Source organism: Protomyctophum parallelum (assembly GCF_964188405.1).
Source record: "Protomyctophum parallelum genome assembly, chromosome: 13".
Lineage (NCBI taxonomy): Eukaryota > Metazoa > Chordata > Actinopteri > Myctophiformes > Myctophidae > Protomyctophum > Protomyctophum parallelum.
In genome coordinates, this window is record NC_139708.1 from 28,495,063 (window position 1) to 28,556,029 (window position 60,967).

Genomic DNA, 60,967 nt, shown 5'->3' on the forward strand with positions numbered 1-60,967 from the left:
ACATTGACGTCAGACTTCGGTGCTCTATTTAAACTGATATTAGAGATAAATAATCTCTAATAATCTCTGTAATGAAGAGGAAATAAATCATCCCACCCTCCCTTACTCAACGCACTAACGCGCGCACACACACACACACCTCACAGGCTTTGTGGAGAAGGATTGTTCTGCGCTCTGGAATGTTGTTCATCAGGCCTGACGAAGCATACTTACAAGCACACACACAAACACATCACATCACAGCCACAGCCATTACCCTATAAAGTAATCTCAAACACACACACCTTGTTACATGGTAATTACATACGTCTACGTGTGTCATCTGGCGAGAGGGGCGTTGTGGGTGGAGGACAGAGAGGACACAGCCTCCGTCTCTCTCTATAACGCCTTTGAATGGAACACAAACACATTTGGGTAATTTTCTTCAATGTGTACACTGTCATATTTACTCAAAGTCAAAGTCGTCAAAGTCTTACGATTTGTCACACACGTTACCGCAGTGAAGTTTGTTCTCCACATTTGACCTATCTCTTGAAGCGGTGAGTCGTAGCCAAGGAGCGGTGAGCTGCAGCCGTGCCGCACTCGGGAATCATTTGATGAGTAGATTTGACCCCCCAATGCAACCCTTTGATGCCGAGTGTCAAGCAGGGAGGCATTGGGTCCCATTTTTGACCCGGCCAGGGATCGAACCCCGACCTCCCAGTTTCAGGGCGGACACTCTAACCACAAGGCCACTGAGCTGGCCCTCTCAGAATATTACAGGACTAACTAAAAGGCATTGTTTCAGAGCCCTTCTAGAGGGCCAAGTTGAAGTTCAGTATAGTTCAAGTAGCCTCGGAGGCCGCACACGTTTTGTTTTAAAGTTCAAGTCGCAGTCGCTTGACCTGAGTCCGATTCTACAAATGCTGTCTAAATCTTAACAGTTTTCTGTAAAACCTATGTTGCTATATCAAAGCATGGTTCTCAAACTTTTTCATGTAAAGGATCACCAAATGTATTTTGGCCGCTGGCCCCCACCTTCACTTAATGTGGCCCTCAGGTTAATATCACAATACTGATAGATTATTGATTTCAGCTGTTACAATTTGAAGCATGCAAACATGACCCGCTTTAATTACTTCAGGTTAATGACTAAAATGTTATTGTCTTCTTATTATGTCCAATGTATTTGTATTTAGGTAACATAACTATATTTAAAATGCATTTGAAAGTCAGTGAAATTTAATAACAAAATTACTTTTCAGGATTCCAATTAGAATATAACAAAACATAATTCAGGATTTCAATTCAAATATAGCAAAAATAGCAAAAATAGCTGATATACAAGCTCAAAACGCGCCGCAGTGTGACGCGTTTTGAGCTTGTAGATCGGCTATTTTTGCTACGACAGTAATGTGGCCCTCTGGAGTGAGTGTGGAACTAATAACTATAGTGGCCTTCTCCATCGTCAGTTGCCCAACCCTGCTCTATGTCCTCCCGGTGGGGGCTCCTCACTGGCAGGTACAACAGCAGTAACGACACAGAAATGTGTGGGGGCTAGGTATCAATTGGCATAATGACTACACTGGGTAGAAAAAGTAAAAGGTAAAACATAATTGGCCAGCCAGAGACACACAAAGCTCTGTATACTCAAAAATGCATTTTAAGTCACAATGCCAATTTTATCCAATCAAGAGAGAAAATGTATACACTAAGGATACAGGATAAACAAGTGAGACTGGAAAACAAAAACTGTGAAACTGGAAAACTACAACATGCAAGCAGATAAATGGGTCTTTCCTGATTAGATTACATTTTTCACTTACACTACATTTAAATATTCTAAAAGAAACTGGTCTAGATATAATGCCAGTTTCTGAAGGATGCTGCTGGACAAATTATACCTACCTAACAAACATCCAGTAGAGATCCAGTCCATCCTGTCAGGGGTTTAAACCATAGAGGTTTAAACATTCCTGGAGAAAATGGCTTGACCAAAACTTGAAAATGAGAAGAATGAGTTATGAGGGTGTAAGTAAGTATGTAGGTATGTGCGGTATGTTTGTAGGTTGGTGTACCTAAATGTGGCCAAATTTGAAGGTGGCTGATGAGGTGGCCACTGGGTGTGTAGGCAGGCCTATACTATCTGAGAAGGAAGTGAAGTGGTCACGTGACTGGGCTGCGCCATGACACTTTCATGGACACTTTCATGGGAGCCAAACTACCCGGAAGTTTGGCAGAATGCACTGGAGTCAATGAGAGCTCAGTGACCAGCTCATGAACAAACATTATTTATCAACAATTGAGACCTTTTGTGAAGTACTCACTTCTGGAAAACCTTTCATGTAACACATTATTGTCTGCTGTGTTGTTATTCGATGTGTACACTGTGTAATTTTTATAGAGGTATGATATCTAAAGAGCACAAAGTACCTTTCTGAACGCACCAAAGTATCGCGAGACTTCCCACCATTTCCTGTCTGGCAGCAAAATCTTGCGATACTTCGGAGCCAGAAACGATACCTGCTGCTGTTTAGATCCTCAGATAAAATTATATACTGTGCAGCTCTGTGCACATCGAAAAGTAAGTGATTAGAAAACAACCTGTGATATGTCTTCTGTTATTTTCCAGAAGTGATTACTTTACAAAAAGGTCTCAATTGTTCATAAATAATGTTATGAGCTGGTCCAGCCAGCTCCATTCACTGCCATGTATTCATTGCACTTCCGGTGTGAGTTTGGCTCCCATGAAAGTGTCCATGAAAGTGTCATGGCGCAGCCCAGTCAGGTGTGCACTTCCCTTCCTTCTCAGAGCTTCCTTGGCCTATACTGTATGTATACATATTATGATGTAATAATAGGTGGGAATGAGTTTAGGTTTTTTAAACAGTATATTTGAGGTCTGCGCTGGTATCCCATTTGTGTCCCTTTGATGCATCTCCTGACCCTGTGCCTTATACTGTAGTTTTATTTTATTATTTTTCTGTGTGCATTTGTCTGCACGTTCATGCATGTGTGTATGTGTAATGATAGTATATGAAAAGGCTTCTCTCAATGAGAGATTAAGACCCTTTTTCCTGTCACATTCCAGCACAAAGGAATGGGTGACTCTCTGGGCAAAGAGATGAGAGAGATGGGGAAATGAATGTCTTTTTAAAGAAATGTCTTCCTCTTTGGTATGTCCTTTTAAAGTGTTGATATTCTTAAATCAACTCCAGATTGCATTGTGTCTACACAGCATCTGAAAAGGCTTGAGTCACCCTCCTGCATTTTCATGTTAATGAGGGGAGGCTGCAGGCATGCATAGGGAGTGGCTGCAGTGTTTTAGGTGCAGGTGTGACAAGATCCCTCAACCCACCCACCTGTCAGCCACAAGCTCACTGGACTCTAACGCAGATACACACACACCTGCTGTACAACAGCCAACACCTGTCAGCCACAAGCTCACTGGACTAACGCAGATACACACACACACACACAACTGCTGTACAACAGCCAACACAGGGTAAGACTTTTAGAGCATCGCTTCATGCCCTTTTCCTGTTTTGACTATAGGGTTTCTGTTCACAAAGTACTGGAGTGTCTTTGTTAAATCAGTAGAGGTATATACATGTAGAACTGATGTGTTTGAGATTGCACGGTGTGTCTGGTTGCAGCGCTAGACTCAGATTTTGAACATAAGAAGTAAAAGTAGCAAAACTGCAATATAAAAATGTTAAAGTAAAGGTTCTGTATTCAAAATTGTACATGAGAAAAAGTACAAAAATATCGATACATTTAAAATGGATTTGTCAAATGTTTTTGAAAAAAAGCAGATCTACAAATGTGCTAAAGCCATCAAATAATTGTATTGGAGTAAAAAAGGTACAACATTTGCCTCTGAGATGTAGTGTATAAAGTCTTGAAAAATGTAAATGCTCAATTAACGTAAAATGTGCCTCACAACGGTACCAAAGTACTGCTCGAGTACATTTACGTAGTTACTTTGCACCGCTGAAAATGTGAACAGTTTCGACTCGAGGGATAGTTGGCCAACCTGAACAGTGATGTAAGATAATGTTATGAAGTAGCCTACTGTAGTCCAAGTCTCCACCCTTCATCCCCAAGTAAGGATTTGATGACTTGAGTTCCCTTAAAGCTTTAATCTGATAAACTTGAGTCTCTTAGAAATGATTGCACTCATGAAAAAATAATTAATTTCTACTTTTAAGTGTTGATATGTCAGAAACATAATATGTACTACAGCATATCAAAGTTATCTTAAAATGTACACTGAGTATTGGATTGCACTGTGTTTTAGCCCTCCATTCTTCAGGTGCCATGTCATTAGTCAGAAGGTTCATTGTTCCGAAATTGCTATCCCTATCTCTAACCCTAACCTAAACCTAACCGCAAGCACGGGAGCAAACCTAAACCTAACCGCAAGCACGGGAGCAGTGCATGTTCGGACTAACGGGACTTCGGATCTATGGGAAGGTCCCCATTCTTCATCGCTCACTGATACGAACACCTGAGTGCAGTGGTGATCCGTGTTATTAGTTTTTCATACAGTTAACAGGGTAAAAGTTTTTTACTAGTAGTAGTAGTAGTAGTAGTACTAGTAGTTTAGAGGGTCTTCTTGTCAGTATCGGCTGAGCAATGCGGGCGTCTACCATCTATGCCACTTACATTAAAATGAATGCACTCGGCTTGACCAAGGAGATGGATTGTTGAGGTAGAGTGCCACACCTACCATCCAGCTCCCATTGCTAGACTTACGCTCCTATAGCGCCTGAGTTACCCAGACAGATTCAGAGGTCAGCAAAAACAAAATAACTATTTTTTGCCCATGGGTTCCCAGATTGACCAAACAGTTGTACTCACATGCTGAGTTGGCGGTGACCGGGATTGAACCCGCTTGCAATTCAAAGGAGAGCCATCATGCCGACTGAGTTTAAGTTTTAAAATGGAAAATATAGGTCAATCTTTACACTGTGTGCATTAGATGTTCCATTAGATGATGACAGGGTATTTATTTTCTAAATGTTTTTCTACAAGTCAAGGGATCTAGGGACGGGGCAGCTGTAACGTAGTGGGTAGAGAGGTGCTCCAGTAATGAGAAGGTCATGGTCTGTGTGTCAAAAGTGCCAAGACAATTAAGCCCTAATTTCTCCCAGCTGAGCACTCATCATAACCACCTGCGTAACCATCAGCTGGGTGAAGCTGCAACTGAATTTCCCCCAGTGGGACTATAAGGTCTACAAATCAAATTTGATGTACAAGAGAGGAGGGAGTGGGTGGAGGCTGGGGGTTCAATGAGTTCCTTTAATTAGGGAGGGGGGGGGGGGGGGGGGCGTTGCTGTGGATGCACTGATGGGTGAGGAGGCAGACCCTGTATTCTATCCTGAAGGAGACAGGAAGCCAGTGAAGGGAATGGAGTATGGGTGTGATGTGTTCATATTTTCGCACTCTCACCAGGATCCTAGCAGCACTGTTCTGTATGCTGGAGCCTCTCTGGATGCTCTTGCTAGGGATCCCGGTGAGAAGTGCGTTGCAGTAGTCGAGCCTTGAGGAGACAAATATGTGGATGAGTAAACATGTGGATAGTGCAGGTTTTATAAGGGAAAATGTATGAATACGGAAAATGTATGAATACGGATGTAAATAAGAACAGTGATTCTCTGTATACATAGACATTATATTTGATTTTGAACACACTCGCGCACACAAAGCTGTTAAAAAAGAAATACACCAAGATGTTTATTTATTAATATATATGTTTTAAACTTTCTCCCAATTTAGTCATTACACGTGTAGTCCCTGTCACTGCTAGCCAACAGGTGGTGGTTATGTGGGAGGGTGTAGACAAGCATGTGTCTCTTCTGAAAGGTTGCCAGCCGCTTCTTTAGAGACATGACAGCAAGCAGTTTAACCGGCAGGGCAGATGCAGTGGAACACGCTATGCAACCTAGTTCTTCCTCTCCTGAACAGGCACCACAACCAACAGGTATAGGAATCAGAGATGACCTCCCTAACTCCAACACCAGTTGTGTTCATAGAAGCACCAGTGGCCAAGAGGGATATAAAGATGTATTTTGATATGAAAGACCCCACACGTAAATTGTATCAGCGATAAACTACTAATGATCAAAGTAGTATTTGTTTGAGCCAGTCTTCCACTAGCACCCCTGACTAACCACTTCAACGCTGACCTATAGTGCGTCACGTTTTTTGTAGATCTAAAAGCTCATAGCACTGAACGAAACAATGCATAAAGGTGATGTGATGTTTTTAAGAAAAGAGCATTATTGTAGTGAATTTTAAGTATTTTTAAAATAATTATATACATAATCAAATGCAGGCTGAAATGGTGATTTGGGGAATAACTTCCAGTTCGACCAAGGGGACAAGCATCCCTTCACTTTACTTTATTTTTGAATAAGCAAACGGGCAGTGCCATGTAAACATGGTGGATTTAGCTAGAAGCTAATGATATAACCTTGCAGCATAGATTAGATTTGTTAGATTATGACATAACTGTCAATTGCTATTTTGAGTCAGGTCTACATGTGATATATGGGTATAAAGATATATCTACACATCTACAAATCACTTGCTACAAGAGATCACTTCCCCATCTCTCCCTGGTTCCAGCTGTCACCAGGCCTACTGGCTAACTGCAGCATGTAGTTACAACCTGGAGGAAAGCAGCCTTGTTACAGCCACTAGATGCCAGGTCTAACAGGATCTGTTACAAAGGATCGGCTGTACTTCAATCATGGGACCACAATTTTCTGTCTCTTAGTCAGATAGTTTATTTTCTTATGTTTCTGTGATGTTTTCCATGTTGTGAAATAGTTTTATATTACGCAGACACCACACCTATAGTCCCTGCACCTGGCTGGACTACAACTCCCAAGTTCCTTCATTTAGCTTACTATGGATTCAGACGTGCATTCATTTAATTCATTAAAATGTAAGTGTTAAAGTAGTTAAATACCGGTAGTTGCATTTGACTGTGCATTGGGTTTGGTCACTATCCCATTGCTCATTCATTCTTAGTCATGTTCACATCATACACCAGAAGCTACGATTTCCAGTCTGTGACATCAGAGACGAAAAGGATAAACATGTAGCTGAGCTGCATTCCTTCAACCTTTGGGTGGATACTGAGTTCCACAAAGGTGTGTGTGTGTGTGTGTGTGTGTGTGTGTGTGTGTGTGTGTGTGTGTGTGTGTGTGTGTGTGTGTGTGTGTGTGTGTGTGTGTGTGTGTGTCATGTCATTCCACACAGACCTGTAACCTGAATGACAGGTGATGAACAGCTACAGCTCGGCATGTTAAACGAAAGGCTGCCTGGAAGTCATGTCATCTAGGCTACTGTGTGTGCGCGCGTGCGTGTGTACATGCATGGATTTGTGTGTGTCTGGTCGAGAAATTGGATCTATACCATTTAACTATAAACCTGTGTGAGGGGAGTATTTCACGTGTGGGATAGCTCCATGGAATTGCTCACACGATTTTCCAATGTTCCAATGTATGTTTCCAATGTACACCGAATCCAAGCTGACAATAGGGCAGTATTAACAAGGGCGGGTGCAATGTCTTGTAAATGACTGAAACTCTCTGTTTGGCTTTGTCATTCAAAGCCTAGCAGTAGCCTAATGTTGAGCACGACAAAGCTTTGTTCAAGACTCAATGGAAATATGTGGATGTTTGTGGTTGATACTGGATGTTGAACAGACAACCCAGTCCATAATTCTATGACATGATACAGCTGTAGAGCTGAGTCAGTGACAAGGCGTGTGTTTCCCAACATATGGATTCAGGAGTCCTACATTTTTGTTGTTGTGGTGGGGTCCACTTACTCTCACAATATATGAGCCATGGTGGACAATCGGTTAAATCTTAATTCTTTTCTAAATCATAAATGCCAAATTTCTCATTGGAAATGTTTTTTTTTGCACCCCAGTTTGAGTTTGAATCGTAAAAATTAGCGTTACAATCTCCTTTTAAAGTTAAACTGGAGTCTACACTAAAATATGCTTATGAGAATATTTGAGGTGTGGGAACTGGGAACGTAATTCTGCAATGCAGTAACAAAAACTTCAGCACTGTCTTGTTGAGTTTAGATAATATGGTCGCAAAAAGCCCATTGTAAAAAAATCTAGAGTTGCAAATTGCGGCTAGCGGAAAACTGACCCTCATTGACAGAGACAGAGGTTCGAATGCTGAAATGAGGATTTTATTCAACACTGACAATATTTCGGATTATTACCAGGCCCATTAAGCTACAGCTGCCCAAATAACGTGCACTGCCCGGGAGTCAAACCACTGTTCGTCCGGCAGCCGGGTGTGTGGAGTGGGAAATGTGGTATATAGTATTTTTTTATTGGCCTAAAATATTGTCTATATACATACATTCATGAATCCACTTGCTGACCGGCTGTTGGTATTGAGCAATCTTTTTTATTGGGGTTTTTATGTGACCATACCATTGACCTCCTATACAAGGCAAAAAAGGACACATTTTCATTATGCTTTAAGTCTAAGTTATGTCAAACTAGGGGGTTTGCATGATTCTAAATCCATTCCAAGTATTTGTTTTGCACAAAACACTCATTGGGCTAAATATGGCCATACCCACTTGCCCAAATGTGTCCAAAATGTGATGACCTCATCACATTTGTCATTACGGCTATGGTAGTTTTTAGCCCAAGGATCACGGATTAAAGGATTCAGAATCATGAAACCCCCTAGTAGTTTGAAATGTCACATGCTACTTAAAGCATAATGACATTTTGACATTTGTGCCGGTAGGCATGCCATGGTCGCATATAAACCCCTATTAAAAAAAATGCTCAATGCTGGTCAGCAAGTAGCCCTCCAAGCAGAACCCAATGGTACTGAAGTTTCTGACATTTTTGACGACACAGACCATGGGGTCCTGTTCCAGCAGTATCCTGCCACCTGGTACGCGGACATAATAAAACATAAATAACGTGTTTACGGCCTGTCTGCGCTATTTGACGACATTTTTTCGTGTGAGGGCTTCTGAATATGTGAAGTATAAGTACCTATACATGCCGCTGCGAATATCTCCTGTGGCGCGGAAGCCGTTAAGTATTTTTAATCTTTGTTTGACCGATTTGGTCGCTTTGATTCTTCTCTTCCTTCCTTGTTTATTGACACCTCATTGTACCGCCTATCTGGCTAGCTAGTGGCGCTATAGCTATGACAGAGCAGATCAGAGGCAGGGACGTAGCCGCACAAGCCAACCGCACACCGGGAGGCGGTACAATAAATGGTAAACAAACAAGAAGAAATAAAGCGACCAAATCGGTCAAACAAAGAAAACAAATTAAAAATACTTAACGGCTTCCGCGCCACAGGAGATATTCGCAGCGGTTTATAAGTACTTATAGTTCACGAATTCAGAATAACTTAAACTAAAAAAGGCCGTCAAACGCCGCAGATACGATGTTAGTGAGCATATTTATGTCCGCGTTCCAAAATTCCCATACGAAAATATAGTTATGAACAGGGACCCTACAATAAAGCGACATCAACATTTCAGAAAAGCTTTATGGAGGGTTCCGAGAGGGGCTAGTCAGCAAGTTGATTCATGAATGTATATAGACAATATTTTAGGCCAATTAAAAAGACTATATACCAAATGAAACAAAAGAAGCTTGTTGACTGCCTGACTAACTATGTTGCAAGAAATTGAATTCCCCCTGTATGATTTGAATATTAGTTTCACCTGCAGGACCACAGCACCCTCTTGTGTTGAACTGTTAACTAAGTACTAGCCCACAACAGGGATGACCCCTATGTTCCCCACTCCTAGGGTTAGGTTTATTGTTGCAAGCGGGGAACAAAGAACCTTTTTGCAGGGTGAGGAACATAGAACCTGGGCAACATATATATTGGTACGCTCCTACAACTTGGAAGTGTGGTGATTCAAGAACAAGACACAATGGTCTGGGAAATGTGAATCCAAAGATCATACATCAGTTGCACTTGCAATACCCTCCATTGACTCCCCACTCATCCAATTTGGTTTGCGATCTGCTTGTCTTAATTAAACGACGTTAAACTCACCAAAATTGCAGCTGTAGTCCAAGCTTGAATTATCCTCTTTCAATCTGCCGAGCTTGTTTTTCATAAAAATCCACCGTAGAGTTGATGTTATGATGTTATGACTTGAGCTACTTTCTGTCAAGACATCCTCTGCAGGTGATTCTTTTTCTAAGTGTTGCAGTTTGGAAGCACTAGTTTTTGTTAACGGGTCGTCGACTCGTCGTGCTGCTGCCTCCTGCATTATGTGCAAATTCGAAACAGGTGGTACGCAGGGCCGTTCAGTGACATACGACAAGCTCACTTCGTTTAAGACGAGCAGATAGCAAACCAAATTGGATGAGTGGGGAGTCAATGGAGCGTATTGCAATTGCAACTCTAGATTCATCCCATTATAAAATCAATATAAAGTTGCAAATTGTTTAGGTGTCAGGCGCTTACCGCTTGCCTGGCTGCATGCTATTATTGTATTTCCCTGTATGTCACTGTTCTGACTGCCATGTTGTGATTTTCTGTACAGTGGTAACAGTCTGTCTCTTTCTTTAGGACAATGGGGACAATGAGTGCAGATGGAGCAGAACTCCCACCCTACATTGTACCAGGTATAGCCTCCACCCGCTGCACGCACAAACGCACCACGGCACACGCGCACACACCTTGCTTAAAGGGACACATTTTTAACCCTAATCCCTAAACATGATCATTATGATTCTTGTGTTTAAGTGGGATGTAATGTAATCCCTGCTGATCTCAGTTCTTCCTGGACACTACAGGCTGTGTGTGTTTGCTGTAGTTCCAGTCAGACTGGCACCATATGGCATGAATAAATTCAGCGTCTGCCGTCTACCACCAAACCCTCCACAGTGGGGCACTGTGACACTCAACCACAATAACTTTAGACATGATGGCAACAGTGCCATACAGGCTATAGGCCTGGCACCAAATCGCACCGTGTGCACATTTAATTCATTCATGAATACTTATTTTTCCCTTCAATTTCCTCATAATATGAAATTCAGGTGTCTTTGAGATTGACAGGTGTCCCGGTTGACCGCCTGACATCATTAAAAAAGATGTAACCAACGGTTCCATTAGTAGACTTCTACATGATCTGAGTTCCCAGAAACAGCTGCTATAAAGACACTTCATTGCAACATATTCCCAAATATAAACTATAATTCAAACGACCATAAAACAACAGTAGCCTAGGCTAAGTTACAACAGACAGGCAGCCTACTAGCACCATACTACTGTGTTGAAGTGAGCACAGAGCACACACACAGCTATGGAAAGTTGGAAACGGGAAAGCAGAGGAAAAGGCGGATATCATACACGCAATACATCCACTGCCCTATTTTGCTAAATGTAATGCAGTGATTGCATCCACATTGCTATGTTATTATTCTACTGTTATCAAAATCTGTTAATATGACAGGCCCAGGCCTACCTAGACCCATCCGTGGATAGGCCCCTGGATGGTAATTGGAGTAATGTGCATTGGAAAGTCCAGAGGAACACATACTTCTACATATTTTCCCCCCAGTCATAGGGCAGTACAATGATTTTAGATATTAATACGCTTTCCCACTACATTTCTTCGAGAAGTTCTTTAATTGACTATATTCACAATTTTGTCTTATCTTTTCTTCGTCTCTCTGTCTCTCTCTCTCTCTCTCTCTCAGTTGAAGCTAAGGGAGATGGAGTGACGGTGTATCATGTTCACACGCCCTTCACCCACAACATGCCTGCGGACGACCTACCACCTGTCCAGGCCCACTCTGCCACACCAGGTAAACGGTTGACCTGGTGTCGCAGAGTGGGCCTGGACACGGTTTACCGTAAACCAGCATCACACGCACCTTTATCTGTGCTGCTTCCTGCTAGCCAGTGTGTTTACACACAGCAGAATCCTGAGTGTTGGTCCATTTAGACCTGAGGACGATTCTACAAAATGTCTTCTAAATTTTCTTGAAAAATCTATGTTTCTATATGTCAGTGGTTCTCAAACTATTTCATGTCAAGGACCCCTAGAATTATATGTATTTGGCCGACGACCCCCATCTGAAAATATGTTGTTCCAGGGAACCCCCAGAAGCAAAAATAGCAGACCTACAAGCTTGTAGCGCGGCACTCGGTGCTGCGATATGAGCTTGTAGATCTGCTATTTTTCAATAGCTAAAGTATAGCATAATGCTTGAAACACCATATTAACCATAGATATTAAGAGGCATCTACCTGTATATGTCTATGGGTTTAACTCTCAGGGTGTAAAAAAAACAGACCTGCTGTGTATGGCTGCTACTGTTGTACAACCAGTTCAGTTCAGTAGTGTATTTGGCTACATCTATTATACATCAGTAGGTTAAGTGTGCACATTACATTGTAAATAAGTCATAAAGTAAACTAAATTTGAATGCCATCTGTCCATTTTCCACCCTATCTTCCACATTTCCTGCTGTTGTTAACGTCCCTGCCTTCCCTTACTCCTCTGCTCCATCCCTATATCTACATACACTCTCTCATCTTGTCTTTACCGCCTACTCTCCCTAATTCCATGTCTACCCATCAATCCTCCAGTCTACACACAGGGAGGCGGCGGTCCTGGGACAACGGTGGACGGGAAGAACAGATTCGTGAGTTATGAGATGGAACTCGGCCGCGACCCCGGCATGACCTCATGTGCCGACTGCCAGCTGCAGGTGATGACCAATGTCACCTACAAGGCGGGGAGATATGCCTGGCTCATGTGCCTGCTGTTCATCTGCTGCGGGTAAGTGGGGGAGAGAGGGAGCATCGCAGGGAGAGAGGGAGCATTGCAGGGAGGCATAGAGGTGGAATATAAAGCAGTTACGAGAAGGAGGGTTTCCTTGGTGCGGCCATTACTGAGGTGTACCATTAAGCGCAACAGCACTGATTAGCTACACCTGGCCTACGGAGCACCTGCTCCATGGATTACACCTCAGTAATAGCCGCGCCCAGGGCACCCCTCTGTGAATCGGTCTATAGGTGCAGACTATTTGGTTTTATTTTAGGCATGCCTAAAGATTGGTTGTTAGAGGGTTTCAACATCTTGGGATGCCCAAAAAGGCTAGCAAAGCATTCTGAAGGTCTCCGCTATAATTTATGGCAGACACCATTACTTATACCCATTGAATACTGACTGAGTGATACGTTTATTGTATCAAGAAGACAGTTTGATTTTGTCGATGTACTGTAACTGTACACTACAGCACCTTTTAAAGTGTGTGTGTGTGTGTGTGTGTGTGTGTGTGTGTGTGTGTGTGTGTTTCTCTCCACCAGGTTGGTTTGCTGCTGCTTTCTGATACCTTTGTTCGTGAAGAACTTCAAGGATGCGTACCACACGTGCCCCAGCTGTAACAGGGTGCTCTACGTCGACAAGAAGGAATGCTGCAAGTGAAGAAGGGAGGAGCCTGAAGGGGGATGAGTTGGGGGAGGGGAGGGGGGGCTGGGCTGGGGGAGGGGAGAGGAGAGGAGGGGGTGCTGGGGGGTGGACCAATTACTCTCCACGTTTGGATTGTCTGGTGTCAAACGCACACTTCCTTCACACCTCATTCATGAAATAAACTACTTGTGGGTGAGGTAAAGGAAACCATAGGAGAAAGTTGAGGAGTTACAAAAGTTAAGGTTTCGATTTCTAGGGCAGTGTTTCTCAACAGGTCAGTCTCATGACCTGAGGGTGGGAAACGGCATGTTTTGACAGGGTTTAGGACAATTCACAACTTTCGCAGAGCAATCTTGGTGTTATTTAAATTTTGTGGGGCAGTCCTTGGACAACACAAGGTTTGTGTGCCAGTGTAAACCAGTAGACACTGTGGCAGGCTAGATATAGTTTATTTCTATGGAAGCAAGTGAACCCCTGAACCTTGACAAAATCATACATGTTTCATATAATAAGGAACAAACGGGTAATTAGTATTGGCTCTGTTTTAGCTTTAAGTTTATGGCTTGGACAACTTAAATCAAATGCACATTGTGAAGTTATTTTAATAAATTGATAGATACTGTAGATAAGAGTCCAACTTTAGCTGCCATGATTCCATGGTTAATTTTAAGTCACCACGGTAAAATGAAGGCTTGTACATAGACTAGACACTTTGTCAAATGTTTTTCGTTTTGTTTTTGTTTAAAGGGTATAGTTCAGATGCAAATGGTAAATGGACTGCATTTATGTAGCTTTTTTCCAAGCGTTTTACAATGTATTTCACATTCACACACCGATAGAGGAAACCATGCAAGGCACCAACCTGCTCACGGGAGAAGTTATAGGGGTTTCAGTTCAATGTCTTGCTCAAGGACACTTCGACACGTAACCATGAGAGCTGGGGATCAAACCTGGGACCTTCGGATTCCAAGACGGCCGCTCTATTCCTGAGTCACTGTCGCACACACGTCTTCTTTGTCTTGAAACTAACATGGACATGAGAAATTATGTTTTAAAATGTGTGAACTATCCATTTGAATTAATTTCAGAATTGTGTGGAATATATTTCTGTCAAAGTTCTACTATGAATCTGAATGTTTTATCTCCTGGATCATTATGACACCTGTATTAAGAATTAAAGTTATTTAAGTCAAACATGCATGGTTTGAATGAGACTGTTGAACGGAAGACATCTATGACAGGCAGATTGTAGAGTAAATGTTATATGCTTATAAGCACAGGAAATCGATATTAACATTTTCTTCAAATAAATGGTAGCCTACAGGTAGGCCAATATAAAACTTAGATGAAACTAGAACTGCACTCTGTCGAGTGCATACTTGCTTGTTGCACACTTAAGGCCATAAATGGCCTACTAGTGCGCAAGCAGAGCGCGCAAGTACTTTCGACCGCTACAAACTGTCAAATCTCAGTAATGACTACTTGCCTGATACGGCAGTGGTGCCAGATTACATGTATACATAGGAGCATTACCTTTAATCCTCCCGACACTAAAACATTGGTTTTATATACATATGTATAACTAGCTCTCAATGATTACGTAATAAAGATGTGGATTAAAGGACCCAATGCCAGAGTGTAATTGGTTTTCGATGGTGACGTAATGACGATATGTTTTAGTGTTGGGAGGATTAAAGGTAATGCTCCTATGTATACATGTATGTAATCTGGCACCACTGCCGTATCAGGCACAATTAGTCATTTGCTGGGACGGTGCATACGCATCAAATTTGGCTGGACGGTGCATACACATGGAACGGCTGGGACGGTGCATACGAGTCCCGGGCGAAATTAGTACTTGCACGCTCTGCTTGCGCAAGTAATAATTGCAATATAAATGAATACGGGTCTAATAACTGATGTGTCATGATTGTCATTTGACTCGTTTGGTTGGAAATGCAGTACAAACACTCCCAGCCTTGCTCTGGAACATTTAAGGTTTAGGCCAGCTCTAGTTTAACTCAAAGATGGTCAAAGATTTAAACAAGTCCATCTTCTCTTGTCTCATGTAACTACTTTACCTTTTATCCTTGTAAACATGTAAAGGAACTAATGGAGCGCCAGGCATTCCCTGTTCTAGCACTAGATGGAAAATTCAAAGTGTGTAGCCATCTTTGGGGCATTTTCTTTTTAATGTTTATTTTATATTTTGTATGGAAGGACAGACAGTAGGCCGGCAGGAAATGGGGAAAGACATGGGTGGGGGGGGGGGAGACATGCAGTAAAGGCCGTCGGGATCGGACCGTCGAACCCGCGGCACACTGCCAGACCGGATTACCAGCCAAGGTGCCTGGCCCAGGCCTCTTTAATGCATTTTCAGTTGCACAATTCCCTTTGTGTGTACTGTAAGTCACTTAAATTAACTATATGGTGTCAATTATGCATAATACAGGCATTTTTTAAACAAAGTAAATTAATTTAAATAATTAATTAAACTTACTCACCCTCCCTTCATTTTATGGATTACAATAGTTGATTTCTTCCAATAAGCTTGGGTGGCGATGACAGATTAACCCTAATTATTAGGACAAGCAGAGGAGTAGTTGGCGTTTTGTTTTTATAGAAAATTTTTATTCAACATACATTTTCCAGCAAAAAGGCAATATACAGGAATAGTTGTCGTACACTGCTGCTACACTGAGGATTTTAAACTGGAAAAGATCAAATCAAGGTGTGATTCTGCAGGTCATCTTTTTACTGCACTTGTAACAAGACAAAACCCCAATGCAATTAGTTAAAAAAAAGAAAAATCAAGTCAAAAAGAACCTGGGGGGAAATAAATCAAAAATGGGAAGTGAGGAACGCAAAAAAGAAAATCCTACACACAGAATATGAACAGGCGGCTCCTTCTGTACCCAACAACGGAAAAAAATGTGTTTCTCTTAAATTTTACACGCTCATATTTTTAAATATACAATTCTTAAACGTTGTCTTTACAGAGCCAACTATGCGCTATAAGGGGGTAGCATTCCTTCTGTGCTTAAAATAAAAAACAAAAACAGGTTTCAAAAAAGTGTTTCTTACAATGCTGGTTTTAGTCTATCATAATCCTCAAACCAGCAGTGAGTCTGCAGCTTCCTATCAAGCACAGCGCAGTTGCCGCTCCCGACCACTAGGAGGCGACATATCATCAATCACTCACACCTGCAGATGCAAACAGAGCGGGGGAGGTGGGTGGTGGGGAAGAGGTTCGGAGGGAGAAACCGAATGGAGGAGCAGGGTGAGAAGGCCTGTTCATACTCCAGTCTTTCGGTGATGAGTTGACGGTCACCTCATCACCTAAAGACTGGAGTATGAATAGGCCTAGAGGGGGACACAGGCGAGGGAAGAACTGCAAAAGAAAGTGACTGGATGAATGGGTGTTGGGGGGGGGTTGGGGGTGCATTAAAAGCATAGTGGATATGGAGTAAAAACCAAAACTACAATTATAAAGTTTACATTTTCCAGTCCTGAGAAATGTAAAACCTCTTTGACATCAACTGCCAACGTGCAAGATGAAGTACAGACAATTTCTTATTTTTATTTTATTTTTTTTTCATTTTATTTTTAAACAGATGCTGTGGATCCTTTTATTTTATTATACAAGATTTGCAGAAAAAACAAAAACAAAAAAAGAATAATCCCAAACTTGTTTCCACCCCCCTCCAACCAAACTAAATGACACAAAGAAAGAACTGTGTGTAAACATGGAAATATTGTGTTGCTGCTGTCGATTATTTGCCTTGTTGCACTAAGGGGGAGGGGGGGGGGGGGGGAGGGGGGTTGTTTGGGTGAGGAACGGAAAAATTAAAAGCCACATTGGGGCAACTAGCGAGGTCTCCTCGGCCGCCCGTAACATCCGCCATAAAAGGGTCAAAGCTCCCTTTAAAATTCTCCCACAGAATCGCCCAAAATCACTTTCCTCTCGCTTTTTCCCCCCTCTGTCCAAATCGTTCACCTCAATCTCGTTTCTCCACGCCAAGCAGTGCAACGCCCCTGGCCAGAATTTCATTCGTAGAAATCCTCTCCCCGTGGTGGAGAGGGGGAAGAAAATGGAAAATGTGTGAAAACAGCCACCCCCCCAAAAACAAATCATGTCTAGAGTTCATCATACACTGTGTCACTTCTCCTCCCGACATGTTTTATTGTTAAAATCCAATCAAATCTTTTTTTTCTCCCCGTTTTTCAGACGCCAAACCAGGAAAAAAAAAGAAAAAAGAAAAAACAGGCATTCTATACAGAAGCCAGAGAGAGAGAGAGAGAATACCCAACGTAACAGCCTCTGAAAAAAGATAAGAAAAGACGACGTGGGGGAGGTGGTAGGTTGGTTGGTTGGCTGGCTGGTTGTCTGGTGCGGGTCAGTTGCAGTAGGATCAATTTCACTGAAGACTCAGATAATAGCAATAGTGCCAGTGTACAGTTGTTCAGGCCTGGGGGTGTTAAAGGTGATGAACACACAAGCAAAGCACACACCAACATATGCACCCTTTCGCTGTCTGTCTCTCGCTCTCTCTACCCCTCTCTCTCTCTCACACACACACACACACACACACACACACACACACACACAATCATACTCACGCTTTCTCACACACACACACGGTTGGTTACAGTCTGTGGTTATGGTCGCGCTGGGTGGGTCGGAGCAGGAGGTGGGAGGAGGGGTGAGGAGGAGGGGGCAGGCTGCTTTAGTTATGGATCTTGATTGCTTTCTCCAGGTACGTGTAGCGACCTCTCTTTGGAGCTTTGTTGAAGTGGTCCAACCCTAGCCAGGGGCGCGGGTGAGACATGTTACCTGGGGAGGGAAAAGAGCCAGGGGACAGGGGGTAGCGTCATGTTAATAAAAATAGATCTTGTGGTACAAAATTAACTTCAAATTCAGAATGAAAATCACTTGGATCAGTGAAGGGCCACTTTTAATGACGTTTGGAGACACATGTGTCATGGGGCAGTACCTGGCTGTGGCTCAAAGTCCTTCAGGTTGACTTCGTACTCATCCTCAGTGATGTACTGATGCCGACCCATCATCACAATAGCAAACTTGAACTGACAACACAGAACACACACACACACACACCACAAGAGTTACAGGAGCTCTGGTCACACAAGAGTTACAGGAGCTCTGGTCACACAAGAGTTACAGGAGCTCTGGTCACACAAGCAGACCTCTGGTCATTAGCAGCACTCTTAGCAGCACTCTGTCAGCTAGCCACGACAGTTCTATTGTAACTTCATACTGTATTGACTATCAGAAACAACACACACACACACACACACACAAACACACACCTTAAACTTTCCCTGATCAGCTGAACATTAAAGCTCACAGGTTGTAATGTTAAGTTCAGAGAGATTATGTTATTAAAGGTCTTGTATTGTGTGCCTGTTTGTTTTGTGCGCACACTGGGTGCAGAAGGAACAGGACAGAGTGGAGAGATTGAAAGTGAGCAGAGAGAGAGACAGGAAAAAGGAAGCAGGAATTGGTACCTTCTCAAACTCTTTCTCTTGGATGTCCAACATGGTCTGAATCCTCCTCATCACGTCACGGAACGATTCACCCTGCACGACAAACATGGATGCATGCAACCGATTGGTCAATAGATAGTTGGATAAGTGGACATACATATTGTATAGACATAAAACAAAAAATCACACAAACTGGAAAAAGCAGACATACAGAAAACACAAAGACATATACAGAGACACAGAAAAGCAAATAGTCATACAGACTCTCAGACACATGCAAACAGACATGTAGAGACACACAGAAAGGCAGGCAGACATGACACACAAGATGTATGTATATATATATATATATAGACATAGCACACACCTGTCTGATCTTGAGCAGGAAGGGGATCCCAAAGGTGCCAAAGACTTCCTTGTGGAAGTGTGCGACGGGAATCAACATCTCACTGTCCTTGTCCAAGTCTACCTGGTCTACTGGAATCTCCTGGATGGACAACATGGACAGACGGAAGCGATGAGAGAGGGAGAGAGCGACTGCTGAACGTTAAGAGAAAGAGAGACAGACAGCTGGGTACATACCTCTATTCTGAAGGTGCGACTGGCAGCAGGAGATAAACATTCTAGCAGCTCGTCCTCCTGGTGCACTCCTATGATTTTATAACTTACTATCTCCAACAGTCTGGAGAGATGGAAAAGGCAGGGGTTAAGAAGTGACAGAGTGAGGTATGTGGAGAGAAACGGAGGAAATGGAGGGAAGGAGAGGGATTATTTTTGTAAATATAATATATATATACACACACACACACACACGGAAATATTACATTCCCCCTCACACAAACACTATTTTGTCACCTGAGTTTCTCAGAGCCTTTGTCAGAGAGCTCAACCGCCTTTTTACATTCATCCAGCAGGTCCCGCACGCAACCGTGCTTGTCAGGGTAGAGGGTGATCTCCTGTAAACACACACACACACACACACACACACACACACACACACACACACACACACACACACACACAGTAGATTTCAATGTCTCATCACCAACAGACACAAATAAAGGGTGTGTGTGTGTGTGTTTTAATGCTGCATTCATACTGGAATCTACAAAGCTGCAGGCCAACAGCAATGTAATATGCTGCGTTGCATTTTGCAGCTGCCAGTGTGTACAGCATAAGATAACCGTGTGTGTTACCTCCTCTCTGAACTGGCTGTTGAGCCATATGGACTTGAAACTCCTCCTATTCTCAAAGTCTGTGATCTTCATCTTCAACTGAGGAGTGAGAGAAAACAGATCCATATTTCAAGATAGACGGTCATAGCATCGTACGCCAGTAGCAAAATCAGACAACGGGTCTTCAAACGAATGGTCGGCCGCAACAATGACAGACCAAACGCATAAAGGCCAAGAATAACTGACCGACAGATGGACAGACCGAAAGACAAATGATTTAAGGAAGACCAAACATCCTGGGAAAAACATGAGAAACCAACACCAAGACTGACAGAAGGACAGGCTGATAGAAAGACAGGCAGGTTGACAGGTACAGACAGAAAAGACTGGTAGACAGAAAAGACGAAAAAAAAGGCAGGCAGACCAGTATACATTTGACTTTTTAATTTATCAGTATTTAATTTACCACTTTCAACCGGGCGTCCCAGAATTGGGCTCAGGTTTTAATGTTTTGGGACGACTTCAGCCATTATACATTTCTGTTCTCAAATAGATTTATTTTGAATAGAGTGTCGGCCCGTCCATGAATCAGGATGGGCATCAGCCCCAGACATCTAGCATGGTTAGAGCTCATTAATTCAGACAGGATACCTGTTGGTAGTAGAGTTTCTTGGGCTGTCGTGGTTTGAAGAACTGCAGCAGGTCTCGTAGCGTCCCCTCATAGTTATGTCTCAGAGGGTTCCCTGGACCGTCCCTGTACCTGACCAACACACACACACGCACAGAGAGGACAGAGAGAGGACAAGAGCAAATGGGGGGGAGGGGGAAAGGAGGATGAGAAAAACATAGATAACATCTGTGTGTGTGTGTCTAAAATCCTTTTAAGGTAGATAAGAGGAGTCATGGTCTCCTACCCCTGTGTGTGTGTGTGTATGAGACAGGCCTCCTACCCCTGTGTGTGTGTAGGTGTGTGTGTATGAGACAGGCCTCCTACCCCTGTGTGTGTGTAGGTGTGTGTGTGTATGAGACAGGCCTCCTACCCCAGTGTGTGTGTAGGTGTATGTGTGTATGAGACAGGCCTCCTACCCCAGTGTGTGTGTGTAGGTGTGTGTGTTTGTATATGAGACAGGCCTCCTACCCCTGTGACTTGAAGAACTGTAGCAGCATGGGGTCTGTGTTCAACCTCTGAGCTACCGTCTTTGCCACCTGACAGAGAAAAAAGAAAACAGTACATTACATTCTCCAAACTGGGTTTTAAACGTCTCACAGCAGAAGCAACCAGGGACCACCACCAGACAGACCACTGGTTGTAGTTCTAAACGGATCACAACCAGGGACCACCACCAGACAGACCACTGGTTGTAGTTCTAAACGGATCACAACCAGGGACCACCACCAGACAGACCACTGGTTGTAGTTCTAAACGGATCACAACCAGGGACCACCACCAGACAGACCACTGGTTGTAGTTCTAAACGGATCACAACCAGGGACCACCACCAGACAGACCACTGGTTGTAGTTCTAAATGGATCACAACCAGGGACCACCACCAGACAGACCACTGGTTGTAGTTCTAAGGCCTAAAAAAAACAATAACTTTGGTTTCCGGTTGCCGACCGACTCTATTAAATATGCGCGACCCATATTATTTTATTGGCATTTGGTGAAAAAAAAAAAAAAAGCTCAGAATACGACCGAGTCAAGACCAAAAACGTCTTTGATCATTAAAATTCTCTTTGATGAGACCATCGGGACAAGCAACCTCATCCTACGTTATAAAAAATAAAATCCACGTAGGAACCACTATCGTTTGTAACAACACTGTCAACACAGCGCTCTGTGCGCCGCCATGTTGCTCAGCTCTGACCGCGGAGCGGAGCGCAGCCTCTAGACTAGAGCTGTTTAAAGACAGAGTGTGACGACAATGGACTGATCAATGACGCATGCAGCCCCACGAATAAGCAGTGAACGGAGATGTCGCAACTCTCTCAACTAAACCGCGCTGCCTCCGACAGAAATATTTAGGGGAACATGTTTTAACGTGACATGCAGACCCGGTTCAATGGGAAACACAAACACACATTGAATAACACACACCGATATAGTTGTGTTTCTGTTGCGTGTGTGTTGTGGTGCCACTGCCACCGCACATTAAAATGCCACCAATAAAATTGCCAAAGCCAACCGCAGGGCAGCAGAAAATATCAGCAACCCTATTTTCTAAACCTGCTGCCTCTACTCCAGGTATGTCACTGTGTAATGAAAACAATGTAAAGTTGTATTAACCATTAAAACTGCCACAGTTATTTCACATAGTAGAGTAGTTCTAAACAGATCACTGGTTGTAGTTCTAAACAGATCACTGGTTGTAGTTCTAAACAGATCACAAGGCAGAATACCAGGGTTCTGGTTCTAAAGCGCAATAATTATGTTCGGTGTGCTATGCCGTTGTGTGATGAATTACAAACGTCAGACTTTAAATGTAAATGCATCATCTGAAGAAAACCCTGTTCAGTTAAAAACAAACCCCCATTTTGAAAAATGTATTTCAGGCCCTGCTAAATACAACAGCACAAGGCAGAACACCATGCGGTTGTACATACATGCTGCCTGCAAGTTACCATGGTCACACTTCCAGGGCTCCAGCGTGCGACCCATTAGGTTGCATATGCGACTTAATTTCTTAATGTGAGAGTTCAATTTGAACGAGGTCACACCGGTGCTACTTATTGCCTTCACTCCCAGCCTCAACCATGAAGCACGGGCATTTGCGCGATAATAAAATATTACTTCATTCTCTCTCATTCCGTGTCTCCTCTCTCTCTCTTTCTCGCTCCCTCTCTGCCTGTCTGTCTGCACCGGTCTGCACACGACACGCGTGAGTTCAACAGCGGCGGCGCGCTCACTGATCAACCCAGAAAAAAACTAAACTGATTTCAGCATCGGCTGTACATAAGTTTCCCTGGAGCGCACTCATTTTACAACTGGGATGATGAATGATGCATGCTGCGCTGTGTGCAGGCCATAGACTGTATGCAGGCCAGGCTACATACATGATCGCCTCGAACAAAATACATCTCCCACGTGAAACCTGGTATATTCTTCGTCGTACGACGTGGTGTTGCATGCTGAAAATAGCAGATTTACAAGCTCACAACGCGTCGCGTCCACCACGCGTTGTGAGCTTGTAGATCAGCACATGGAAATATGCAGGCTGAGACGTTTAGAAACGTTCCCCTTCACAATAAAAGCACATCAGCTTTCACATGTTCATTCCATATAAAGAAAAGACAGGAGGAAAGTGGGCAAGGATTATGAATTCGGTGGCATTTCACATTGCAAAAGGGTGCAGGAAGAGTGGGCAGTGGGCACCTCAGTGTTAAATATCCTTATTGGCCATTAGGTTGAACATGCCCATGCAGAAGGTAAGGGGTGTGTCTCATTTCTGTTTCATATACAGTAGCCAAATATGGAACGATATGGAAAAATGCACTATAGGTTAATTCATTATAATAATTTCCTATAGAATGTGTGAGTGAGAAATATAACATGTTATGTGCTTAATTTAAGGCATTTATGCTTCAGCCAAGAAAACCTTTGCTAGCCTTAGTGATAACTGTATTAATACAGCGCTGCGGCGCTATACAAAAAAAAGTTGGTGCTACCTCATTTGTGGTGGCGCTACCAACTGAAAAGGTAGGTGGCACCAGTGCTACCTGTGAAAAGGTTAGTCCTGCACACTTCTGTCACCCAATGTCCAATCTATGCCCCGAGCACTGGAACCATCTCTAGACAGAACACAGAGGTCCCTTTTCCACCTAAATAACTGCCATACAAAAACAGCCATGTTACAGCACCAAAATGATACCTGGCAACCCATTTAGAACTGGGAAGATTCTACAAATGTCTTCTAAATCACGACGAGTGGTTCTCAAACTATTTCATGTCAAGGACATAGACTGTAAAAAATATGGACAAAGCGTTCGCCGGGTCTAACATGGACGTAAAATGAAGCCTGTTATTCCTGCACTGTAAGTCGCCATCTTTCTAGATCCGTTTGGTACCAGCTGGCCATTGGCTGGCTCCGTTTTGGACCAGCTGGCCATTGGCTGCCCAGACAACGAGGCGGGACTTCCCCCCTTCTTCTCCGTTGGTTTTTATTTTGACTCGAGTGGGAGGGGAATCCCGATCATAGACTGTAACGGTAGCCACGCCCCTCAGAACATACGCGATGTTTTTTTTTCTTTATGGTCATTTTTTTAATTAATGGGACCATAATTTTCCAAAAAGAATATTATGACATTAGAAATGAGACTTTAAACTAGTGACTGGAAGAAGAAAGTATTCATGACCATGTTTATTAAGGTAATACAGTCTAGGTGAAGTTGGGCCAAAATACATGGGCCTCTATGGAGCTATGGGGCTTTTTGGGTCCAGTCCAGCGCCACAACAGGCCATTATTATGAACTACCGATTTCAAATGAGGCTTCACGAAATATCTGGCTGACTGCCCCCCTGGTCAAGGACCCCAGAAGTTATCTGTAATTGGCCACCGACCCCCATCTGAAAATATGTTGTTCCAGGCACCCCGACAGAAGCAAAGATACGTTCGCTCTGAAAATATATATTCAAAGATTTGCACCAGTTTCACAATTTTGTAAAAATTGCAGATCTACAAGCTCGTAGCGCGGCAATAGCTAAAAGAGCTTCAATAGCTTAAAAACACCAAAAGGGGTTCCCGTCCTGAATAAGCCGTGCACTACGGACCTGAAAGTAGTTCATGCGGTTGGACAGTGTGACCACAAAGCCAGGGTCATTGTGGATGGTCTTGTCACAGAAGATGACGTCCACTCGATGGTAGAGGTCCCGGAAGTAGTCCTTAGCTGTGGGCAGCTCGCTGCTGTCGTTCTCTGGGTCGTCCCTGAGGAGGGTGGAGAAATCACAGAGGAAGAGGAAAAGAACAGGAATGCGTTAGGAGACAAATTAAAAGTAAGGTATGGAGGTGATGAAATGTTATTTTAGATGGGAGAAACAGAGGAGCAGAGGGCACAAGGAAGGAGGGGGGAGAGAGAACAAGGAATTGGTATTGGGATATAGGAAAGGAGAGGGAAGGTCAGAAAATGGATTGATGTAGAGCCCTGCAACAGGAACGGGAGTTCGCCGCGGGACCCAACTCAAAATGTTGCGGCGCGGGCGGTATTTAAATACCCACAAGCGGGCGCGGGCAGTCAAGATAAAATAAGCGGGCACCGCAAAATCCCGCAATTAACCAGATAAAATATAAATGTCTGATGAGAACGTATTATTTCCTCTCTCTCACTCTCTCCAACAGACATCAGGCACGCTCCCAAAGCGGCCACACCTGTCAATCATTAGCAGGCTAATCACTCTTTTTATTCTTTTTTTTTAATATTTTTTGTCCCACGATTTTGTAACCCATTTTTCACCCCTGTGTCAATCATCCTGTGATGTGATCCTGGGCTCTACACACCCTCCGCCAACCTAGGGAGAGCAACGGACTTAACCCTGGTTGGACGTAGCGCGTGGAAGGAGCACGTTATTCCAACCAGTTCCTTTCCTCTCCATCAGGCGTCCCGGCTGGCCAGGGGGAGGCAGTTTAGAGACCAGGATTACTGCATGTTTTTGTGAGGGTACCTACCCTAGGGGACACGGGGAGAACATGCAAACTCCACACAGAAAGGCCCTTTCGCCAACACCGCCTTCGGGTATGGGCACTGATGACGCGGAGGAGGAAACACGCCGCCAGCACCCACAGCGCCCCGAGCGGGAATCGAACCCAGGACCTTCTAGCTGTGAGGCGACAGCACTACCAACTGTGCCACCGTGCCCCCTGACCAGGCTAATCACTCTGAGAAGTGCATGCAGTGTGGATCGAGTTCCTTTCCCCTTTTCGCTTCTAAACCATATTCTAAACCCCCCTGTTGCTTTTCCCTGTGTGTCAGCGTCACTCACTCAGCAATAACGGGAGCAGGCGGGAGCGGGATCAATAAATCACTCCCGCGCAGGGCTCTAGATCGATGGACAGAACAGATTGGAAGAGTCATTCAGAGCCTCTTCTGGGAAATGTATCAGGGACAATCACACACACACACACACACACACACACACACACACACACTCTTACTTCTGGAAGACAATGATGTCCCCATCCATTAGCTCATCCAGAGCCTTGTCCAGAGAAACATCATAGTCCTGTATCCGTTCCGTTAGGTTGGGCTTTACTTCCTGAAATACACATTTGTCAAGAAATGAGTCAACGGTGACAACCAGAAAATTGTAATAAGTAGATGAGTGGTTGTGTTTGTGAAAGAGGTGACAGAGAGTTGATGGAGACGAAGAGACAGGTACGGTAGATATGACAAGGACAAAGAGTATAGACGGGGGAGAAGGGGAAATAAACTTGACAGTGAGAGAAAACAGAGGACAAAATGAAGGGAAAAGTGTGAGAGTCACAGAGAGAGAGAGAGAACAAGAGGTGAGATGACAGACAGATCTCACCTCATAGAGGATAAGGCTAGTCTCCTGCTGAAACCCTGCTCTCTCACACATGACTGGCAACAGGTCTCCTGCTCGGGGCAATCCAACGACAGAAAACACACTTAAACAACGTGCTGCGTGAAACAAGCGCATTCGTTCAGACTGCAAATCACACTCGGTGTAACAGATAAACACAAGTTTAAAGTAAGTAAACTGCCTGTTCTGCATGCTGATCACTAAAGAGTCTATACTTAAGTAGGGGGGAAATTATTGATTAATCATTTTAATTTTAGTAATGAAATAAATGTATGTTTCTGAAGGCAAATTAAACATTATGCAATTTCAAAGTGGTCTGGTGTCAGTAAGCACCACTTACGTATTTTGCAGGATATAGGTGTGTAGATATGTCCACAATAATTTAAGCTTCTGGTTTTGGGATCATACATCTTCAAGAACAACATGACGTCGTCTGAGAAAAGTCATAGAAGAGAGATTAAACAATGAGGTTAGCGGCACATACATTTTAGGACATACTTTTTTTATTTTTATAAAGTATATTTATTGGTTTTTAAAAGACAAACAGACATTACACAACAAGAACATAATAACAAACAAAAGAAAAGAAAAACAGCTCAGGCACAACACTATTTGAATATACAAAGACATGACAAGGACAATGAACCATAATGACAAGTGACTTTCGAATTTTGATAGACTCCCAATCAGGGAATACCTCCATACAGTACATTAATACATATATTAAAAAGGCAGACAAATCCCAGTTACAATATCAAAACAATTGCCCCAATGGCAATGGAATTTTGTGTGACCTCAAAATTGGGATTTGGTGAATCAAAACATTTCAACAAGATTTTTTTTAAGAGAGTGAGTGAGTGAGAGAGAGAGACCGAGAGAGAGAGACTCACGGTCTTTGTCGAACTTGGGTAACGTGGCCCCACTGGCAGCCAACTCTGGATCCACCGTTTCCAGAAATATTGTCCAGGGGTTCTCATTGTCGCTCAAGTCGATCATCTGACACACACACACACACACACACACACACACACGTTAGGAATCATCTTTGCAAGACTCTCTGTGCTATAATAATCATAGCCTAGAATTTGAGTAATAGGACTATAATCCAAGTTTAAAAATTGGTTTTGTATTAGTTACAGAGTTGTCTTCAACCTTGATCTTATTTTTTTCTTAATGTACACTCAACAGATGCATACATTTACACATATTTACAAGTCCACACATTTACTGTACACAGTTTTAGCCACCCACCACGCCAATGGCGCAGCTTGTAAATCAGCCATTTTTATATATCAGGCATATGTACAGCACATGTTGCCAACAGTTCAAATACAGAGGCTTACCGACTTGCTGCAGTCGGCCTCGTAGTCCAGCATAGCGGGCCGCTTGGTTCCGTTGCTCCGGGCCTGCATGGGCCACAGCCTCATCTGGTCCTGTGGGAAACCCTGTGACACAACAGACCGTCTCAGACTGGGCTATACTCACACACATTATGGATAAACACTGTGGGAAACCCTGTGACACAACAGAACTGTCTCAGACTGGGCTATACTCAAACACATTATGGATAAACACACATCATCAATGTCTTAATGGTGCGTTCATACAGGCAGATGCATACAGTGTACCATTCATTGTCAATGGGAGGAAATCCTACATTTGTAAAAGCTACAAATTGAAGCTGACCTGGGTTCAACTTCCAGTTGCAAAGCTACAAAGCTCCAACTGTAGCTGCAATTGTTGTTATACGTTTTGGTTTTAGTCATAGTCTCTTGAATAGTTTATTTCGTTTTAGTCACCTGGAATGTTTTAGTGTTAGTCGACTAAGTATGATAAGATTTTAGTCGACTAAATCTACAGTTGATTTAATCGAACAAAATGTGTTTAGGCGGGCCTTGATGCCGTCGCAATGACTTTTTTTTTCACTTGCTGAAAATAGCCAATCTACAAGAACACAACTCGTCGCGCTGCTTGCAGATCGGCTATTTTCAGCATGCAACCAAGTGTAAAATGACTTATACTGGATCTCTTGTCCACTATAGTCCCTTCCTGACATTTTAGTCTAGTTTTTATCTGTTGACGAAATCGTCAGTATATTTAGTCTTAGTCATCATAGCTTAGTTTTCATCTAGTTCCAACACAAGACACACACATACACACACACACACACACAAACCCTGGCTCACCATGGTCTGGGACAGGTTCTGGACAAACTCCTGCAGCGTGGAGCTCTTCAACACCTTGAACACGGTGTACTTCACCTTCTCTTCGTCGTACATGTCGTTACCCTGGTGACCACAGAACTGGTCCTCCGTCACCATCTAAGGAGTGACAAAGAAAGGTGACTGATGGAAGCATACTGCCTATTGAACATCTTTTATTACTGGAATGGAAGTAAAAGTGGAACAACAAACAGTGATGTCTTGGAATACTCTCTCCACCACCGTGTGTGAAAACAAAATAAAAAAACAAACGCTCGATCAATGGGGATGTCACTTTTAGCCAAATAAATACCCTTTCTACTGCCACCTGTATTGCAATATACATTGATTGGCCCATGTTTGGCAAAACACTGAACAGGCTGAAAGATAAATGCTAATAGTGTGGCTCAGGCACCTATAACAGATTCTGAATGTACCCGCCAACATAGAACCCTGGGTGGACTGTAACAACATCAATGGAAAGACAACGGTTTTGTCTCTAAATGCAAACATGACATGGTAAACTATAAGACGATTAACATAAAAATGGCAGGTCAGTTCCTAAACTTCCCATCCTTTACATACCCGACAACAAGCAACATATAATCCAAAAATGGGCAGCCAGTTTCCTAGCTAACCCCACCCACCCGCCAACACACGTCTCCAGGTAGAGTTTTAACATGAGCGCCTTGCATACCTGGACCTGCATGTAGAGATGGGCCTCCTGGCGCTCCTTTCTCTTCTGTGCCTCCACTCTCTTCTCCTCCTGCAGACGCTCCACCAGCTGCTGGGGGATGTCCACGTCAGTCACCGGTAGGAGAACCTCACCTGGGAGAGAAAGAAAAACAAAAGATCTAAAAAAAAAAGGCTGATTTGTTGCAAGACACTTTGCTTGACGAACATGATGTATTTTCACCTGGAAAAATCGCTTGTCATGCGATACAATCAGGACCAACACAATTTTTTATTAGTGAATTTGTAAATTGCAGACAACTGCCGACCCAGCGATTCAGTCAAATGTCCCTTATCGCTGGCAGCAGAAAAGCTTACATTTTGAAATCCTCGAAATTCCCCCCGGAAGAAAACATCGACTGTAACTATTCTGCCGATCGCTACTTTCATCAGAAGCGTTAATATTGTCCCTGGCATATCTTTTCAAATGGGGGGGGGGGGAGGGGTCTGCGGGCTAATGAGTCAATTTGGGGGTCCTTGACATGAAAACGTTTGGGAATCACTGACTCACCGAGCTTGGACTCCCGGATGTACACCAGCATGTAGGCGTTGGTGCAGTGGCGAACCGAGAGGTCGTCGTCATGGCCGCCGTAGTTGTGTTCTATGGCTTCCTCTTTGGTGCACCGAGACACAACATCATCATCAAACTTACACCACTAGAGAGTAAAAGGAGAGAGTGGGAGGGGGACGGAGAATGGAGGAGGAGAGAAGCACACCGCACTTAAGGTTCATTTGGCGTCAAGTTCAGGACAAAACATTGATTCATAGTTTAACCCATTCAGGCCTAAGGCCGATTCTAAAAACGCCTCTAAATCCTGACCTAAGGTTTCTGAAAAACTTCAAATATTGATATAGCAGAATCAAAATTTTTACATTTTTGAATACTGTACATACTGTACAGAACCCAAATATGGGTTCCCGGCCTGAGGGGGTAAGGTACAAATAGGGAACCCCGCCCAGAATGGGTTAAAAATAGAATAGAAGCGCTGCAGAGGCTCTTACATAGATGGGTGCACTTTGGTGTTACAGGTAGGACTATATAGACAAAGTTTTTTTTTTCTTTCAAGTTGTACTGCTTAATTCCCTAGTTGTAAATTGCAGACTTGTAAAGAAAAGATTCCAAGGCACTCCGCCTTTGGGGAAAAACATAATAGTTTATTGATGAGCAAGGCAAATAAAAAATGACATATGCATTTCGACCAATAAAGGTCTTAGTTTACAAGTCTGCAATTTACACCTAAGGAATTAAGCAGAACAACCTTTTTGTCTATATATTGATTCATAGTGATAGATAGATTAGATAGATTCTTTATTTCTGTGTCATGCACCAAAGGCGCCCAGCCCACATGGACTTACAGGACACACCATAACATTGCTTCAATATTGCATTGAGTAAAAGAAACATTTTTACACAAACAAAACATTCTGCCTCATTTCCCACGATTTGCATAAAAAGTCTGCCAAAGCAAAAATACCCCTCCCAAAACAAAACTCCAGCTTCTCATAGTCCTCCAACCAGAAAAAGCCAGCACAGATGGTTGTCATCTTACAAAACAATACATGTCTTAATATAATCATATAAAGGGCAGTAAAACAAAAAATGAATTTCATTTTCAATTTCACACTAGACACACTCTGTCCTCCTCAGGAGTACCAATGAATCTACCCGTTTCTAAAGCTAATGGTAAGGTCCCAGAATGCAGCTGTGCACAAAAAGATCTCTGACCTTTGGATATATTTTGTGTAACATAAGGATCAGGCCCATAATTATTTTTAATAAGACGATATGTTCTTAGTTTAGGTTTGTACCATAAATCAACAGCCCAACTCTCCTTATACCCAAGGAACATATAGTTCTGTATTTCATGAATATTACAGCGTAGTCTATTTAAATAAATTATGAATTATTCTTAAAGAATAAAGACTTTACTTCATTAGCCCAGGGGTAACCATTAGAAATGTCCCAGTTAAAAATCTTTTTGGTCAGTCTGTCATCGGACATATTAACAAGTCTATTCCAAAGTCTCAACATAGTGTTTGTATTGTACTTAAAATGCCCAAATCTCAAAACAGCCATTTTTAATCCCTTCCCCTACACACTCTCACAGCCCGAACATCACTCTGAATTAAACTAAGCTAACGTTTGCCTTTAGGTTTGACCTACTTAGTTATAATCAAAAACAACTAAACTCAACACTTTTTATTCTCAATCTTAACAGTCAAAACCATTCAATTACTTTAAATCTCTCAAATCCCTTTGTGTTTCGTCACCAATCCTCTTTCAGAACATAACGGTGTTAGGTGTGATGACTCACTATTGGTTCCTTGACGCTCCCCTTGCCGTCTCCTTTGGGGTTGAGATAGACGACGTAGTGTCCTCCGTGGTTGTCCCCGCTGTGCACCAGCACCGCGTGCAGGATGTAGTTAGCCGGGTCCTTGGAGTCCGTCTTCTGGAGGAACTCGTCCAGGGGCAGCTGCTCTGGGAACTCAAACCTGGGGAACACATGGTCATTTCACTTGGGATGCTTTGGCAATAACAAAAACGAGAGAAAGTGAGAAAGAGCGAGGAAGAGAACAAGGTAGGAAAGAGAAAGTGAGATCCATATCTGATCACCAGCTACTTCACACCTAGCCTGGGCACCATTTCATTTAGGGTATATGATCCTGTAGGGAGCGGATGATATCGTTAGGTCATGTTGTAGTATTGTTTTGTAGTCGACAGGCAGGAACAACAGGCGGCAACTTCCTTTTCCCTCAAACCGATTTCTCTCAATAAAAGCTACAGGCTACGAGAGCTTTTATTGAGGGAAAAGGAAGGAACCTTCCTTTTCCCTCAATAAAGTTGCAGCCTGTTCCTGCCTGTCGACTACAAAACAATACTACAACATGACGTAACGATATCATCCGCTCCCGACAGGATCATACAGACTTTTGATACAGAGACCAGGCTTTCCTCCGAGGTGGTGGAAAGCCTGGTGAGGCGAGGTTACTTCACACCCAGTGTGTGTGTGTGTGTGTGTGTGTGTGTGTGTGTGTAGATGCCAGTAGACCAGGTGCTGGTGGCAGCATCACAATAATTAAACTAACTGTTTTTAAAGGACAACTTTAGTTTTTTTCCAACCAAGGTTCATGTTTTAGGTTATTATTAGAGAAAGTAAAAGATGGGTGTTTTTTTTTTCATTTGCTGCTTTCTTTCGTTTTAGGGATTTTAGCTGTTTTTTTGGGGGGGGGGGGGGGGGGGGGGCATTCGAGCATGGGGCTAAGAATGTATTTTATTTTACAAAATATTATGGCAATTTTTTTTTTTATTATTTACTATAGTCCTACTAGACCCGAAGAAATTACACCTGGCCACAAAAGATCACGGGATCTACTGAACGTGTCAAACTGCATATTGCCTCCTTTACATTCAGTAGATCCTGTGATCTTCTGTGGCCAGATGTAATTTCCTGGGGTTTATTAGGACTATAGTAAATAATAAAAAAATAAATCGCCATAATATTTTGTAAAAAAATACATATTTAGCCCCATGCTTGAATGCCCCCGCCCCCCTGTCAAAAACAGCTAAAATCACTAAAACGAAAGAAAGCAGCAAATGAAAAAGAATTAACACTCATCTTTTACTTTCTCTAATAACCTAAAACATGAACCTTGGTTGAAAAAAGCTAAAGTTGTCCTTTAAGACAATTTTATGGCGCGTTCACACGAGGCATATGTAAAGATCACAGCATATTTGTTGCTTTTGTACATCCGTTGTTCACACGGTCATTGACATCATCAAGCATGTCCGTAGTAGCGTGTTGGAGGCGTGCCGGCTGGTGCGGGAGATTGAGAAAAAACAAAACAAAAAAACAGAAAGGAACTTCCCATGTACGCAGTTTGTGTTCCAGCTAACCTCTAACTGGGGCTCTCTGACAGTTTCATTAGTGTAAATCATTCTGTTTGTGTTCGGATGGGAGTCCTATTATATCCATGTGGACAGTTAAACCCCCCACCCCCCCTGCCCCCCAGGGACTTTACATACACTTAAAGACTTCCTGCACTCACTTTTCACTCAAGTCACTTGGCCACCATACTGCGGTGGGGGTCAGCACCGCACTGGAGTACTGCCTGAAGTCCACAAATAGACTCTGTTAACCTGGATCACAGACTTTCTGTGTTTCGGCGTACACATCACAAATGCCCACATCCCATTTAGGACTTTCGGGTTACCTTTTATGCATTTATTTATTCATTTGGTTATTTGGTCATTTCTGAGAGAGAGGCGCAGAGTGTTAGAGGTATGGCAGTAAAGGCTCCTGTGAGAATAGAGCCCATAGCAGGAAGTGGCACAAACGTTCCTAACCACTTTGTATACTGGACTTGTGTTGGCTCTGTACTTGGACGGGTCCCCCCCTCCCCAATCTAGAAGATCAAGCTTGTAGCTCTGCTATTTTCAGCTAATGTTTCCCCCATAATATAGATGCTGGGGTTGAAGTGCTTAACCACTGCACTTATCGGTCCGTCTCTGTGTTTCAGTGGGCATTTGGCTGCTTGACGTGAACCGATAAAAAACTGCACCTGGTTGGATAAACGGGTATATGGATGCAAGAGTGTGTTTGGTTTGTCACCTGTCATTGATCTTGATGTTTTGGTCGGTCTGTGGGTCATACATGAACCTCATCAGCTGCAGATGCAGAATGGGAGGGAAGGTCAGGAACTTCACCCCCTTCTCTGCTTCCTGGAACACAGTTACATGTACAGTCTTGTGAGGACATAGTCACTGATTTACATGCATCTCCACAAACACCCAATTTCATGACAGATGCAATTCCATGTAAACAATATGGCTTTATTATCCAATATTATTCACGGCAAGTACAAAAAAAAAAACGGGGAAAAAAACCGCAAACACCTAAAGAAATACGTACAAATGTATTTTTTTTAATTAGATCTCATGTTACATGGTTACAGCTTTAAACAGACACAGGGCTTAAAGCCAAAGAAATCCCAAGAATGAAAATTTTCTTTTTGCAAATCTGCACTGATCTCATTAAATGACCCCTCAGGACTGAAATCCGTCCCCAGGACTGAGAACTTTAAGCCCCGAGAGACACTTGTATTCCTTTGTAAGGCTTTGGTGTTTTCAAAACAAATCAACCTAGAGCCAGAGTTACACAAACCACTGACACGGAATGATTTGTATACTGGAATTACTGTCAGATTCAGGAAGCGAGAGGTAAAAATGGTAAATGGTAAATGGTGCATTTATATAGCGCCTTTATCCAAGGCGATTTACAGAGATTGTGCATTACATTCACCCATTCATACACCGATGGCAGCGGAAACCATGCAAGGCACCAACTAGCACATCGGGAGCAATTAGGGGTTCAGTGTCTTGCTCAAGGACACTTCGACAGTAACTCTGGGGGAGCCCGGGTTCGAACTGGCAACCTTATGGTTACCATCCATAGGATTGAGAGACTACCATTTGTATGCAGGATTTGAAACTTTATTATACGACGATGTGTGTCAATTGTGCGTGTATATTAAGGGTGGATATCTATACAAACACCATCGGTGGTCTGTGAATGTGTGTGTAGTACATATGAATGTAAATAGGGATTATGGCTGAAGACTCACCTGTAGGCCATGCTCTCCTGCATCGTATTTGTTGTCTCCATCCAACTGTTCTGTTGCCACGTAGTCTTTGAAAGACTCGAATACTGCACACGAGAGAGAGAGAGAGAGAGAGACAAAGAGTGAAGGATTTTCATCGAGTACACAAATCGGACCTCACATGCTCAAAGGTCATCGAGAGTCGAGATAAGGATTATAGACTGCTACTGACTGACTGCTAACTACACAGTGTGATGATCTGTCCATTTGCCATGCTGTTGTCTTCTTTTCAAAGACAATAGGTGCTTTTCCCATTAACTTTACAAGAAATCTCTGAGAAGAGAATAATACCAGCACTCACGGAGATGTCATTTAGTTTAAGGCACTTATTATTTTATAATTCACATAGCATGTTGCGGAGCAGACAGCACAATGTACGCGTTTCGGCGTAAAGCCTTCGTCAGTGGTGTATGCTGTCAACAACAGAAGTGTCACATTGTATAGTGTCCGTAGGGTGCGACACCTTCCCCTGTCCGTGTTAATGCAAACAGAAGTGTCACATTGTATAGTGTCCCTAGGGTGCGACACCTTCCCCTGTCCTTGTTAATGCAAACAACATTTAGCCAGAACCCAAAAGTGCAGTCATAGTACAGACAAATTCATATACAAACAGAGCACTAAATGGCAATCTCTGAGTCCTTTAGACAATGTACTAAAACATGAAATGTTCTTTCCTTGATGAGAAGACAGGTTGAGCAACAAACAAAAACTAGCAAAACACTTTAGTTAACTAATAAAGAGCATGTCTGCCTCTCTTCTCAATAATACGTTCGGGACCTCAGAGACATGCTCTTTATTAGTTAACTAAAGTGTTTTCCTAGTTTTGGTTTGTTGCTCAACCAGTCTTCTCATCAAGGAAAGAAGATGATTTTGTAGCTATTTTTGCACATTAAATTCTCTACTACTTGCAATATAAATCCTGCTTAAGACTGCTTAAGACCACTTAATTACAGTAGGGAGCAGAGTATGCATCCTAGTTTAATTCTTGGCAGACTGAGGACAGCTACCCTTCTATACATTATATTAAAATAAGATACAAAATATAAACGTATATAAATTAAATTACAAAGAAAAACTCCAACACATCAACCATAGTTTTTATCTTAGTCACATGTCTCACGACTTTGTCCGAGTCTGTTCATCCGTTTCCTGACAAGCTTGATAGGCACAAGTACACATCTGATACACAGAGGCTTGATTACTATGGAAACCGGAGGCACAGCTGGTCAAATGTTACTTATCAAATGACAGCATCTTTTTAGGTCATCTCAATTTATGTAACCTTGTTACCTTTTCGACACAACAGGTACATAATATGGAATGTTATCTAGGTAAGAAGTGATAGTGAAATCCTTAGTGTTCATTTTAATAACACTAATAGTGCAGTTATTAGATTTAGTCAAGACCCGAGACATGAACAGTTTGTAAAAACAAAAAAACTGTTGTCTTCTTTCACCCGGAAATACATTTTGTAACTACAACCAATTCTGTAGTTATGGGTTGTTGAATAAAGCTTGTTTTGACCAAAAACATGGAGGCGGAGGGCAGGCGAAGTTTTCACTTCCGGTTGCTTAGCAACCTAGAGAGAACTACAGAGATGTCAGTCATCGACGGTGAAGCGTTGGATTACACTTGACAGAGATTTCCGTCACATGCGGCAAAGAATGTGTCAACAAGAAGGAAATTGGAGGAGTGTACATATTTGGACAGTTCTTCTCCCCGTCAAAATATTTTCCAAAGACAGATTCTGACAGGGATACAGTTTTTGGCACGCCATTACGGTTGTGCCTTTGTGAAAAAAGCTTGTAAATATCTGGAAACCCCTTACTTGTATTGTAAATAAGACAAGAGAGACCCTACTGCTGTGCCGTTTGTAAATGATCTAAGAGAGACCCGACGAGTGTGCCGTTTGTTTAATAATCCTTAATTACGATGTATTCATTTGGAACTCTGAAAGTAGGGTGGTGACCCGAAAGCTGTGTGGTTACCACATGAGGTCAAACGCCTGGGAGGTCCCCGGTTCAATTCCCAGTCAGCCCACCGTATGTCACTGCCCTACTCTCTCCCCCTCGTGTTTCCTATCTCTATCCACTGTTCCGATCGAATAAAAGGTTCAGTAATTCCCCCAAAAGCTCCAAGTTAAATGAACACTATTCACTTTACAGTGTAGGAAACCATCTCGTCAATCTGATAAGACGGAAAAACCAGCAGTACCAGTGCAGTTGAGAACCACAACAACTAAACGCTGCTGCATTGCATTTCATTTCACTGCCAGTTGACAGAATCAACCGCCTGCCAGCCCAGCTTGTGAAAAACAGTGAAGAGACAGGACAAAAGAGGAGCACAGCGGCATGGAGGCTGGATAAAGGCAAGGAGAGATTGAGTGTACTCACTGTTCTTCTTTCCTTTGATGCTGAGCTGGATGTCATAGTAGTCTTCTATCCGCTCTGACCTGTAGTCCACATGCTTACACTGGATGTATGACTGGAGAGGACACACACACACACACACACACACACACTTAACACGGAGCTCAATGTAGTCACATGGTTATTCTTTTCACAGTTACATTCATTGATTACTTACAATTGTATTATTTAATCGATTGCAAAAATCAAGCTGCAAATAAAGATTATTTTCATAACTGATTAATCGGACAATTACGGAAAAGATTATTCGGATTATGGCTCTTATTTAGCCATTACTAATTTAATTCAATTTTAAGCACATTTTAACTAAAATAAATAATAAAGATGAATCATTTATTTTAAAAAAGAATTGCTTTAAAAGGTAATCGATAAAATGCCGCCAAGAAAATAAATAGCTGCAGCCCCATTTCAAATCAAACAACGTGACGAGCATTCGAAGCATGAGAGTCTCTGAGAAAAGTAGACAGGAGGACAAGGAGAGAGAGAAAATTAGTCAACATACCACCATCTTTCCTCTGAAGAGCTTAGGGATGGTTCCCTCAACACAGGTGCCTTTCATTTTGTTCTCAACGTTGTCCAGGAGCTGGAACAAACATGCAGGCATTAAGCACATTTTTCAGAGGTTACACACGCAGCAAACTTGAGAGCAGTGACCAGTATGAAACGAGGACTCACGACTCTGCACAACTCCTGGACGTCATGTTGCATGAAGCTGTCTAATGTCTCCCACCTGTATACACAAATAAAACATAATACAATTATTACTATGGGAAGGATACATTTGTTTGCTTCAAAATTGCTGCATCATCGAAGAAGCTTGACACTTTTATTATTGTGGAACAGACAGGATTATAATTCAGTTTTCCACAGAAAACAAGTCATTGCTTAACTGATGTACGCAAAAGACAAAACCTTCTACTGTAATTTCCAAACTGTTTGGAGAGCAGAGCATATTGTTGCTGTCCAGAAGAAACCATCTAACTCAATTTGTTTTTATCGGTTATTCTTCATTTTCCATAAATCAGTTCTATTGAACACCCTTTATGTCTGTGTGTTGGTTAAAAACATTTAACCAATGAAAAGTATTAAAAATCGCTTCAACGAAAAACTCACAACTCCATTTGAGCTGGATGTTTTTTTCATCTCCTGACAAATGTACATTTTGACAGCAGATAAATCTTAGTTTCCGTGCCTGGAATGGATTACTCCAGGTTATTGTCGTTGCCATCCCCGCTATACCCGCCTTTTGTTTTATGTGTTTAATCCGCCGTAATGTAATAAATAAAAATAAACTCTGTCTTCGTCGCAGAGATAGAGAAATCGTCACATGCTGTGGGCTGCTAGGGCTTCTGGGAAATTGAGGCCAATGCAAATGAATAGGGTACAAGGCCTCATGGAGTCGGGTCTTGTGTGCGTCTTCCAGGTGCACCAAGATGGTGGATGATACGATCGGATCACAACAAACCGAGGGACCTTTTTTCGCGGATTAAAAGCCCAAATAATTCAGCGTATGCTCTAAAGGTAATACAACAATCTCGGCAGTGAAGGGGGGTTGATTAAAATGCGGGTTACGCGTGAAAAACAGTCAAACTGTTAACATCCCCCATTGCCTGCCTGCACAGTTCATTTGTAGGAAAAAAAAAAAAGTCATTCTGTGCAGACAATATCACAATTTATACCACAATAATAAAAACCGAACCAAGTACTTTCCCTTTGTGAGAAAGGGTGTCATGCATGTGTCTGTAAAGTGTAAGATCATGATGCATCAAGGTAGGTAGGTTACCCAAAGGACTTGGTGAGTTTCTTGGTGCCCACAGGCTTGTCGCTGTGCTGCAGCTCGTAGAAGACCCTCTGTAGGGCCAGAGGAACGCTCTTGGATGAGTCATCACCCTCTGTGGGCATCATGTACACCGCCTAGAGGAGAGGAGGGAACATGGCAGACATTAAGGCTGGGCGATATGTAGAAACTATCACAATAGTTTAACTTAAATAGCTCAATATTGTATAGTCATTTGTAAAAAAATATATTTTTTCAATGTATAAAATAGGGCTTAAGAAGTGATTAAAACCAGTATGGGCATCCTGTACATCGCCTAGAGGAGAGGAGGGAAGGTGTCAGATATTAAGGCTGGGCGATATGGACATGGATAATAATATCAAAATATTGCCCAGCCCCGTCAGATTAGCAAAGAACGCTAAACACACTGACATGACAAAAGCACACAAACACGTACCCGTCTGAGCTGGTTGGTGAAGAATAGCGTCTGTAGCAGGCTGTTCATGTAGCAGGTCGCTCCCTGGTTCTTCAGACCCACATAGCCTGTGTGTTTCTTTGAGTCCCAACTGGGGAGAGAGACAGAGCCATGTAGAAGGGCAGGCAGAAGGTTCAAGGCTAATTCACACACACACACACACACACACACACACACACCTCCAGAAAGAGAGACACCGATTAGGTTAGAGAGAGAGAGAGAGAGAGAGAGAGAGAGAGAGAGGGAGAGGGAAACTACTCACGCCACTCCGTGTGGAGCGTCGGCCTGCACATAGACTTCAAAGGAGACTTTGTCATCCTCAATGAAGCCTCTCTCTGGATCGGTCACATCCTGAAAAACACCACAAATACAACCACAAAAAAACATTCAAGCAGTCAGGTCTGGTTATCTAAGAACTCAACACACTGAGGAACATTAGGGTCCATCCATATTTATGTGAGAGAAAATGTTCCATGGTGTACACAATTGTATAGCTGCAAGAACACTAGACTGTAAAAACAAAGAATTTATATACACTCGTGTGTACAAATTGAAACATTTACTTCCATTTCTACACCCTCAAGGACATTACCGTGTACCTGCCTTGTCACACTTGCACAGATGTGTGTTGTGGCATCTAGCTATCAAAGTTAAAAGTACAAACACAAAAGTGGGCTAGAATCATATATTGTTTTCATGTACATTAATTTATATATGTTGAGCCATACATACATAAACACCAATCAACGTAAATATGGCTCCTACAGAAACAGATTGCAATCAGGTTTAATCTGAAGCTCATTTCTCCTTTTATCATTTTAGTTTGTTCTTTCCCCACACTCTTGACATGTCTGGTCAAAAAAGGAAAAAGAACAAAAAAGCATGTTCCCTGTACTCACACTCCAGGACATGAAGTTGGAGAAGCCCCAGTCGTTCTCCTTGTGAAAGAACAGGTGGCTGATCCTGCGACTGAAGGACTTCTCATCGTCCTTATAGTTGATGATCTTCAGCATGGCCTGGGCATGGCAAGACCATGACCTGAAACGCACACCGCCACACTGTCAACATTGTTTTCTTTAATATGTGAGGACTTTGTATAAAGCCTCAGTTATAGCCGTGCACATGGCGCACAACAGAGTATAAATCAGACATAAGCCTGACATTGTCCTTCCTCACGGTGTTTCATGATTACGTCATGTACCTTTATTAAATTTTTATTGTGCAAAAGAAAGTGCCAAAGAGTGTGTGACACACACACACACACGCACAGAAGTGAGTTCTTTGCATGTCCCACAACAAAGAAATGAACAAGTAACTTCACGTGTATGTCGTGCGTGTAAGCACTCATGTTTTAGAACGTGAACGTGTACATGAAGATATAAGGCCCGGACAGCTAGGGTAGCATTCTATATAAAATATAAGGCCCGGACAGCTAGGGTAGCATTCTATATAAAATATAAGGCCTGGACAGCTAGGGTAGCATTCTATATAAAATATAAGGCCCGGACAGCTAGGGTAGCATTCTATATAAAATATAAGGCCTGGACAGCTAGGGTAGCATTCTATATAAAATATAAGGCCCGGACAGCTAGGGTAGCATTCTATATAAAATATAAGGCCCGGACAGCTAGGGTAGCATTCTATATAAAATATAAGGCCCGGACAGCTAGGGTAGCATTCTATATAAAATATAAGGCCCGGACAGCTAGGGTAGCATTCTATATAAAATACTAGAAAAAGTGCCCAAGTTTCATCGCAATCTGACGCTGCGTTGAGGAGTTGTGGCGATTTGTACAAAGCGGGCTACTCCTGAAAACTGTAGGAGCCAATCGTGGCCAATCAGGATGGAATATGAGAAATCAAACAAACCTGTCTTGATCACAGGACTATGGAGATCATGTGTACCGATTTGCGTGAAATTCGGATAAAATCTGAAGGAGTAATAATAGAAAATGTGTTTTACATATGTCGGCCTCCTGGTGGCGCTATAAAGAGCAGATGTGAAAAATTCCAGACAAAGGTTTTTCCTTGGCCTCTAGGGAGTTGGCATACAAAGTTATCCACAGATCCATGCAGTTAGAGGTAAAAAAAACTTTTCGGCCAGTTATAGCGCCACCTTGAGGCTGAGTTGAAATTGTTCATGTGGCATTTCGTCCTCGGCCTAGTGGGAATGTGGGTGCACAATTTCACGGAAATCACGCGATGTGTTCATGATTTGCAGCATTTTGTTTTAAACTGAGCACTCCTGTGAACTTTGGAAGCCAATCTTAACCAATCAGGATGGAGTGTGAGAAATCTGAAAGAACGGTTTTGTTGAATGGCTCTAGAGAGACTGTGTACCAATTTGCGTGATGTTTGGACAAAATCTGTAGGTGTACTGTGCAAAAACTTGTTTTGCACAAAGCGGCCTCCTGGTGGCGCTATAACAGGCCGTTCTGGAAAGTTTGGGGCAGAGGTTCATCGTTGGCATCCAGGGAGTGTGTGTGCAAAATTTGGCATCGGCCGGGTTAACGGTGGCCGAGATTAGCTGCTCACGGACACACGGACGGACACACACACGGACGGACACACGGACGGACGGACGGAGTGCAAAACATACTCTCCCCCCATGCCTTCGGCCTGGTGGAGACAATAAGGCCCGGACAGCTAGGGTAGCATTCTATATAAAAAATATTAGGCCCGGACAGCTAGGGTAGCATTCTATATAAAAAATATTAGGCCCGGACAGCTAGGGTAGCATTCTATATAAAAAATATAAGGCCCGGACAGCTAGGGTAGCATTCTATATAAAAATATAAGGCCCGGACAGCTAGGGTAGCATTCTATATAAAATATAAGGCCCGGACAGCTAGGGTAGCATTCTATATAAAAATATAAGGCCCGGACAGCTAGGGTAGCATTCTATATAAAAAAATATAAGGCCCGGACAGCTAGGGTAGCATTCTATATAAAATATAAGGCCCGGACAGCTAGGGTAGCATTCTATATAAAATATAAGGCCCGGACAGCTAGGGTAGCATTCTATATAAAATATAAGGCCCGGACAGCTAGGGTAGCATTCTATATAAAAAATATAAGGCCCGGACAGCTAGGGTAGCATTCCGGGTACCTAGACAGCGTGTCGCGGGTTCGACTCCCGATCCCGACGACCTTTGCTGCGTGTCACTTCCCTTCTCTCCCCCTCCCCATTTCCTGTCATCTATCAATAAAGGCAAATGGCAACAACAAAAATGTATAAATAAAAGTATTAATATATTATTATTTATTTGTTGTTGAAATCTATGTTGGATAAAGACTGTTGGATCCAGATAGCTGATTCCTCAATATCCTCTCTCTGGCACCCCACTGAGGTCTTTCCAACAATGCAACTAGGCTGACGGGGTAAGATCAGAAGTATGACGTGTATCAGTTTCGATGATTTAGTGTTCAGATGAGTTTTGATGCGCCATTGAGTTGTTTATGCTAATTCAACAGGGGCATTCATCTCTAAAATGCTCAAAAAATGAACAAATTGCAATGGTTTTAGAATTGTATTCTAAAAAGACTGCAGACACAAAAAAAGGTTAGCAAAATCCATGTGTAATTTCACAGAATCTCTGTCTGCCTGAGTAATGCCTGTGATAGACGCACAGTCTGACCGATTGACGTCAAACTTGGCGTCTGTCCCATGTGACACGGGGGGGGGGGGGGGGGGGGGGGGGGGGCTGCAGAGAGGAAATTTGATCAGACCAATGGTCTCTGATTTACAAGTTTTGCTTATGTTGTTACACTGAATAAAGGTATTCAAAATAGTATTGTTTTGGTATCTGTACAGAATACGAGATTTCCTTTCCAACACTCTGGTGTTGAACATTTTCTATGATACACACCCTTCACCTGTCTAAAATAGATAGCCTCATTCACATTACTGCCAGGAAATTAACCAGGTAGTTCTTTTCACCACTGTGTGTGCGTGTGCGTGAAACACAATGATCAAAAGTTGTGTGTACATATGCACAAGCAGAGTGCCTATGAACACAACTGATAGATTGGGTGTTTATGGCGACGACGAGCCAAGATCGATCGGCATCTGGTTGCTAGCTGTGTTATGACAACAGCTAGCAACCAGATGCTAACGTGAGTAGCATTATTACTCGATCAATCAAAAGTTATTATAAACCACCAATTGCCGGACAACACCACCAATGGCGTGGAGCGTGGCATTTATTAATTGGCGTAGATCTACGCAATAACCGTTAACTCATTTTGGGGCGGGAACCCCTTTTGGTGTTAGCATTATGTCATGCTTTAGCTATTGAAAAATAGCAGATCTACAAGCTCATAGCGTGCCACCGAGTGGCGCGCTACGAGCTTGTAGGTCTGCTATTTTTGAAAAATCAAAGAACGACTGACATAGAAACAGAGCTTTTTCAGAAAACTGTCAGGATGTAGAAGACATTTTTAGAATCCGATCTCAGGTCAAAATGGGTTAAGACAGTCAAAAGGTAAGAGAAGTATGTACATCACTCGTGTGCACACGCTCATGCGTGTCACTTGCTAATATGGTTTCTGCCTCGGATTCGGGTTCTTGGAAACGCCCCCCAGCGCACTGCGTTAGTTTTACTGAGGTTAGGTTTAGGTATAGTTTACCGAGGTTAGGTTTAGGTATAGTTTTACTGAGGTTAAGGTTAGGGTTAGGTTTAGGTATAGTTTTACTGAGGTTAAGGTTAGGTTTAGGTATAGTTTTACTGAGGTTAGGTTTAGGTATAGTTTTACTGAGGTTAGGGTTAGGTTTAGGTATAGTTTTACTGGGGTTAGGTTTAGGTATAGCTTTACTGAGGTTAGGGTTAGGTTTAGGTGTAGGCGGTCAATCACAGCGACTGGCCAGTCACAGCGCACCATTTACTCAAACCCGGGGCAGAAACCATATTAGCGTGTCACTTACGTGGAGTCAGACTCTGCATTACACTGCAGGAAGAAGCCAACACTCTTCTGGTGTGGCCGGTCGGGGTAGAAGCGCGGCATCACCATGATCTTCCAGGGAAGGTTCCTGACGAAGCACGAGGGGCTCAGCACAGACTCACTGAGGCGGCTGAAACGTTCCACCACGAAGCGAAACGTCGCTTCCGACCGCCAGCTGGTATCTGCAGAGGGTAACGATGGGTAAAACAGAGAGAGAACAAGATATTTAGAGAAAGATGCGTAGTCATGCTTCTGTGCGCCTGTTCAAGCCGTGTGCTCTTGGGTCATGTCTAAGGAGGACATTGACTGAACAGGTGAATATAAGGATGGATATGTGCAGTGAAACTGAGATAGAGATACTAGATAAAGTGGTCTCTACCAGGGCAGGTCAGGTTGTGGCCTCCTGGTGGCGCTATAATAAGCCAATGTGAAAAGGGTGCCATTTCTTCTCATGCCTTGGATGGCAATTGGATGATTTGAGGCGTTTTGTTAAAAAAAATGTGTTTGGCAAAGATCCACCTGTTGGTGGCGCTATAACCAATGTGAAAAGGGTGGGATATATTCCTCAGCCTAGTAGGAACGTCTGTGAAAGATTTCACGTTAATTGCACACTGCGTTCATGATTTGAGGTTTTTCAAAACGGGCCAATCCTGTAAACTTTGAAAGCCAATGTTAGCCAATCAGGATGGAATATGAAATATCGGACAGATCTGTCTTGAGCATTATGACTATAGAGATACTGTGTAACGATTTGCAGGATTTTGGGCCAAAATACGGAGGAGTAATATCAGAAAATGTGTTTTACAAAAGTCAGCCTCCTGGTGGCGCTATAACAGGCCGTTCTGGAAAATTTAGGGCAGAGGTTCATCGTTGGCATCTAGGGAGTGTGTGTGCAAAGTTTGGCATCGACCGGGTTAACGGTGCCGGAGATTAGCTGTAGACGGACGGACGGACACACACGTGTCGGACAGAGTGCAAAACATACTCTCTCCCCATGCCTTCGGCCTAGTGGAGACAACAGAGAAAACTAGAAAAAGTGCCCTTCCGGGCACAGATCTCCACCAGGTTATCCACAGATCCGTGCAGTTAGAGGTAAAAACACTTTTTGGCCAGTTATAGCGCCACCTTGAGGCTGAGTTGAAATTGTTCATGTGGCATTTCGTCCTCGGCCTAGTGGGAATGTGGGTGCACAATTTCACGGAAATCACGCGATGTGTTCATGATTTGCAGCATTTTGTTTGAAACTGAGCACTCCTGTGAACTTTGGAAGCCAATCTTAACCAATCAGGATGGAGTCTGATAAATCTGAAAGACCCGTTTCGTTGAATGGCTCTAGAGAGACTGTGTACCAATTTGCGTGATGTTTGGACAAAATCTGTAGGTGTACTGTGCAAAAACTTGTTTTGCACAAAGCGGCCTCCTGGTGGCGCTATAACAGGCCGTTCTGGAAAGTTTGGGGCAGAGGTTCATGGTTGGCATCCAGGGAGTGTGTGTGCAAAATATGGCATCGAAAAACTTGTTTTGCACAAAGCGGCCTCCTGGTAGCGCTATAACAGGCCGTTCTGGAAAGTTTGGGGCAGAGGTTCATGGTTGGCATCCAGGGAGTGTGTGTACAAAATATGGCATCGACCGGGTTAACGGTGGCCGAGATTAGCTGTTCACGGACACACGGACACACACACACGCGGACGGACGGAGTGCAAAACATACTCTCCCCACATGCCTTCGGCCTGGTGGAGACAATAACAGAGGGAGAAACTGGTTGTCGTCATGCTCACCATCTTCCATGTCCTCTTCTGCGTTAGTGTGTCCATCTCCCATGCTGGTCATGTTTCCATTGATCACTGGGTTGGCTGGGATCCTTGGGGGGTCATCTGTGTCCCCAGCTACACACACACACACACACACACGAGGAAACAATTCACTTGATGAACAAGACCTAGCTAAAAAGAGACTATATTGTATAATCACAGAAGTAGGCAACAGGAAAGGCAATAGGGGTCACCAAAATCAGTAAGATGCATCAGACAATCTGGCCACTACTGGAAATTATAAGAAATTCAACGTGCAAAGCTGAAATTTGGCCTGAAGGTGTCACTGGAGGCAGTGCAATGATGTCAAAATGGTTAAGGTTCAATGTTGTAGAAGAGCTGCCTGTGTACCCCACAGATATCTCGTCTTGGCCTTAAAATGCAATATTGGTATCAAAATCATATTAAGCCAATATTTTATTTTATAATAATGCTTTTTTGTGATGATAAAGGCTACAGTTTCTATCAATGTTTTCTGGGGAAGCTCAAAGGTCAACAAGTTGGAACATTTTAAAATAAAAATAATACATTCAAGCAGTTTTTTGGGATATGGGCCAACATATCAATAATGGTGCATCCCTACTCCCTAGTTTTGGAATAAAGAGGCATTGCTTTTTCAAATCTTATAGTCATCGAAATGTCATATCGCCCATCCCTAAAAATAGACGATCTACAAGCCCACAATATGTTGGCTGCAACATGTAGTGAGCTTGTAGAACAGCCATTGTTGGTGCATGATACAGTTGTATTAACAGGGTTGAAATGACAGTATTGACTAAAGCCTAATCGTTGAAATCCTGATTCATACTTTATTTAATTTACAAAAATATGTCCCCTTTTCAGAGTATTAGAAATATGTGGTGTTTATTATACTATGACATTTGTTAATTAGCTTAAAATGAAATCCCAGTATCTAGTAACTATCGTGAGTTCTCTTCTTTTTTTTGTAAAAAGAAATTATAACAACAACAATATCACCAGATTGTCAAACCACAACCCTAGTATAAAGCAGTAGTGCTGAATACAGCTCTCAGCACACATTTGTCCATGGTCGCACCTACTTCACCCTGCTGCTAAGTTAATCATTCCAGCGGATGACACATTCAGACACATTTCATTTACCCATTTACACAGACTCATTTACGAATGACACCCGATTCCAGTTGGGCAGACTCAAGAGGTCACACTCAACATATGTGACCTGAATTTTGTGTGTGTAAATGTTCAATAGAAGAAATCCATTGCTTGTTTATTGATATAATATAGAGTTATAGATGCCACCAAAGAAATTGAAGGTTATTGCTGACCAAACAAACAATTGCAGGTATATTTCCTGCAATCAACTACATCCGATGCCACCTCTCTGCCTCAGCAGCCGGTGCTCAGTCCCCTCTCTGAAGCTCCTTTTCCACCGGGGTTGAACCGGGTTCAGTTCTTAGTCCATCAGCTTAGCTCCAGCCAGAGCCCTAAATGGAACTTGAATTACGAATTGAGTGGGCAAAACCATACCTATATTAAATTGTTTATAGGATGAATATATGTAAATTATTATATGATAACCGTTCCACAGGAGTAGCTTTTTCATATTTAATCGCACATTGTTATAAGATTTTAAACCATTTAGGCCTGACCTCAAAATAAATATTTTCACGATTTTTCAAAAATAGCAGACCTACAAGCTTGTAGCGCGCCACTCGGTGGAGCGCTATGAGCTTGTAGATCTGCTATTTTTCAATAGCTAAATTATAACAATGTTTAAAACACCAAAAGAGGTTCCCGCCCAAAATGGGTTAAGGTGCTCCTACCGATCGGCCCTCTGCCGTTTTCACTCCAAATGACTCGATCGTTGTTCGTCAATTTACCCGAACTGGAGAAACCGATCTTTTGTACCATTTAAGCGGCATCAGATGTATAGTAGAATATCGTTTTGCAGCTTTGTGAAAGGCCTAAACATTCTCCCGTTCCTCGCCACACACAGTAACAGTCTTGACGTGGGTTTTGACATAAGAATTTTGGAAATATCCAGCAGAAAGATCAGTATTGGATCGGCCGATCGTGAGAAAAACAATCCGTTATCGTTAAAAAAAAAACCTGATCGGAGCACCTCTATTAATAGAAACTTCCAGTTGATTACTTACAAATAGGGATGCACCGATCCGGCTTTTTTGCATTCGATACCGATACATGGGGGTCCAGTATCTGCCGATTGAGTACCGATCCGATACCCCCCACAAAGAAACGTAATAACCTATTAAGCTGTATGCCTCACTGTGTGGAGTCTGGAATCATTATTTTGTGTAAGGCAACATCAAGGCTTGACTTAAACATTACTTTGCCAACTTTGTAAAACAAAATGTAACAAACAGATATAAATGCACCGAATTATTTATTAAATAACTGTGCAACAATTATACCAGGTTAATGTGTGCGCAGGCTAGCCTGGCTGCATTCCACATGTTATACTGTCAATACTACACTGCTGTGTCACAGAGGAGGTAGAGTTGTTTTCATACTGTAATTACACATAATTATCGGATCGGATAATGGATCGGCCACCGATCTGATACCCGATCTAGAATTTTAGCCTGGATCGGCGCCGATCTCCGATACGAGTATTGGATCGGTGCATCCCTACTTACAAAGACAATTTATTGTATTACAAGTTTCGGAAATTGTACATTTAAATATGCAAATTAGGCATTATTAGGAAAATATGCAAAAAATAGACATAAATTGAGTGCATCAGAAATATGTAGAAGTAAATTATGTCTTACTCATGGTAGTTTTTTGGAACATTGTAGTGGTACTGGTAAAACTGCTTACACGTTGGAATATATGTTTGGGGGGAAGATTTAGTTGAGATTATGTGACATTGTAGAGTTTGCAAATTTGGGAAATTCTTTGGTTTTCAGAACAGTTCGACATACATTAATGAAACTATAACATAAGAGATGCTCCGATCAATTGGCCACCGATCAGTGATCAGACGATATTCACCATCGGCTGATCATGAGAAAAATGATCGGGACCAAAGAACCCGATCGGAGCATTCCTACTATAGCCCTTTGAGATAAAATAAACATTTCTATTATTACATTGAAAATGGTTCAGCATCTTTGACAGGTACTGTGACTGAATAGGGATGATAAACAGTGGGAGATTGTGCGCTAGTAATCGATTGTGCATGCCATTGTTTTCTCGGATGGAATTGAAACGTAACAGCTGTTGATAGTGAGTAAGGTTGTGCGATATTTCGGTTTCGCGGTTTAATGATTTCATTAAGGTTTCATCCGTAAAAACCGGCAAACCGTTTAACCTGACATGAGCGTTGGGTGGCCGTGATTATTGTTTACGGAAGCAGTGGAGAATGGCAGCATCGCATGATCCATCCGTCCGTCTGTGTCTGACTAAATTCTTGTGCCAGTTACCGACTTGCCGTGCTCTCCCCCGCCCGCCTCCCCCTAACGTGCGTGCACCATGACAGGCAAAGCTGAAGCCAAGTGACACACAAGCGCTAAATAATAAACTGTGTGTGTGTGTGTGTGTGTGTGTGTGTGTGTGTGCTGTATGGTTTACGTCAAGTCACAAAATCACTTGTTGCTGTGGCACAGACACAGAGCTATGCTGGGGTCACAGAACAGATTCGTTGCAGCTCAGCATTGCAAAAATATTCCTATCAGCAACAGCAACTGGCCCACTCTCTGTGAGGCATGAACTAAACTCAGTTGATCATGCTGAAATAATCTGATGCGAGACACGGCTGCGTCTCCACTTCCAATCTAGAATTAATTATACGTCGCCGTACTGCGGAGCGCGTGCAGAAAATAGCCGATCTACAAGCTTACAGTGCGTCGTCGCGCATTGTTTTTGGATGCGTTCATGACTCGTTTCTGTCACATCATAAGATACTAATGTAATGGGTAAAATAATCACTGAGATCAACTCGGAGCAAACGCTGTTTGCCTGTTCCTGGGGGCTACACTAGTGCTACAGTATACACTACGGTAGGCTGAAGAGACATTACAATAGCGAAAGGGGCCATCTTGTGGCGATAGACTGTAATAGCAGTCTCTGATTAACAAAATGAAATAATGCGAACGCATGGCCACGTTAAAATTAATTAGACGGTAAAACCGAAAAACATGGTATTTTGGCAATAGTAAACCGGGGTTTTAAAATGTCCCAAACCGTCCAACCTTAATAGCGAGTACCTGGTGCCTTAGTGATGTTTAGCAAACACTTGAATGAACTCAACCGACTTTAATATAGCAGAACCTTTTGTCCAGGATTAGTACTTCTACCAATCAGGAACCAGGGAAACCTTGCTGAGACAGCATGACAAGTCTCTTTCTTCCATGTAATGTGTTGTCATTTGTGTGAGTGAGAGCATCAATTGTGTGCATTTAATACCAATATGAAAACGAAGTGAGAGAGGGACCATCAGAGATGTAAGAAAACGAAGTGAGAGAGGGACCATCAGAGATGTAAGAAAACAAAGTGAGAGGGGGACCATCAGAGATGTAAGAAAACGAAGTGAGAGAGGGACCATCAGAGATGTAAGAAAACAAAGTGAGAGAGGGACCATCAGAGATGTAAGAAAACGAAGTGAGAGAGGGACCATCAGAGATGTAAGAAAACAAAGTGAGAGAGGGACCATCAGAGATTGGAAGATTTGAGAGAAAGAAGACGTGGGAGGAGGGTACATGTGACTATGACAGTGTGCGCATGTGTGTGCACATGCGTGCCCACACAACAAACAATGCTACATCACAGTAGACAGTACACTAGGCAGCGTAATTATTGGCACAGTGCAGGATTAAGCTGCAAGTAGTCAGACAACACGTGGACAGAGATGAGGACACTTATCCCGAGAAAATAATTAGACAACTCCACAGTCCGCACACACTCAGTTTCATTAAAACATAAAACCATATATGATAGATTGAGACACGAGACAGTTTCTACAAGAAATCAAAATGAGGCCTAGGGTTAATGTCCAATTGAGCCCAAAACAGCCCAATATGTGAGTTGATATACAAATGCCTTCTCTAGTACCATAATTGTAGACCTTCTAGAAACTAGAAGAAACAAGATTAACCTTCGCTTCTCTGCAGTGTGTGCACTTGTCTGTACATAGAGACCAATGTTATTTTTCCAGCTTGGAGGATGGCTGGCTTGTTTTGATGAAAAGTAGGTTGTAGCTTACTTGTTGTCTACTACATTAAGTCTACTAAACTATGGTAGTTCAAATGAGAAAGCAGCTTTTGAGTGAGTGAGTGGACCTTGTAAATATTTGTATCTCTTATGTGGAAATAAATAAACGATTAAAGTGTGTGTGTGTGTGTGTGTGTGAGAGAGAGAAGGAGTAGGCTTATCAAAACTGTTCACATATACGTATTACGTGTGTGTGTGTGTGTGTGTGTGTGTGTGTGTGTGTGTGTGTGTGTGTGTGTGTGTGTAAACATCTGCAGGTAACATTACAGGCCAAGTCCTTGTCACCCAGGAGCCTGACCTCATTTTGCCAAGTGGATTACAATTTACAAACTGCACATGCCAGTCAACTTCCCGCCTTCTTACTCCTAGTCTGCACATTCCCAACCAGCACAGGGCCAGGGGCCCGTTCCACGAAACTTGGATTAGAGATTAAGCCGGGATTTAACAGATATCCTGGCTTAATATATCCTGGATCAGCGATTAACCGGTTTCATGAAAGCTGGTTAATCTTGTCAGATTAATTTAACCAGTTAACCTGGATATGTTGAGGCTTGATTCGGTTTCATGAAAGTGATGCTACATTAGTTACCATGGAAACTAATGCTTTGGACTTAGCCTGCTCCGGACCAGGCTAACAGCCAGGTTTAACCTAATACTGATGTCTTTACTGTTCATTAAGCAGTCAAACTGATCACAAACCAATGATGTTTTCCAGACTTATTCAATTATGGGTTTATGTTGCCTTATTTGTATCGGTCTGCATTAAAGGACTAATTTAAGCACTATATAAAATCAAATAACCAAAATATATAGGCTGCACAACATCATGACAGCTTGTGAGCTTGTAGATCAGCTGCTTTTGGTGAATGTTCCCCATGAATAGGTTTGCTGTCGTGCAAGTGCACGGTTAAGAAGAATTATTATATTATATATATTTTTAGTAAAAGTGAAAACCACTAAATATTACCATTACTGTATTGTTTTACAACATATTACCATTGTAACGTTTCACCCACTACTAGTCCTACATACTTACACCTAGAAACCCCATTCAAACCTATTTAGGTTCATCCTACGGTGGACATGTGTGCCTGAAAAGGAATCTTTGAAATGTTTCATAATTTTAGAAATGTAGTGCTTTCAAATTTGAGAATTTTACAATGGGGCTCAATGGCAGACATTGACACGTCAAAAAAGCACTTTCACCTAGAAACTTCATTCACACTTTTTATTATTCAGCTTACTGTGGAGACACACGCTGGAACTTTTTACTTTGAAATGTTTTGTAGTTTCTGAGTTATTTAACTTAAACGCCCAATGCATTCTCAATGGCAATAGCACAAACTTTGGCATGCTACATGAACCCATGACCCTCACCAGTCTGGCCCCTGTCTGGACAACATGTAAATGACAACATCTGGAAAATGTAAACTATATTTTTGGGGTAGTTAATCATTCAGTCTATCCACTATTGAGAGTATGTTCTCTTTAATTACAGCAGCAGTATTTCTTTTAGAAGCTTAAGTCCTTGTATCAGTAAGTCTTGAATAGATTAGTAAAGATACTGAGATATACAGAAGGGGGCAGTAATGCAACTATTAAGGATGCAAACTGCCTTAATACCCCATGAAGAAGAAGGATCAGTAAATCTGTGATCCACAGAATGGGTCTAGAGACAAAAAGCCAGACTGTCTATTCAGCCAGGCTTGCTGATCCCGGCTCGCCAAATCCGCCAATTCTGAGCCTCGCTTGGCTTTAGTGGAATGAATAAACCAGGTTGTAAAGACCAGGATTGAAAAAGCCTGGTTTTGGCCTAAATCCTGGATTAGTTAATCCAAGTTTCGTGAACACAGGCCCCAGGTTGTGCTGCTAAATTGTACCCATGAAGGTGAAACTAAATTCAGTCACTGAAATAAATGAAAATTGGGTGATGGGTTGTCATGGAGGTAAGCCGACTTCATTGTAAGGAGGCACTTTTTCCCCGAGAGTATGTTAGGCTTACCATACGTCCTCTTTTGGGAGGCTGTCCGGGGGGGTTTTGTAAAATCCTGCAAACGTCCGGGGTTTTAACTTTTGAGGGTAGCGTGTATTTACAATGCACGTTCATGGTTGGGGCACGTTCGGAAATAGCGCACTGAGCGTACTGTGCAATGCAAACTAATAGGCGAGTGTGCTCTGGTGCGATATTTCCGAACGCGCCCGAACAAAGCACTCTCAGAGGCGGAGTGCATGCGCAGATCTAAACAAACTAACTGGAGGCGAGCGCATGAATGCAGTCACAGTGTGTGTGTGTGTGTGTGTGTGCACTGATCGATCAGTGCACACTGCACAGAGAGAGAGAAAGAGAAAGATGCCGAAACGAAAATGCAACTTCACAGATGATTTGCGGAAAAAGTATCCGTGTTTTCGTCCTGGTCGTGACATATCTGAAGCAGAATGCACTGTGTGCAAAGCAGGAACGTATGTATCTGTGGCAAATAAAGGTGCCAGCGATCTATGAGCCCATATCGAAACTACAAAGCACAAAACAGCTCTACAGGGTGAGAGCTCGTCTGCTAAATTGACAGAGTACCTTGATAGACTGTTGTGTTGTCTTTCCGTGAGGAAAGCTTGAAATGCCCAGGAACACACCCAGGGTGTGTATGACGATCAATAATTATTCCAACGAGTGGTCTTTTCAAGAACAATGTTTAAAGACGAGGGCTGGATTCTCCTCATCATGCCGTCTCTCTGTGTGTGTGGGCCGACAGAGTGTTACACTTCTGTGACCGAAAGAGTGCTAGACTTCTTAGTAGGACGGTGTGTGACCGATAGAGTGCTAGACTTCTAAGTAGGCCGGTGTGTGACCGAGAAATACATTCTTCGCAGCTGTAAGAAATTAATTCATGCAAACCAAAATAGCGCGGTTCATTAGAGCGCATTGAACCGTGTATGCTGTACCGAACGGTTCGGTTTTAAACCGAAAACCGTTGCACCCCTACTGACCAATGAGAAGCAGATTGTATTGTCTAAAAACAATGTGTCTGGCACAAATAAAAGTTCTGTCCTGCAAGCCCATGTCATGTCAACAACACAGACAAGGCAGCTGTGCGCGAGGCGAGTCCTGCAAATTAAATTGACCCAATATTATTTTGTACAACCTAGCAAAGCATAAGATATGATGGTTTGGAGAATAGGCTGGTCTCTCTTTTTACAAGAGATAAGCCATTGCATACAGGTTCTCAAACGTTTTAATTTTATTTTCAAGGACCCCCATAACTCGAGAGTAAAACCAAATGGACCCATAAGAGTCCCATTTGATTCCATTTGTACAGTATCAGAGGTAAAGTTATAAAAGGGTCCATTTGGTTCCATTTGTACTAGTACACTCTCAGAGTTACAGACCTGTAAGGGTCCATTTGGTTCCATTTGTACACTCTCAGAGTTAGACCTATAATGGGTCCATTTGGAACCCCCTCAAGGAACCATGAGGGTCCCTGGATCACACCTTTGAGAGCCACTGCTTTAAATAAATACATAACTAATATAGAGCAATTTTGATCAAATTTAGGAGCATAACTTTTTTGTTATAGATTATTTTGACATCTGAATTCAATTCAAACAGAACCGTGCATGCACACATGCACGACGTGCACATGCACGCGCGCATGTGTTCTGTTTTTGGTAATTCAGAATATGGTATGCCTAGAGTATGTGCAGTATACAAAAACAACCCTCTACTTTTCCTACCCCATATAAAGTTTGCGGCTGTGACAGTCTGAAAGAAAACCAAAACAAACTATTCTGGAATAAGATAACTGAAACAGTCTCAAGAAAGAGTTTGCTCACTATACTTATGTTGTGCCCGTTATTCTGAATTCAAGAATGCAGCACCACAATCAATTAAAAAAGGTGTGATTTAAATATGTGAACTAAAAAAATAACTGATGCTCATTAAAAAGGGACTTAACCCCCCCCCCCCCCCCCACACACACACACACACACACACACACACACACACACATACACACACACACACACTCAAGTCGCACTAGTATAAATTAGGCTTTCGCAGTGAAGTTGTAAATACAGAAGTGCACAATATTATAAATGCTACTTCTGGAAATCACAGTTATAACAGTTCCATAACAACTATATGCCTTTGGTGTCACCAAAACACACAATTACACGCGTAAACCTGACCAAGCCTGAAAATACCAGATCTACAAGCTCAGAGTCACAATAATTCTAACTATAGATTGAATTGCATATGTGACTGAAGAACATATGGCCAATACTCTTCCCACAGTTCACAATGGCTGCTGTAAGGAATCATAGAACTATTTGGTCAACACAATGCAGTAGCAGCTGCTACAGGCATGGGATGCGATGGTCATTCCGACGGAGCATTAGTCCGACATGCGGGAACTCAACATAAGAGTGTGAGAGAATGCCTACAGTCAGTGAGTAACACTGAACTAAAACAGAAACACAGCAAACTGAAGTGCTGTTACAGTCAATCGGAAGATGGCTTTGTTATTGTGGACTAAATGAGTGAGATATGCAGAACTGTGTTTGAATAGCTGCAGGCATTTCACTTTAAATGTTTTGAGTCTATCACCATAAAGACAATGTAGTTGGTGGATTAATGCAATTGGTGAGCGGTAATTCATCACATGTGCTGGTTTAGCAAAGTGCATGGTAGATGGAGGTGATGACCACACACAGGTTTTGGTGTCCATCTGGTGCTGACATTGTTGCGAGGCCAGATTGGAGGACATCAATGGATGAATGGATACATTTAGGGGACAATGAGAGTCCAGTGGGATAAGTGGTCAAGCACAGCACTGGGAGTTGATTCTGCACAAAATGAATTAGGGGTGCATCTGCTGTTAAAATGTATTTGAAATCCAATGACCAAAATAAATAAATAATAACTGCTATGACAGCTGAGGAAAGCAAATGTGTGAAAAGGAAATACAGGCTAGACAAACAGCCTCAAATCACAAGGGCTGAATGACGCAGTGATGCTGATGGCTTCCATTAGCCTAGCCTGGCCCAAAGTTTACGTTAATAAATAAATAAATAATAAACGTGCTGTTCTGGGGGCCGCCCGGTGTATGAAACATCTGCCAAACGGTGACAGACGCGATCCCGACTCCAAACTAGACCAACAAAACAGAGATCATTAAAAATGGCGAGCCCCACGCGCTGTATCTTCATACAATGAAGCAGCAAATCCCCGCCAGCTCTAGTCGAGCCCCCATGCGGGCCTGTGCCGCAGCAACACAATCTGCCACAACAGCACCCGACGAACTAGTAAAGGAAATGTCGTTATGTGCAGTAAATCTACAGCAAACCAATCATTTAGCCAGCAGCGTGCTTCTTATTTAGAATAGCACCGCTAGTACAGCCATTGTCAATTTAGTAACATCAACACTGACAAGCAGCAAGAAGGCTAACATTAGCTTCATCTGGAGGCCGTCAATATTAGCCAGAATAGCCACCACCAATGAAGCTACATTGACGTTCCATAGTGTCGGAAATTAACAGACAGCTTGTTTTAACGTTACATGTATACTTAATGTGACGTTATACTAACATTTTGTGGGTTAAACACACCATATACATGCACATAAACACAAGTTTATTTGCAAACCAAGGCCTGATTGTCGAGCTATAAATCGATGGTTGTAAAATACAATCCACCATTTTGGAAATGCTACACACCCCCCTGGTGTTAGCATGTTAGCATAAAATACAGGGCCTTAGAGCAAGATGCCTCGTAGTTAAGGCTTCATTATTTATACTTAGTGGTTCGACATAAATGGCTCGTTTCAATTTAAGAAACACTTGTTTAAATTGAAAATACGTAATTTGTCGAGCGACACCGTCGCACGGAGAAGTGAAATTAAGCCGCTAGCTCCACAGCTAGTGAAGTTAACGTTAGGTATTAGTGGAGCGTTACATTCATCTATGCCAGTGATGCAAAGTCAGCTAAATTAAACTAAGTCAGCTATTAAAACAACCTTAAACCAGATAAAGCGCTTTCATTTATAATTAAAGTAATGCCATTAATTCAATGTTTATATTCATACTGACCGATTTCTCGTTCAACGTAAGTTTGGCACCAGGGCCTCGAATTGTCCAATGTGACGTTTTACCAGTCATTGCCAACAGGCTACCGTTTCCACATAATAAATACACATTTTACATCTGCTGATCATAAAGCTAATGTGTGATCTATTCATTGGCTATTAAGTAGTTTTTGATCATGATCAAGCCCGTTCAATTAATTTACAACATAGATAAAACAATCAGTGTACCTAAAGTAGAAGCAGGACGTTCATTACCTCGCTATGGGTCATTATTGCCTTGCACTAATTGCAGGAGGGGGCTGTTTACAAACATTTAAACACAAACTGCACGCTCTATACATTAACAAATTAATTATATGCATTTCTAAAGGTGACGGCATGGTAACCGCATCGTGTTCTGTTCATAGTAAATCAATCAATCATCAACAACAACAAAAAAAACGGGACAGTTTGACCAACAACGCAGAAATACACGGCGAATTAAGTCGACACAGGGACAGGCTACAATGCTACTTATAAACACATTCAGGTGTTTTCTACAACTGAACAAAAAAAATACAGCAAGTCTATTATAGAGTAAAGTAATTTAACTTCTATCATGTAGGTCAGCTTTCAAGTCTGTTATACCGCAATTGACGCACCATTACAGCCGGCTATCCCAGCTAGGTTCAGGCCTTCGTGTTTACTGTAAAGTTGAGCTCTGCTGTACGACACAACTTCACTCATTTCTAACGAAGGAATAAGTGGAATCATAGCCAATGTTTTGCTCCTGTCATGGTTCATTGTGGCCTTTTATGCTTACCTTCCATCTCCATGTCCTCGGGTTCACTGAGCTGCTGCTCGCCGGCTTTCTGCTGCTGTTGCTGGGTGTGATGGTGATGGTTCATGGTGGCAGATGGTGTTGTGGTATCTTTGTTCCCCTCGACCTTGTCCAGGGTGGGTTCCCTGGGCTGCTGGCGGGGGGTTTGAGGATGCGGAGGAGGGCTAGACGACAGGTCGAGCCTCGGCGGCTGGGCCTGCTCTATCACGACCTCGGCCTTTTCTGCTGTCAGCGCCGGGGATTGGGGAGGGGAGGTCGGCGGGGGGGCAGGCAGAGAAACGCGGACGTATTTGCTCGCTATTCGCCCAATCTCGGCGCTTTGACGGGTGCGAGTCTCGCTGACGGTGCGGGATGATGACTGGGGGCTCCGGTGAGGGGGAGGCCCGCTGTTGGATGAAGCTAAATCAAATCCGACTTTACCCCGGTGGAGTAATGTGGGGCAACAACGTAAACTCAGACCACAAGAAGCTGCAGCCGGACAAACAAAATACCACGCTACCTGACACTGGGCAGCCAACTAATGCTGTAGGTACAACAACAATGAAAACAAAGGCTCATCTGCTATCTACATTCAACAACTTTGCCCGCAATATCCCCAGTCCGTGTGCTCCTCCGATTGTCCCTCGTATGGGGGAGAGCGGAGAAAAAAGCGACCCATTCAAACCAGCTTCTAAACTGGAATAGCACTAATGTCGAAGTTTACCAAGACAAGAGTTGCCACGGCCCGGTGCATCAAAACAAGCCTAACACGATATACAGTAAAACACGGCGTCCCGTTGCATTTCTAACGTCTGTTTTCTATGAAAAAATGTGCCCGGTCATAGCCTGTGCGCTCCTCTCAGCAGCTCCCGTGGTTTGTGATGTTGAGTCGAAGGTAAAATCTCAAAATGGCGGTCGCGCTCCTCTCTGAAATGTCACATCCGCATGGAGATCAACCATACATCCATGATCTAAACACAGTGCAATCTGGATCCCATGGTCCGAACGGACGAGCGTCCTGTGTCTGACCAGACCATAGAGTATATACTCTAAGGACCAGACACACAGAAAACAGTAGGCTAGTTGCCTGACAACCAATTGATTGAAGTATTTATTTTAACAGTTTGCAGAATTACAGTACATTTCAAGCACAACTCAATACAAAAACTGTTAACTGTGACTGGACGACACCATAAAGCATTTCACTTGTTTACAAGAGGGTCCACCGTTTTCAATTCATCATAACAGAGACGCAGACGTACACATACATAGGCTATATATATAGCCATAGCTATATAGCCAAAAACAGGAAATCATCATAAAGGATCAAAAAAGGGGAAACAAAACATATACAGTGAGGGGGAAAAGGGGTGGGTGGGGGATTCAGATTTTACGGGGGCCAGATTCGAATTGCAGCCGTCCGTACTAGGTGCCCTTTGAGAGCGGTTTTGAAGGAGTCAATGGATTCACATGTCTCGACAGTTGGTAGGGGGTTCCTCATTTTTGTGGCATAGGAGCGAAATTAACTTAGTCCCTTGTTTGTGCCTAATCTGGGTTGCACATGGTTTGATGAACTCCCTCTGGTGTTGTGTGTGTCGACTTCAAATGACATTAAAGTATTTAGACAGGTGGTGTATCTTGGTGGTGTATCAAATCTTGTGGACCAGACCCATAGCAAGTACTCTGTCGTCAAGGCCTATTCATAGTCTGGATTTTCGGTGGTGAGGTGACCACCGCTCCGGTGGTGAGCTGACCACCGGAGCTGAAATAACGTTGAGCGGTGGTGAGTAAAAACAGAGCGAAGGACTGGAGCGGTGGCGGTGGTTTGCTCTTCACCGCGGCACGTGACGTCATGTTGTAGTTCGGTGGTCACCTAACCACCGAAAATCCAGACTATGTATGAGCCTTCAGCCTGTCAAAGTGGGCAGGGGTGAGGTGGGTTCGTGGGGTGAGGCCCAGTAGTAGCCTGACCAGTTTGTTTTGGGAAGTCTGGAGCCTTATGTTTTAAGGGCATTTGAGGTGATGCATGCACCTGCATGCATTGTCGAAGAAACCTTGTAGTCCTACGAGGGCTCCTGTTAAGGCCTATTCATAGTCTGGATTTTCGGTGGTTATGTGACCACCGAACTACAACATGACGTCACGAGCCGCGGTGAAGAGCAAACCACCGCCACCGCTCCAGCCCTTCTCTCTGTTT

The 60,967-nt window shown here is 42.8% G+C and overlaps 2 protein-coding genes across 7 annotated transcripts; one reads left to right on the top strand and one right to left on the bottom strand.

Annotated features, from left to right (window-relative positions):
* The first annotated feature begins 3,342 nt into the window (after window positions 1-3,342).
* On the top strand, window positions 3,343-13,474 carry litafd (LITAF domain containing). Its single transcript, XM_083780340.1, has 5 exons — window positions 3,343-3,482; window positions 10,591-10,639; window positions 11,720-11,827; window positions 12,615-12,807; window positions 13,338-13,474. The coding sequence occupies exons 2-5, from the start codon at window positions 10,597-10,599 to the stop codon at window positions 13,453-13,455; spliced, it is 462 nt and encodes a 153-aa protein (XP_083636466.1). The 5' UTR covers window positions 3,343-3,482; window positions 10,591-10,596; the 3' UTR covers window positions 13,456-13,474.
* Window positions 13,475-16,040: 2,566 nt separating this feature from the next.
* usp7 (ubiquitin specific peptidase 7 (herpes virus-associated)) lies at window positions 16,041-59,291 on the bottom strand. 6 transcript variants are annotated; one of them, XM_083778850.1, is made up of 33 exons: window positions 58,774-59,291; window positions 46,648-46,755; window positions 44,853-45,051; window positions 40,828-40,966; window positions 40,191-40,279; window positions 39,911-40,019; window positions 39,746-39,769; window positions 39,460-39,590; window positions 38,352-38,406; window positions 38,179-38,259; window positions 37,641-37,731; window positions 35,212-35,294; window positions 34,200-34,309; window positions 31,905-32,082; window positions 30,101-30,245; window positions 29,555-29,685; window positions 28,843-28,977; window positions 28,000-28,101; window positions 27,547-27,652; window positions 26,997-27,089; window positions 26,642-26,709; window positions 26,268-26,368; window positions 26,096-26,152; window positions 24,890-25,043; window positions 21,259-21,326; window positions 20,772-20,880; window positions 20,142-20,219; window positions 19,801-19,901; window positions 19,528-19,627; window positions 19,313-19,432; window positions 18,967-19,038; window positions 18,435-18,525; window positions 16,041-18,274 (listed from the first exon to the last, which is right to left on the bottom strand). In XM_083778850.1, exons 1-33 carry the CDS (start codon window positions 58,856-58,858, stop codon window positions 18,168-18,170), a joined length of 3,420 nt encoding a protein of 1,139 aa, XP_083634976.1. In that variant the 5' UTR covers window positions 58,859-59,291; the 3' UTR covers window positions 16,041-18,167. The 6 variants fall into 6 exon arrangements, with proteins under 6 accessions (XP_083634976.1, XP_083634972.1, XP_083634973.1 ...); XM_083778846.1 differs by having other exon boundaries at window positions 20,772-20,874; window positions 58,774-59,006; XM_083778847.1 differs by lacking the exon at window positions 39,746-39,769 and having other exon boundaries at window positions 58,774-59,006.
* Window positions 59,292-60,967: the final 1,676 nt, after the last annotated feature.

Bases quoted from the DNA above. Each gene is read 5' to 3' on its own strand.
- usp7 (XM_083778850.1), bottom strand. From the start codon at position 58,858: ATGAACCATCACCATCACACCCAGCAACAGCAGCAGAAAGCCGGCGAG. The intron at 35,295-37,640 runs GTGAGTACACTC...TCTCGTGTGCAG, and splicing joins CATCAAAGGAAAGAAGAACA to TATTCGAGTCTTTCAAAGAC. The intron at 27,653-27,999 runs GTAAGCCTCTGT...TGTGTGTGTCAG, and splicing joins AGGCCGACTGCAGCAAGTCG to ATGATCGACTTGAGCGACAA.
- litafd (XM_083780340.1), top strand. From the start codon at position 10,597: ATGAGTGCAGATGGAGCAGAACTCCCACCCTACATTGTACCAG. The intron at 10,640-11,719 runs GTATAGCCTCCA...TCTCTCTCTCAG, and splicing joins CCCACCCTACATTGTACCAG to TTGAAGCTAAGGGAGATGGA. The intron at 11,828-12,614 runs GTAAACGGTTGA...TCAATCCTCCAG, and splicing joins GGCCCACTCTGCCACACCAG to TCTACACACAGGGAGGCGGC.